The 72,089-nt window shown below is 38.9% G+C and overlaps 4 protein-coding genes across 4 annotated transcripts in view; all 4 read right to left on the bottom strand.

Annotated features, from left to right (window-relative positions):
• Positions 1-880, bottom strand: part of LOC135482088 (phosphomannomutase 2-like) — a 4,657-nt gene extending 3,777 nt beyond the window's left edge. Inside the window, exons 1-2 of the mRNA XM_064761923.1 lie at positions 504-880; positions 1-79 (exon numbers count right to left, since the gene is read on the bottom strand). The exon at positions 1-79 is cut by the window's left edge and continues 36 nt beyond it. Coding sequence (XP_064617993.1) covers positions 1-79; positions 504-572 — 148 coding nt within the window. The 5' untranslated portion in view covers positions 573-880. The remainder of the gene's footprint in view (positions 80-503) is intronic.
• Positions 881-7,006: 6,126 nt separating this feature from the next.
• On the bottom strand, positions 7,007-21,517 carry LOC135481093 (carbohydrate sulfotransferase 1-like). Its single transcript, XM_064761044.1, has 4 exons — positions 21,464-21,517; positions 19,611-19,887; positions 11,346-11,694; positions 7,007-10,697 (listed from the first exon to the last, which is right to left on the bottom strand). Exons 1-4 carry the CDS (start codon positions 21,515-21,517, stop codon positions 9,896-9,898), a joined length of 1,482 nt encoding a protein of 493 aa, XP_064617114.1. The 3' UTR covers positions 7,007-9,895.
• Positions 21,518-29,803: 8,286 nt separating this feature from the next.
• On the bottom strand, positions 29,804-53,864 carry LOC135470506 (mismatch repair endonuclease PMS2-like). Its single transcript, XM_064749492.1, is given in 28 exon segments — positions 29,804-31,143; positions 31,938-31,973; positions 34,163-34,267; positions 36,848-36,867; positions 36,870-36,884; positions 37,668-37,736; positions 38,012-38,112; positions 38,805-38,935; positions 39,986-40,022; positions 40,584-40,677; positions 41,267-41,354; positions 41,816-42,318; positions 42,320-42,451; positions 44,356-44,473; positions 45,108-45,162; positions 45,373-45,421; positions 45,609-45,681; positions 45,945-46,024; positions 46,508-46,592; positions 47,385-47,484; positions 48,172-48,269; positions 49,473-49,551; positions 49,958-50,127; positions 50,440-50,542; positions 51,644-51,746; positions 52,022-52,108; positions 52,694-52,842; positions 53,746-53,864. Coding segments are annotated over 28 exon segments (2,808 nt in total). The 5' UTR covers positions 53,811-53,864; the 3' UTR covers positions 29,804-31,080.
• A 1,790-nt stretch (positions 53,865-55,654) lies between these two features.
• LOC135468455 (ER lumen protein-retaining receptor 2) lies at positions 55,655-63,040 on the bottom strand. Its single transcript, XM_064746726.1, has 4 exons — positions 62,873-63,040; positions 60,152-60,411; positions 59,091-59,343; positions 55,655-58,228 (listed from the first exon to the last, which is right to left on the bottom strand). The coding sequence occupies exons 1-4, from the start codon at positions 62,961-62,963 to the stop codon at positions 58,194-58,196; spliced, it is 639 nt and encodes a 212-aa protein (XP_064602796.1). The 5' UTR covers positions 62,964-63,040; the 3' UTR covers positions 55,655-58,193.
• Positions 63,041-72,089: the final 9,049 nt, after the last annotated feature.

Genomic DNA, 72,089 nt, shown 5'->3' with positions numbered 1-72,089 from the left:
AATCTGACCCACCAACAATTCCCAGCACAACTTTCTCCCGAAGTTTATCAAGGAAGGTCTGCATTTCAGGTGTAATCACCTACAATTAGATGATCACTATAATCATAAAATCGGTATTTCAATTTTTTAAGTTATAACGTTTAGCTTTAATGACAAGTGGAAACCGTTATTTGGCCCGTAAATTCTACCAGAATTACAACTAAGCCTATACACCAAAACATTGCATCAGCCACATGTATATCTATAGCGCGGGCATACATGGCTGCATAGGCTATCATCTGTATATGTGCATAGCCCATTAATCCCCACGAAATACTTCAATTCTTAACTTATCGCCCTAAGAATACTTTTTTCTCCGAAAATTAAATTTTTTGATACTACAGAAAGACTTACGTCGGCGTAAACCTTGTCCTGATTGCAATGTTTACATACGACACGTGGTTAAGTTGACATGTTGTTGTTGTAAAGCGGATATGTTGAATCTGTTAAACGTTGAATCTTACCTGTCTAGGAAGTGTTAAGGTTCCATCCACATCAAACAGGCACAATATCGACGTGTCTCGGCCTGACATGATATTCTAATAACGTGAACTCAAACTGATTGGAAAAAGGGTGTTATTTTGTAAGATCACAGGAGCGGGCCCGCCTCTACTGGCAACAACGTGTACAAGTATTCTCCTCGCACGGGGGATTTTCGTCAATACCGTCAGAACGCGGAGACAATAGGTTTCTACCATCTGATAAACCTGATTTAATCGCGCAAACGCGCCGGACGACGTTAATATTTCGCGATGTCTAGTTTAGGATAAATATCACAGGCGAAAAATAGAAGTAACGTACCGCACGGACGTCGATGTGCGCTACTTACCGACCATAACTAAGTTTACAAGATAAAAATGGGGAGATTTGTTTTTAATTTCGCTCCACAAGTACGCCCGTAGGCCTACATGTACATAGACATAGGCTATGCAATCCTACTTGTACGCCTACTCCTTTTTATGAAAGGCGAGAAAAGTTAATATTTCTAGGTGGTTTCACAAGTCGCGTGGATTTGACCAGAAGGCGAAGAAATATAAGTAGGCCTATAGTGTAGGCTATGTATAATAGCCTACAGTTACAGACAGCTTACAGGTATGTCTAATTACGATGTAGATTATGTTATTGAATACAGCATTAAAAATACTACATTTAGAATAATTTCTACAGGAACACACTCTAACCACGAATCATCATGATGTTAGAAGCCTAACTGTTTTCTGAAGAATGTCTTTAATTTAGCTGAGATCCATCCAGGTTTCAGTCACCACGGAAACAGTGATTAGATGTCAAGAACGTAAGAACGTTGACGTAGATGTCAACTCAAATGTATAGAAGCCGGATAAGGATATCTCGTATCGCGCATCGCACATCGAGGACGGTACCATTTGTACATAATTTGATTCGCACATGATCAGGCGAGGCTCTGCATGGCCTCTCAGGGAAATCAGATGGTCACATGTAAGCTACATGTATCCCTGTACATATGTGACTCGCCTACAAAATCCGGTGGGTCTCATTTATGTTCCCGACGGAAAATGTCCAAAATCTGTAAATTACCACAAAATATAGATTTTGTGCCAAAGCAAGGGACTGTCGTTCACATGCTGAAAATGTCTTCCAGACACCTGCAGTTATGCAGTTCTAAAACTTTTCTTTAATTGGCATATATACACTTGCAGGAACTGGCTGCAAAGAAATACGTACCACATAAATGTAAAATTATAAAGCTTGCAAGAAATGGTCAAAATATATTCATTTATTTATTTATTTGATTGGTGTTTTACGCCGTACGCAAGAATATTTCACTTATACGACGGCTGCTAGCATTATGGTGGGAGGCAACCGAGCAGAGACCGGGGTAAACCCACGACCATCTACTCGATGCTGGCAGACATATACGCGCGGCCGGAGAGGAAGCCAGAATGATGGATTTGAACTCACAGCGACTGCGTTGGTGAGAGACTCCTGGGTCGCTGAAACAAAATATAAGTAGATTATCACAAAAATTTGAACACGTGCACAATTAGTATATATATATATATATATATTGTGTAGATGTTTAAACCAATATAGGCTATAATTACACCATTTGTCAGTTAACAGCGTTCTGTTCATAACTGTGACAGACGCTGGTGAAGTATACACAGAGATAGACTCCTTTTCAATAAAAACAACAAAACAAAAGACGGGTTGAAAAAAAATATCTGAAATCCATAAATTTGCGCAGAAATTTGCTTTTTGTAAAAAGTCATTGCAAAGGCACAAATTATTTCAGTATTTTCTATTGGTATAACTTCAGATAAGGTACATAGTGAGTAGCTTGAGGAAGGAGGAAGTAATCTTCGCCGTTGAAATGCATCTAAGCGAAAGTGATTCTGAATAATTTGAATTGAACAAAATCAATAATAGGAGACTGTTATGGATGTACATATTTTATTTCTTGGCATATATGGTTTAAAATATATGCCCCCATCACACAGTATCATTCACATTGGGAAAATAAAACACACCAGACACTGCTACCTACATGTGCATCGATAAATGGGTTAGTATACTAAATGGGTTGCATGGTTGACTTATAAACTTTACTTATTGTTGTTTTAAACTACATCTAAACTACCACGGTGCTTTGGGAAAAAAGGATACGGGATGGAGGCCATGATCGATGCTGTGCTGTAAACGAAAGGGACACCAAGCCATCAACAAATAGGTGGGTGTTGAAGCCAATATTTATTCATTTCAGGGGAAATTTATTCCTTTCCAGGGGAAACCCTTGAAGCCAATAGGAAACCTATATATGTGAATATGCAACAATAAAAGCATAATTCCGGCCTCAGCTGTGTACCTTTTTGTTCATTCGTGCCTTTGTGATGATTTGTGGGCAAACTGGTAACGTAGTATTCAAGTATTACCAGGGAACAATGGACATTCCCGCCTAGACTTGAGTCGCTAGAAGAGAAAAGGTATAAGGCATGAATTTCACAATTGTCCACATTGTCTACTGTAAAAACTAGCGTGTTAAAGTTATTCCATAAAATGCCTTCACTCTAAGCTTCTGAAAGTTTTACAATGATTCTCTTGTAAGTAAATTGACAATAACTCTCTTGTAAGTAAATTTGTTCAGAGCGTCCAAAATATCTGGCGCTCTGCTTCATGACTGTATCTAATTCCGCTTAACCTGGGCTAGGGGCTGTAGATATATTCATCGTGTTGAATTAAATCGCCACATATATGAACAAACAAAGTGGAACTGAGATACATAAATTAGTATCAACAACTTATATACTAGAATGGTACACAGTTTGAATACTGATTTTACTCGTTCTCCCAGAACATACCTTGCGCCTTTCCTACATCTATGAAAACTGTTCTTTGGTAGTTTTAGGAATCGGCCTTGCGATTATTCGCCTGGAACGTCTATCTTGGTTGACAGCTGGTATACGAATGCCTGTTTGTACGCATAGATTCTCTACATTTTTCTGCGAAAAAAAGTATTCTTTCTGCATTTTTAGTGCGTCTTTCAGAACACGCCTCACGCACACATTACGTAAAATACCTTCATCGTTTGCTTATACGTTTATTTATTTATTTATTTGATTCTTGTTTAACGCCATATTCAAGAATTTTATACTAATTTGATGGCCAAAAGTATTCGAGGAAACTGGAGTGAACAGGAAAACAAAAACATCGACCTGTGGCTAATTACCCACATCACATTGCCTTGTACTCCATATTGGTAGAAGCCAAGTAGTCTAATTTAAATGAACCTTAGCCCCCTGGTTTCTGTCAGGTATCCTCTCACCAAAATGCTGGCCGCCGTCGTACAGGTGAAATATTCTTGAGTACATATGGACTAGCCCGCGAGGTAAAAAAAAAAAAGGTACATGTAGTCCTAATAAAAGCGAGGGCTTCAGATTTCAAATAGGCTTTGAAAGATTTGATAGTTAAGACAGACGCTGGAGGTATAAGTGTCAAAGATCGACGGAAAAGCCCTAAACTTGGATGCAGGCCAAAGTAAATCCTTTCATTACAGGTGTCTGACAGATTAACCCCGCTGTGTTCTCAACACAGGTATCAAGGGAAGCGAGACGGTGCGCTCTCTGGGATATTTATATCTGGCATAGTCTACATGAAAAGGACACCAAATGGAAAACAGTTCTATAAATGTACAGATGTGATGAAGTGAGAGCGGAGCTCTGGGTTCTTCTTAGGCCAAATTATTCTTGTCAGGATCGGAGTTGTCTTTAGCATATTGAATCCATTAGCCCCATATTTTCAGGCCGATAAATTAATTGTGGTTAACACGCCTGTCGAGATTTTTCCGATCAAGATCTAAATTTGGCTCTCTCTCCCTCTCTCTCTCTCTCTCTCTCTCTCTCTCTCTCTCTATATATATATATATATATATATATATATATAATTGAATTTAATGTTTTACGTATATAGAAACATATTATACTATAAAACATTCAGAATGAGATTCTCATTTTATATGATAGGCTCCCTGGGGAATGCGTTTACAGCACAGCATCGATCTGTATGGAGACATACCTGTAGCAATATGGACGACTTGTTCCACAATTTAGTGTTCAGATCATGAGAAAATTTATAGTTCCAAGCTCGAATCATCTGATCTCACAGACGAATGAATGAGTGCAAATGAACGTGTTTAGCATTCATAGCATATGAATGAGCAATGTAAAGTCTTTTTGAAAACAATTGTGTTGCTTTAGTTATGTGGAAGTTTACTTGTATTTACTTGTACGCCAGAAGAAAACAGCACCGGAAAATACCATGTCGATCTGGCACCGTAAGCCGATCACCAAAACAGAACAAACCTACAGAAAATACCACATCAATCTGTCACCGAAAGCTGGTCACCAAAACAGAGCAAACCTATAGAAAACACTGCGTTGATCTGGCACCGTAAGCTGATCACCAAAACAGAGCAAACCTACAGAAAATAATACGTCGATCTATTACCGAAAGCTGATCACCAAAACAGAACAAACCTATAGAAAATACCATGCCAATCTGTCAGTGGAAACTAGTCACTAAAGCAGAACAAACCTATAGAAAATAATACATTGATCTGGCGCCAGAAGATGGTCACCAAAACAGAACAAACCTACAGAAAATACCACATCAATCTGTCACCGGAAGCTGATCACCAAAACAGAGCAAACCTATAGAAAACACTGCGTTGATCTGGTACCGGTAGCTGGTCACCAAAACAAAACAAACCTATAGAAAATACCATGTCGATCTGTTACCTGAAGCTGATCACCAAAACAGAACAAACCTATAGAAAACATTACGTTGATCTGGCACCGGAAGCTGGACATCAAAACAGAACAAACCTATAGAAAACACTGTGTTGATCTGGCACCGGAAGCTGGTCACCAAAACAGAACAAACCTATAGAAAATTTAATTTAATTCTATATTTATTTAAGGATGATTCTCCACAGCCAGTGGCCACCCCGGAGGTCTCCTCAAAGTAATGTTTAAAGGACTATTTAAATGTTATATACTATGTAATAAGGTGGGTATAACATATAGCACAGTATATGAGGTAGAACACTGCAAAGCTATATACAGAATAGTCAGCTAGCTGCTCATCGCTAAAATATATATTTACACGTTTGGTTAACACTTATTTGTAAGGGTGATGAGGTGAGTAGCTTGATAGTAATAGGTTTTAAATCGATCACTGGCCGAAATTTATTGAAGATATTAAAGATAAGTTTGTTGTCTTTTAAAGATAGGTCTTTAGATCCATTTATTAGTACATTAATATTAATTATTAATTAACATTAATACATATTTTGGGTAGTTTTTCAGAAACAAAAAGTAGTGGACATCGTTGTGGCAGAAGGAGGTGGGGGCAACTTAGGTCAGTGTTTTAAGCAAATACTATGTCGATCTGGCACCGGATGCTCTGAATTGTTTATGTTTACATAAATATTGCAAATGGCGAAGTACTCACCGAGTGTCAAACACAGAATAACTGAATGACCGGCAGCGGATTGACAGCTGTAGCAACAGATTCTTAATCATATGAGGTCTAAGCCAGTCTTTTCGATCACAAATGGTAGGTCTGTAGATCCTCTTATAACTCCTGTTGTTGAAGAAATGACAACCTGGATCTCGGGGTTGTGTTATATGGGCTACTGGCATCCTTATTCATCCACATTCATTTATCAGACTCAACCGTGCGTGTGGATCTTCTGAAGCCTGATCATCCGTGTCGTAGTTTGCCATTCACATGTCGACCAGATCACAGCCTCCTTTTATGTCGCACAAGATATTCCAGCAACAATGAATCTTTTTTAGGGTTCCAATTAACTTTCGTTTAAATTAGATTTAATATGATTTGAATGAGTCATTTTAACGCATTCTCAAGAATTTTTCACTTACATGATGTCTGTCAGCCTTATTCGTGGTGGAAGAAACCAAGCAGATAAATAATGCAGTGTCAATTTGGACCGTTTAGATCGGCAACCGGTATAGCATTATCCCACCTGATTTACCCAAAGGCCAGTTTCATAAATAAAATTAGTAATATCATTTAAATCAAACACAGTCAATTGTATGAAAGCAATAGTAGTTTCCAGCGATGACATAAGACGGAAGCACTTACATGACTGGTGTTTTACGCCGTACCTAAGCATATTTCACTCATACGACTTCGGCCAGCATTATGGTAGGAGGAAACGAACTCGGAAGGAACGACAGCACCTATAGTCAGGCGTGTAGGAAACCACCCAGCGTGTATGGTACAGCCGCCAAGCAGACGATGGCCGAGTTTGAACACGCGACCACAGGTTCATAGGTTAGGTGTCTGAACAAAGGTTAACTACCAGGTTTCAGTTTCAAACCAAATAATTCAAAAGTTTTGCTTTTATACAAAAATAACATTTTTATTGTATCTGAACTCTTGCCTAAAAATTGTAGATATCTGCCCTACACCAAAGCGATAACAATTTGCACATTTGCCATGCATATACGTATAAATATATATAAACATATATATACACAAGAAATAAACTAATGAGAATTGACGCCATTTATACCAAATAAAGATGGAATTCAAACATTTGAGTGTTCCATATACTATGTGTATGTATACAGCTAAGATAACCGACGAAAAGGGTTATGATGTACGAGGTGGGACACGCCGAAATACGAGCACTACCCACCAGGGGTCGTATAACTCAGTCTTAACATCTCATCTCTGGGTGAAAAATAACTGCTTTCCAAAACCTCTAGGAATGTCTCAACTAAATTAGCCTCGTTTTGGATTTCTGTGGAAAGCCGCTTAATCAAGAGCACCGACCGTGATAGGGAAGATACAGAACGTCAGGAAATCCGTGTTTTATATACCCAGTTACATCTTCGTCTCCTGAGAGAAATGTTTGGCCATTGACCAGTACAACACAAACCCTTGGCAAATAAGCAATGGTAGAGGCGATTTGGCTCTCTTGGGCGAAGATCTAGGAATACATTATTTGTCATTTCCGCCAGAGGTAATGTTAGAGTGTAAAATATAGATCAAGGATACGATGATCTTATCGATTCAAATTTACGGAATTAGACTTTGGCCAAATCCAGTTTTGTTGAAGTCTAACACTTTTTCATCCAAAGAGGGATATGTGGGTACGTGTTAAACGTATAAGACTAAATTAAAATCATTTATATTATAATCATGTAAGATCACTGATTCCTCATCTGGAATACCCGGTAGACCCTACAATAAAACGTGTACTGGAATTATGTACAATGGCCATCTCAGTTTGCGGCCGTAAGTGGGAAGGTCTGCCAGCAACCTGCGGATGGTCGTGGGTTTCCCACGGGCTCTGCCCGGTTTCCACCCACTATAATGCTGACCGCCGTCGTATAAGTGAAATATTCTTGAGTGCGGCGTAAAACACCAATCAAATAAATAAATCTCAATTTGTATCACTGAGCCCCTAGAGTTAAATGGTAAACAAATAACAATAAGCTCTGACAAGGGCTTTTAAATTCCTAGCACGATAATTGCATACATAATTCGTAAACAGAACAGCGGTCCTAAATACATTATGTGCAATAATTACAATTCAGTAATTACAATCCAGGAACTACAAAGCTGATTATGTAGACCACAGACACACGGCTTGACATTCGAAGCACACCACGCATAATCATTTGCCTTACTAACCGTGTTTTGGACAATGCTTAGTGCAATGATTAACGCTGTACGCTATATATACCCGGTAATTAAAATTAAAAATTTCCATGAATTGACACACAGATGAAATGAAATCAAAACAAAATCAATGAAAAACTAAAACGAATATAGCAAATGACACCTATAGCACGTGCATGAAGGTCGGAACATGTTATATCCTGTAAGCCACACGGTTTTACAGATATACATGTATAACCGAGAAGAAGAGCCCAAAAGCTACACGAATCCAGAGCGATTACATCATACAGCATATCACCACCACTTAGAACGCTTACAGTATGCAGAATTTTGACCTCACAACAGTTTATGTCAAAGTTGAGTTAATCCATCATCTGAAAGTACACTAAACCCGTATGGAAACCACTGTAGGTAAACACAAGGCAGGAGAGGACAGTACCCTTGCATCGCTCAAACGACTCCCAGTGTGAAATCAATGAATCAACGCTCACGTCCGCCTAGCTTATCGTTTCTATGTATGTCTATGTATTTAGGTCTATCTTGGTCTCCGATGAAATACATATGGATATCCCTTCTAATCGTTTCATAACTCAGCGTCTATTATGCAAAAGATAAAAGACGTGTACAAATCTGTCTTCATATTAATATCAAATAACTATAATTAGGTATTTTTATTCTGTGGTTTCCTGTAATATTTAAATGAAATAATGAGCAATTCTTCATGGACTTTACCTTGCGTATAGCACTGTTGGTATACGATGATGTGGCTAGACACCCTTGAGTTGATTGAAATGTTCATCTAGGATAAAAAAAAAACACTGCGTTCTAGAAAAAGGATGCATGAATTTGATGCAATAATAAAAAAAACGAAGTCAAGTGTTCCTTCATTACAGTGATGAATGAAAAAAAAAAAAAAAAACAGAGGCTGGAAATGATAAAACATATAAATTCACAAAGTCAAAACTTTCAAAAACTTTAGTTTTGTTGTCACAAATTAATAACTGTTCATTGAAAAAACTTTGACTTGAAAAATACTTCAGACAGTTAGGCTCGAAAATTTTGAAACTACCCTCACAAAAAAAAATGTTCTGACTTACGCGAAACATAAAGATCAATGCACACGTACGTATATTTGGATATATTCTTTTCAATAAAATATATGAAACCATAAGAGATTAAAAGCCATCAAACATAATGTGACCTACAGTGCGTAAAAAAAAGAGAAAAAAATAGTCGCTGCTTAAATTTGCGATGTACTTAATTTGGGTCTATTATAGAGAGCTACGAGTTTTTTTTTAACGTAACCAAGTATGTCTCCAACTGCTCTTTGCAATGCAAACCGGTGCCCATATTGTAAGGAGATCTAACAAAACGTCAAATCCATAATGGCAGCGCAAGTAGCAGAGCAGCAGCAGATGGCGTCATTCTATACAGTCAGTCTATACTCTCTCAGTTCAGTTAAATGTCTCAAGGGTAACGGAGCCTTTCGACTGTATGAAAGATAGGCAACTAACTTTCTCCCTGTAAAGTTAGCTACATACAGTAGCTACCATTTTTATAATTCCAACTGTGGATATCAGTGGGTCCACATAATTCCAATGTCCTTTCCCAGAAGAAGCACTAAGCGACAATATTATACATTGAATCACATCAGTGTAAGCTGTCGTCATCTCCTTGGTAGTCTGTGTTTGTTAGTCTCATCTAGTAACTCTTTTCTGGATGTTATGGGAAGGTAGCCCAGCTGTGGATACCAGTGAGAGCAATATGTGTCTACCGTCCGCACTATATCAAATTTGATTTTCTTCTTCCAGGCATATGCTGTTTGTGTGGAATTCTCTCTGACGGTGCCAAACTTATCGTCATGGCGATTGGCTGATGAACGGTGATTGATACCGGAAATGACCCGACCCGGTAAAGGTAACCCTAGGAAGGAATAAACCGCCGATACAGCCGTCCTCGGGTTTTCCGCCATGTCTTCATAGTTCACGGTCAGAATTTCAATGTCACTGGAATTGCGAAGCTTCTTAACTTCCTGGAGATCTCTTTCCATTTTATCACAAAAACCAACAATTCGTTTAAAAGCAATGTAAGCGGTCTCCGGGGGTGTGGCGTCAAACTGAGACAACAGGCTCCCCCGGGGGTCACGTACCAACTGGATGAACTTCAGGTCTGGGTTTGTCAGCTGTAATTTCCGCATGGCTCCCATAGTAATTCCCAGTCGGATCACTTTGATGGTCCGCATAGGGGACGCCTTACACATTTGTATCAGCCCCTGAATACAATAGCGAAGTGTGTGACGCGGTCGTCTACCCACAGGCTGAATACACCGTAAATACCGCGAGAATCGCAGAGATTTGGTGAGGAATGGGTGCTGAAGATACCATACTGGCAGAGCTTGCAGCCGACAGTTGAAAATGTCATCCAGGAGTTTGAGGACGTACGTCGTCTTCATCATTTTCCCCACAGTGCTGAAAATGGATCGAAAATGGATCAAAACAGGATCAGAGCAGGATTACCTATAACAATAGTCACAAGATATACGTCAAGTTCTTCTAAAAGATCTGGACATTCTTTTTATGATAATGGCAGATCCAACTTGACTTCCCAAATCAAAAAAAAGGGAAAAAAAATTGTGCTCCAGACAGATTGTGTAAAGAAATACATTTGGAAATGTGGCACTCCAAGTTTTAATCAATCCACCTCTCGACAGCCATAAATCTTTCTATAGTCGTAATTACGTCATTTTGTGAATTACTTACTTAATTTTACTCTAAGAGAGAGGCTTTTATTATATTGGCCGAGCCTTAAGCTGATAATGGCTTCTCAGACATGACGGCGGTCTAAGTGGAATGGATATTTATTTATTTATTTGACTGGTGTTTTACGCCGTACTCAAGACTATTTCACTTATACGACGGCGGTTAGGATTATGGTGGGAGGAAACCGGACAGAGCCTCACATGAATAAAAGACGAGAACAAGTAATCTGTCTGTTCAAACCATCTAGGTATGCAAACGGACGAGCTTGAGACAATTTTAGGCTGCAGGATATTATCTTTCTATAGATCTATGAAGTCTTAATTGAATATTTTCTCTCTGACAAGTTCTAGAATTTACCTTGTCTTGCCATTCAGCATGGTCAATGTCTTATTTGCTGGCAGGAGAGCGTATACAAGAGGTTCAAACATATAGAACACCTGGCTGTTAAAATTGAACATCTCGGAGAAGTAGGTAGATCCTGACCGAAAGTAAGCCACGATCAAAACCTTAGAGGCTTTCTTTTTGGTCTTTGTCGCAGACATTTTAGTTGGACCGGCCGGGAGATACAGCTTCGGTTCTTCTGCCGTAGGATGAACAAAGATGGCGACAGACGATACGTGGGACTCTTCCAGCATGAAATGTGGGCGTGGCAGTTGAACATTTGTCGGTGTCATTGAAGGTTTGGTATGGGAGTACAAGCCGGTGTCTGCAAACGACGAAAACAGAAACAGTAATTTATCATTACGGTTATAGTCAACTATAATATATTTCCCCCTCAAAATTTCATCAGTGACATGACCGTTTAGGGAGAAAACGGTGTTAATTATTGTTAATGGAATAAATGATCTTACTTCAGCGAGTGAAAGATCTCAAAATGATGTATTTATTAACTTATTTCATGTAACAAGTATATCATACGCCGTGGGCCTATGCTATAAATTTCTACCTGCAAGGCGACAATCAGTTGTATTGTTGGCAGAAACCTGGACAAAATGTTACCTCATCATACCATGAACCTGTGAAACCGCCTGCCGTACAGCTGTAACTGAGTCAGCAAGAGCCAGGCGGAAACTGGTTACGTGACTGAGTGTGATCTTTACTGTCAACGTTTTCACACCACATATACGCTTGAATAAACCCGATGAACGCGCGTCTTTCTATATACATGTAGACATCTTGCACCATCAGTTTTAAAGGATGCGGAAAGACGGGTGCTCCACAAGGTAAATCACCACTATTATGAAAAAAAAGTGAAGATCGTGGGACCTTAAGCGAAGTGAAAAGATGGATAAATCCGTCAAAATTACATTTTAGTATATCTTAAACCACAAACAAGGAAAAGTTCCACTAGTTGTAGACCTTGCTGGCGGCTATCACAGCTGCGCCAAGCCACACTCCCTGCGTGATGCGGCAATTTGCAGCGGATACGGGAAAGCATACCATTTTCTACAAGTTTTGCCATCTTTGTGGCTCTCACAATAAAGATTTAAACGCCGTAGTGTGATATCTACCCTTGCCAAAGTTCATTAACTTTTCAAAGTAACTAAAACGCATGAAATTGAAAGGCGCCTACAGTCGATTTTTATTTTATTAACTTCGCGATGTCCAACATCACAACGAAGTCACAGTGGAGGTTCAATCTTTCTGGTGGCAAGATGTAAAAAGTCTTGAACATGATTAAACTATTTGTCAGGCCGTTTCACGTCAAATTAAATTATACGAGCAGGACGGAAAACTTAGTTCACTCTATAATTGGACAACAAAGTGTGTTCTTTCAGACGATATGTTCCTCATACACCTGAACAGAATCCTCTATTTCAGGGTTGAAACCGGAGTAACTATACGCGTAAAAGCAGTAAAAATTACTGACAAATTTCAATTCCATACGTCCGAGTCTCTCTGCATCAACTTTACTGATCTTTGACTTCAGATACTCAGACTACATGTATATACAGCGTACAACTCTAATGCCAAGCTACGGAGACGTATACATCTGCCATGGTTTTCTATCGGAATTTCCATTTAATACCTATGTGAGCGAATATGTGAAGAATGTTCCGTGCAATGAACAATTATGTAATCCTCTGTGGAATGTGTAAAACTGAGAAATGACATAATTTCGCCGGATGTGCAGAGAATGTAGACGTGATTGTACCAGTGTTTATATATAACCAGATACAGCTTGTAGAGGAAGCTTACATCTGAACATATGGTGCATAAATGGACAGACCGCATGCGTATCAGATGGGCAAAGCATCCGGAATTATGGTCTTCGAGAAAAGCACCTCCTGAATCCGGAACTCCAGTTACTACCCTTACCTTACCAACCAGGATATGAAACTAGGGTGTCTGAAATCACAGATATCACCTGTCCTTTTAGTCTGCACTTTTCCAGTTGGTAGGCTGTGGATTTTCAGTCTCATCAGGTGTGCCAATATGCTCTATTCAAGCATTTTTTTTACTTATATACCATAGGTTGTCAACGACCGTTAGCATTCATAAACGGCCACACGAGCGTCGGAGACCGCCTATATTGTCACAAAGGGACCACGGACAATGACAAGCGGGGCTAATCTAGTTAATCCCAGTTAAATCAAGGCAGTTATTTAACCCGGGCCTCATGCCGTGGTTTACGACTACGACAGCAGTCCTGTATGTGCTTGGAGGAAACGGAGCACATCTATGAGGGAGACTAGAATAAGGGAAACCAGAAAATGCTACCTCCATGCATTTGTTGAAGCCCCAAGCTCGCCACCATTATTTAAATCAAATATTATAAAGCTGTAAACATAGGCCTGAAAAAGGATGGTCTTGGATGGTGAATTATGTTTCAGAATGTTGGGATCACCTTCGTCTCTGTTGTCAGAATTTCAAAAATAAAATTACATCACACGGATTTGAATGGCAAGAGATTAATTGAGGAAATCTAATCTTTTGTAAAGCTGGGTATATTTAGACCATATTCACGTTTAATTTTCCGGGCGTCATTTGGACTATTAACATTGATTACGACAGCACTGCTGTACATAACATGTATAGCAGGCCTCCCGAAGTCTTTCTAAAAAACTCTTGTAGCATGAACATACAGCATATGAGGACACATTTAACGATTGAGGTATTTTATTGTTTACCACAATCCTGGCCTAATATGTGTCGCTAGATTTAAGGCTTTGACAGTGGTGCCCAACATACATGTTGAAATACGCCCACGCCAGCGTCGTTTTACAGTTGCTAACCGTTATGACTTTCTCGTGATCCACCTACTGAACCACAAACGAATTACTGCATATTTATTTATGATGTAAACAAATATGAAGTAATTCTAAACTAACCTAATCGCGTGCTTCACAGATAATCAAGACCATTCCCGTCTGACAGGGTTAAGGTATCAGGGGGAAAACTGGCACACACGAACAATTCTTGAATGCAGCGAAGTGTCTTTGATCTTAGAGCAAAGTGGAGGTTTAGCTACTTTGCTAGTACGTTAGTGCAATGCACCTGTCCGCTCTTCTGTCAATTCGACGTAATTTTTGATGAATCCCCAAAACTACTACCATCACTCAAACCCTGATATACGAACTACTGTTGTGAGTTTCTCCCGAACAAATTGCCTTCTATTTCCATCCGCTCGTCCGATGGTTTCACGACTTGTAATAAATAAGCATTCTTACGTTACCACTCAAGACTTTCTCATTACACGGTCCGCGAAAGTATTTGAAAACCGATCTGTGTCTGCTGAGCACATCAAGAAAATACTACTTATACTCCAAAAATTCGTTTTGAAAACAAATCATATATAACACATATAATTGGACCTGTAAACCAAAAATGAATCGTATAGACCAATTTGACTGTGATTACCATGGCGACACTTGTTGAAGACATGTGAGGGATGGTAGCTACAATCAATTCAGACTATGTACGGTCGCACGCAGATCACTACATTCAGCACTCTAGCTATAATTGAGAGGGGAGAGAGAGAGTATTAAATTTTAGCAGTGTAATGAAAGAGTATCAGTAAATGTCATTTTTAAACAAACAAAACCGTCATAAAACAGGTAACATACAGTCAACTAAGAGTGAAAATAACGAACCTGGACTATCAAGCTTGTTTACATGATCAACTAACGGAGATTAGTTATATATAATAATAATAATAATAATAATGGCGACACTGATAGTGTGTATAGAAAATACAAACTTGAGGCCGAAGATCTTCATACATCACTCATTTACCGCGGTCAGTTTGCAATTCAATAACTATACCTAATGAAATTGGCAAAATTCCCGAAAAAAGGAACTTGTTTGTAATAAGCTGAAAAAATATCAATAAAGCTAAACCCTTAGTCGAAGTATAAGGAGAGTCATTTTTTTAGATGTTATAGCCACATGTTCACGTTTATGTTATTGCAATCTAAAGCTTTTGTTCCCGATAGTCTAGAAGAATCAATGACAGCTTCAGGATGGAACAACTGAAGGACAGCTTACAGAATTGCTGGTAAAAGCCCAGACCGCCGTCATGTAATGACCTGCGTTCTATACATATCCCTAATAGAGTGGATATTAGGATATTGTCTCATCTCCGAGATAAACAAATGAATAACATTGGCCTGTGACTACTGTGCCTATAGCGTCCGTCCATTTGATGATGTAGAATGTTATATTAATCACGCTATAAGAGATGGCGTGGTTGAGAGAGCTAGTTTTTACGGAATTTACGGTAAGCTGAAAAGGCTGGCAGAGTGTGGAGTGGTCGCATATGTCAGTATAGGAAATGTCTAGGATAACATGACGACACTGTACCCCGTCTGTATTCTACCGGTGCCTTATTCACACAGATCTGCCAAAATGTAGCCCCAAGGCATTCCGAGGAGCACGGCTAATGTACCGCCGCGTGGAAATACAGTATAAACTCAACGAAAACCATACGAAAACTATACTCCTTATAACTCACCTGCAGCAAGTCTATGCTTGATTTACATCAATGCCATCACTTGACAAGTTTGACCTTTGGAGCCTTTTTGACGAGTGTAGACTTGTTTAATCTTATTTATTTATTTGATTGATGTTTTACGCCGTACTCAAGAATCGACGGCGGCCAGCAATATGGTGGGAGGAAACCCGGCAGAGCCCGGAGGGAGACGCGCGACCATCCACAGGTTGCTGCAAGACCTTGCCACATACGAGGTAGGCGTGTTTAAGCATACCGTAACTGGCATAACATCCTCGTGTGGGCCTATGCAACCAGCATTCATCAATAAAATTATTTTCAGAGGTAGTGCGGTACTCCCTACTTCCTACTTTACCGCATTACACATTTTTGGAAAATACTCAACACTTCACTATTTTGGGTCCCCACCAATACAACTGGAAAGTGTGAAGTTGATTGAGTGAAGGAGTTGAGAAAATGGAGGCATACATGTATTGGCCTACATAGATCTACCACTACAGATATTGTTGTAGTTACATATAATACTACAAGTATATGTATGTACAGGTCAGATTGCCAAGAATTACTACGACTTGTCATAACATTCCAGAATAAATTAATTATTTCAGCTCTTCCTCACGAGGAATGAATCTGAATCACGCTCATAGGCGTACATTCATATATTACACCTCAACCTTTATAAATAACTCACTAACAACTGTACCTTTTCATTTTGTTTTGATAGCAGGGGTTGCAGTATTATTTCATTGTATGGTGGTATACAAGAACAACTGCTCTTGTGGAATCAAAACATGAAACACTTGTTATGCTAAATCCAAATGTAGGCCTACAGTAGATGACAATGTATTTATGCTTTATTTACTTGCAGTATATGGTATAAATCTAAAGTGTATTTGAACACTAGCTGTTCTCGTGATCGTTGTATTTCTTTGCATCTCTCCACAGAAATCTCCGATACATGCACACCTTGGAAACCTGACCCTCGATGACACTTTAACAAAGCACAAATAACTGACAATCGGGGTAGAATTAAAACCATACATTGGGGGCGAAATGGGAAACACTACACTTCATGACAAACACTAGAGAATATCACAAATACAAATATCACAGTAGCCATTCTCCACGACTGTGGGTTGTGCTACATGAGCCTTTGCTGTAAATTTCAGTTTCTGAAAACTAACACGTCGTGGAGAGCGTCGCGCGCCTAAACTACTTTGGAGATCTACTTTCGATTATGACAGGACTGTGCGCTATAGCTTTCAGGAATGTAGGCGTACACACAAATCGTCATGCGTATTCAGTACACTATTTTAATTTTTCATCTTTTAATTTCTCATCTGCAGCACTGGGTTCAAGGTCAAATGGCATGTGACATGTGCTATGTGACATTTACCGTCACGATCCTCAAAATAGCGCAACCTTTCGTTACTAAGCTAAACGAATAATAAATGAAAGCACGACTCCAAAAATAATTAAAATTTTTATTCAGTGCAGAATCATAACATGTAAATCCCAAAAAAAAAAAACAATGAAGAAAACATCACGAAAAGAAGCTAATATTTGACCATAACACACGGTCTACCTCGTTAAGTGCACTGACACGTCGTACTTGGGTGAAATTACTTGCGGCAATTTCTTCACAATTTTTCATGTCTCTATAATGGGCCTCTGGCGATTCTCAACTCTAGACCCACAGAATGAAAAACAAAAAAAATAAAAATCTAACGGCCACCGTTATACATGGATTCGAAAGAATGATAACACCACCTTGGCGGTATTGCAACCATATGTATGATGTAGAGCATGGGTTCGCCCTTAAAATTTTTCAGATTTTCATTTTTTAACTCTTAATATACTATATGGTTAATTATTCGTTTACCGTATCAGAAGCATTAACATTTACAGGTTCCATAACAGCATTTAGGATTCCACAAATGCAATATCATCCCTAGGGTTTACTGGCCTTTAAATACACACCCGCTACCTTTGTAACACTGCATATTAGTTTTCATTTCTTATCTGAAATACATCCATTATAGGCATGTGATTTTGGCACTCAACACTTGAGATATGTATGCTTTCATAACTACTCAAAACCGACGGAGATCTGGTCCATTTCTGATTTCCCAACAGAACACGCTTCTGCTGGGTGGAATATGTTACACTATAGGAACTCGTGTGCCTTTCCGCTATATAATCAATGTTACATGACCTTTCCTGTAGATTAGCTACCAACACAGGGTAATTAATACGGATGATCAACGATATAATCTAAGACTTGGTAGACATTTGACCCATGGACCTTTATGTTCCCCAAAATGGGGTCATCACAAGGTGTATATGGCCCACTAGAAATCAATCTTCCAAAAATTAATTCAAATGAGAATTCTTGACAGGTTTGGACACGCGTTCAACTCAATGCCTAAATTATGATTTTAAATGAAACGAAGTAAAGCACTACAGAGAGAAAAGTATTTTAGCCTATTTATAGATATTTCATTATGTAATACTTTAGTACAACATACGCTATTCGTATTATCACATCTATCCTTGTTTCACTTATTCCATTTTCGTGTAAGCTATTTACAGTGAGGGAGATTTATGCCACGCTTCGGTTGCCCTTTTGCGTGACTTGTGCATGCTGTTTTTGTCACAGTTAATCTTGTAACGTAAGGCATACAGGTTTTCCTTTACAGGCTACAGCCCATACGCTGCTAATTGCTCTCGGATACAGTGTGATCTGGGACATTACATATGGCTCGATTATCACGAGTTGTTGGTATGATAACAGCGAAGGCGTGATACTGTGGTACATTGCGAGTGTTTACACGTCTAAGAAAACCGCTCTCCACACACGTACGTACATCTGATATTACCGATTCGTTAAATCCAGATAGCCAGGTCATATACAGTACAAGCTCACATACCAGCAGAGATGTGGAAGTTAAGGGGTTCGATTATCTAAACACAGCTTGTACGAAATAAAGTCAGAGTGACTTGGGTGAACTGTGCGTGTATAGATAAAGCCAACTGCGTGGGAATGCGATAATACTTTAGCACCCAGCCTTTTAATGAACAAAATCAATGCTTCATCTGTATTAAGTCTTCCTAATGAAGACGATACAGAAATGGTGGTGATCCACCTACCCAAATTTCTCAAGTATAATCAATCAGACGAATGAATAAATCTGCCGCTTTACCAGTAGGACACAAATAAACCCATGTATGACATTACATATATCAATTAAGGGTTAGAATCAGACGCGAACGAAGAACAACAATAATTATGCTAACAGACATTACAGGCGTTTACTGATTGGTAATTTTATCATTCCCTGTAAATGATGAATTTCTGTTGACGTCCAATATGTCGCACACAATATCGGAAGTTAGCGCATCATCAATATTTTTTCACGCGATAAAACCCTACTGATTTTGTCAAGCTAAATATGATAAGCCGCAATTAGATATGGGATTTCCGTGTTTTAGGGACAGGAAGGCTATCGGATGTGGTGTTTCCGGATTTTGGCTGAGTTAGGTGGGTCGATCTATAATTATGTGTCCTGGCCGTGAGGCCACGGGATGTAGGCTAGCCCTCTAGACGACCATACAGTATATGCCAACCGCTGAAATACAATCCAGACATGTGAAGCCACCAACAGACTAACCTTCGCTTGAGGCCGAGTACAGGACGAGGCCGACCAGGAAAGTTGATGCCAAAAGCGCCAAGAAGAGAACACGAGCACAGCCTTTCATTTTGAGTCGACTCGGCTTGCCCTGCCGCATCTCCCGCTCTGTTCTTTCTACCCGATCTCCGCCCATTACTGGCCCTTTCCTCCACACTACCCGACTGCCATCCCGTGGTTCCCTGTTGTCAGGGTGACGTACTGTACCTACGGACCACTCAGCAGGCAGCTGGGCTTCCAGAGCGTCCAGACTTTGTATCTGTGAGACAATCAGATCGAGACTACAACGACACACTCCGCATCTCCGCGACTCGTAACTGTATGTAGCACTTCCCCCTCAACCAGCGCGAACTGGCTGTGCGGTCTGTGTACCCTGGTCGGATTTTCCGGCCCTGGAAACACGAACCCGTCGTTTCGCCTTGAAGGGTTTGCTTTATCACTTACTTTTCTCAGCAGCCGTAAGACACGATATAGCCCCACATTTGACTTTAGTCCAGACTGCTCATAAGCTCGACACTTGGTGTGATGCATGCAATGTCTCGGGTGTGATTCCTCGATCATTCGCTCAGATCACCCTTTTCACGGTGTTATAGGGTGACGCCTGCATCACACATTTCATGCGGTCGTTAATGCAGGACAACGCCGGCTTTGTACATTTATTCCCATCTGCGGTCGGGCAACATTTGAACGTGTGGCTCAACATATGGGGCCCAAATTTACTTGATTGGTGTTATTTCTACATCGAGAAATGAACACTGATACACTCAGAAATTACGTTCGAGAATCAGATCGGTGTGATGGCCATATCAATAAAAAATATTCGTCTGATATCAGGTTGAGACTAGTTAGACATTAATAATCTTGCACAATGAAGAGGTCACTGAGGTCAAGCTGATGAGCCAGAGTAGACGATAAACGGCCGTTTGAATCGTGTAAACTCACATATGCCTTTATTACCCCGTCATTGATAACGCTTTCTGCACTATCACACTGGAGGTAGGTTACAATGTACAAACCGGTACACAGAAGGGTGATCAGCGGTAATCTTAGCAATCAGATGCGATCAGTAGTGATCAGGTGTGATGAAGTTCAAGAACTGTAACTGGTGGCAACAAAAGTTCACTTTATGCCTACATCAGGTGGTAGCATAACCGTCCTTCAGACAAATATTACCGTTTGATATGACAACACTACTGTTTAACCAGATATTCAGTTTAAAGGTTGTAGAATTCAACGACACGCGAACGTAATCAAAGCTGCATGTCGACAATCATTCCTGAAGTTTTCCCGGTGCTCTCAAAAGCTTAACTCTCGACTTTCCAAAATTGGGAGAGGGACTGCCCGTCATCAACAGACAGCCAGTGATGTCAGAAACAAGAAAACCTCTGTCTTAGCCTTTGTTTCTATTAATACTTGATACACATGTGTTCTTTTCTTCTAAATAACAGTATTCTAACGGACACCTGACACAATTACTGATGAATGTTGATTTCACAGGCCCGCGCTATAGTGATAATGCTATGTTTAAACAAGCCTTCGTTTGTTGACTCCAAAGGTCAAACTTTTCAAATGGTGGCAGTCATGTAAAGCGAGCGTAGACTTGGCTCAAGCGTTGTGTTTATTTATTTAATTATTTGATTGGTGTTTTACGACATACTCAAGAATATTTCACGTATACGACGGTGGCCAACATGGTGGAAGGAAACCAGGCAGAGTTCGGGGGAACCCCCGGGCCAACTCCGGGGGAACCCATAACCATCCGCAGGTTGCTGGAAGACCTTCCTCTCGTTCGAACGGAGAGGAAGCCAGCATGAGCTGGACTTGAACTCGCTCACAGCGGCTGCATTGGTGAAAGGCTCCTGCGTCAGCGTGCGAACCACCTCGGCCATGGAGGCCTCTACACCGCCTCATGCGTTGTAAAGAGTATGCAAAAGTCTGAGCAGAAATGGCTGTTGGGAGCAAGAGCAAGGAATGGAGTGATAAATTATGGGGTATATGTAGTTTGTCGCGGCAAAAGTGCAAGTGATAACATATTAAAAGCTCCACATCCTATTAAACCACATTAACGTCGCGAAGAGACCTAGTTGATTTTGACAGATTCGAAGAAATACACACGGATTCGCCCGATACGGTGTCAGTCTTTTTATCGCATTGCTTTCTAAACCTTCAGCTTTGTAAAATTTTGTAAAACATACATTTTTAAAGTGAAAACATATGCATAAAGTGTCACATATATATGTTCTAATTAAGAGGTATTTTAAGATTGAGAAAATATTCTAAAACTTTAATCGCTAAAAGAGTGATATCCTGAAACGAATGACTCTTGCTGCGCACGTAGAAATAAGTATGTACGTATAGCTTGTAGCAATGTTTTTGGTGTACATTTAAATATCCAATATTTAACACTGCGTAGAGTTAACATATAGCGTGGAAGGCTCGATATATGTTTTAAAAGCCCATCTCGTAATCAAAAGAAAAACACCTGATTTAACACTACTTCTACATGGCGAAATGGTGAACTAGGAACGCTTAACATCAGACGACTGGTTAAAACTGAGAGCATGGCGACCCATTCTATTTCCCTCCGCGCGCGTTTTTGCTTACTGTGAACTGCGATATGTTGGTTATAATACATGACAAAAATAAAAAACTTACATTTTTCAATGGAACTTGAAATATGACTCTTTATCGATACGTATATAGATTTGGTCTAGTTTTGTCTTTTCTTGTTACGACAATAGGACAGACTTTTCTTCATCAGTTTTGCGTCCGTTTCAACTTTAAAATCTATTGAACGCTACGTCATCTTATGTAATCCCACATTGGTAGACGTCATCTTCTTATAATTGGATCTGTGTCATTCGTTTCTGAGTGGTAAGCCAGCTTTTCACTTCTGTTTTACTTTCTGAAGTTCTCGATATGTAGTTTTGTAGGTATGTTTATATGTTTGTTTGGTAGGATAAGATGTAATTAATATCTCTATTGTCAGTGTAAATAGTGTATTTTTTCACTTGCTATTACACGGACTTCCAAGGTGTCTATCGTTGAAGCGTTTAGCCAAGGGTAACAAGGGGATGTTGTCCGGGGTTTCACACAGTCCATTTATTTCTGTTTCCCGTGATGGCCGTGGAGTTTCACTTATGGATTCTAAGGGTAATATTGCCGTTGTATCAACATTGCTAACGAGGTGTAACAGTCATATTACATGTGTATTGTATGTCCTTCTGTGTAAGATGATCAGGGAATGGTCTGAGCGGTTATGATCCCATGATAATGGGTTTCCAACGTGTTTCCGTGTTGACATGCAAACTAGTTCCTGGGTTTTAGTTAGAGGTTGTTCTGAGTTGTGGATTCTGATGTTTTTGATGTTCTTTCGAGTGAGGCACTCCCGGGTTTGATCTTGCCCCATCCTGACATCTATATGTGCAGGAAATGTTGTGGTTAACTGGTCCATTTCTTAGCCAAGGTTTTAGTTACCGTACTTAAAGTAATCCTCGTGTTGGTGACACAGTGACGAAATAGGCTGAAATATGCAGACGAGGTTTTTATTGTTTTGATGAAGCGCAACGTTGACGTCAATGTATTTATTTTTCTGTTCGCTTGCTTTTTGTTTTGGGTAGTTAAATGAAAAATTTTGTTTTGCGCTCTGTCATCTGACCGACCTTATTCAGAGGTTGATTGCCAGTTCCATACTGGTTCGGTCATTCCAGTGCGGTCCCGGCATATAATCTCACTCTTCTGTTGTGACAAGTTCGTTTTGTTGCCTTGACTTTTTGCAACTTTTGATTTTTTTTAAAGATTCTAACTTCCTGGTATAACCTGTTATTATTGTACCTTGTCTAGATTTTCTTTGTCACGCCAGTGTACTCATGTTTTTCTTTGTTCTCATGGAAATGGCAGCATGCTGAATTTAAAGGATACATGAAACGTTTGTTTTTTTCTTAGTAAATATTATATGAAGTTGCCTAATGTATAAAATTACCAAAAAATCGACAATGATATACCTGATGTAAATCACTGTTTTTCCCGTTGGAATTTTTTGTTAGATTTGATGTCTGATCGATAGTTGTAGGTTCAATCGAGTGGGTTGTTTCTAACTTTTTAGAGTTGGACTGTTCGAGTACATGAGATAAATCCATCTTATGGTGGATGGAACTCTTGTGTCTGTTTCTTGCATGACTGGAATTCACCCAAGTTGACATTGCGGAACGTGTGAATGATACGGCGTAATGGATCATCATATCTCTTCGTTATATCATCGTTATATAACAAAACGGCAGTGCGGTTCAGATAAATACTTACCTCTTAGGTTTTTACAGAACCACTTAGCCTCAGCTTATACTCATTGGCCCTTATAGTGTCCGCCGGACCTGTGCATCCCGAACTACCAGAAGCTTGGGCATGTTAAGGATCAATGCAGAAATGAATAGGGGAGTTTCAAGGTCGAACTAAATTTATTTTATCGATGGCCGTAGAAAAGTTCATCTGTATGATGTGACCTGTCAAAAATGTTAGGCAACTAATTTTAATCACATTCACTATAACTTGTGGGTCTCGTTAAATGTAATTTAGAGTAAACGAATTAATTATGGAGAAAATGGAGAACCTGAACGTTTGTTAACTTGAGAAGTTCCTAAAAGAAAGAGGTGCCATTTGTGCCTCTGGAAAAGGGTGAGACCGATGATCAGTAAATTAATGTCAACAAAGGTTGCCTAACATTTTTCACAAAAGTCACATGACACAGTGGAAGTGTTTTTACCTTTGACGACAAAGAGTTCCAACTCCAAACTCCTATTCGTTTGCTTTTGATGCTCTGAAAAGGGTCACGAGGCCTTCTATTGTGAGAACACTATTATTATTGCAACGGACATCAAGTGGCTTCTTCCACAGATTATCCACTGTTTGTTAAGGAGAAGCAGATTGTCACGGCTAAAGTCTCGGTTTCTGTTAAGAGGCAGACTACATTGACTTGGCCCAGTGGCGTAGGCAAACCGACAGCATTACCTTTTACGTCTTCTGTCAGGTCATCCAATCAGAGCTCCAGTTCTACACAAACATTTGTAAACGTCACTTCCGTGATTCCTGGAAATTTATAAAATAAAAATAATAAGAGGAGTTCAGCGGGTGATCAATATAAATCTGGCAAACATCGTAAGAACAATAATCCAAGTGGCCCCACAGGGCGTACCTCAAAGGCCATGAAAGACCCAATAAAAATTTATTATAAGTTTGGATCATTGGAGAATGTGTTTCCTCCGTTGTCGGCTGCGGACGTGATGGGTACATCAACCGCACCGGGAGCCCTACATGTAACTACATATCTCCAAAAAAGGCTTTTCTCCTTGGTCTAAGCACAAGGAGAAATGAACCGCACAACGAATGCCGTGGCCCAAAGGTTAATTTATTGAAATAACACCGCTCTTGGTCTTCAATGCTCATGATTGTAATGATGGAATGACGGTTTATCCCGGGGCTAGGGGTTGCATATTCATCGTGTTGAATTAGATCGCCACTTTTGATATATAAACAGTTGCAATCAAAGCACAACTGAAATGCATATTTTATTATCGACAACTTATATTCTAGCATGGTAAACGGTTTGAATACCGATTTCACTCAATCGCCTAGAGCATACCTTGCCTCTTTCCTATATACATTATTGGAAACTGTTGACTGCTTCTTTGTATTCTTTGTATAAACCCGTCCTATTTTCGTACTTTATATACTTTCTTAGGTCTTTGGTAATTTGTGTTAAAAGATATACGAAACGCTTTAGTTTTATTTCTTAGTGTGCAGTTTAGGACGTGTACCGTAATAAGATATAACAGTATATCACAAAATTCAGCCTTCGTTTTAGGGGGTAAAAATGGCTTCAAAATGCAGTTTTCTTAAGACCCCAGCAGTCATTTCTGAAACAGAGTAGCTTGCTCTGGTGACGTCAACGATGATCACTGTTTACAAGAACACAGCGAGGGGACAAACCGAATAGGGCGGGGGTTGGCATAGAAGGTGTGGGTTGGGTTGGGGGATTGGGAACGCTAAGCTGGCCCGGCGAAGCCATGCAGTGCCTGAGCATGTCACCTTACCTACAGCGTATACACACATATATGTATATTTAGGGCTAACAGCCAACCAATTTCAAATCATGTGTTGAAGTGTAAGTGAATAGAGATTTCAATCAACTTAAATTTACATGACATGGAAGACATGCCATTCAGCATACAATCGTATCTGTTTGAGCCAAGAATCTACACTCGTTTAAAAGAGGAGTTTGACCAAGACTATCCTTTCATTTGGGAAAAAGTTGGATTGTTTCGATTTTCTTGTTCATTCTTGTGGAAATAGAACATCACGTGGAAATTTGAAGAAGATGACGCCCGAAACCATACATCTCTTTTTTGGAAATACTAAAACTGGCATAACATGCCATCTCTGAATGTTGGGGAAAATGCATAAATGAATGCGTTGTTTGAGTGAACTCAGGGAGTGAGTGAGTGCTTGGGGTTTAACGTCCACAAATTTTTCTATAGTCGTCATTACGTAATTTGTGAGGGAGTGCTTGGGGTTTAACGTCATACTTAGCAATTTGTCAGTCATGTGACGACGAAGGAGTTCTTAGAGTCCTTGTTGCAGGACGGATTTCCATCGCTCTTTTTTTTTTTAGTGCTGCTTCACTGAGACGACTTACCGGCCCACCCGAGCCATTATACTGATACAGGTCAACTAGTCGTTGCACTATCCTTATGAAAAGTTATTGTTGAACGCCAAGCAAGCAAGTAACAACTTACTCTTTTAAGGTCTTGGGTGTGACTTGATCCAGAGCTGACCCTGGATGTACCGTCCCAGAAGCGGACGCTCTACCATGTGAACTATTAGGACCAGTTGCTTGAACTAAGAAAATCAAAATGACGTCTACTGATAAGTTTATAAATACGGTCGAGCCAGTCACTATAGCAACCACAATTCACTGGGGTCCAAGGCACTTCAGGGTGTTCGCCGCACTTCAAGCAAGATCAACGATGACGTAATTTCGGAAATATCCGGCCAATTGACGAAAAATATGCATAAAATAGATGGGTAATTAACAGGTGTAAAAATACCCCAATCATGAAAATTAAAAAAAAAAAAATGGTTTGGCATAATTTTGTTCATTTGGCTTAGAAACTTTGTTTTAGAAATCCTTTTCATGGACCCTTTAAACGTCGTTTTGGGACTTGGCCTTGTGTTTATTGACTTGGAACGTCATTGGTTGACGGCTGGCATACGAATGTCTGTATCGACGCATAGATTCACTCTCCTACCTTTTGGCGATAGGGAATAATAAACTGAAAAATCCGTTCGTTCTTGAGATTTTAGCCATACATGGGAAACTGTTTGCTCATAATAAACCCGTACCAAAAAATAAATTCCATGTTCTATGATTTTCATTCTATTATTCTAAGTATATTTGTCGTCATTCACAGGGTGGCCACAAACCCTTTACAAACTGCATGGAATTCGCCGACAATGGCTAGTTTTAACAAGACATCTAATTGGGCATTCTCGTATACAGTGTTTTGGTGTTTTGGAATTGGTGTCCAGTACTTCATCAAACATATCCTGGTTGACTGAACTTCGATCCTGTTAGGCAAAGGTCGTCTCTATCCAGAGTCGATTCTATATTCGATTATTTGGCAACAGTCATTAAATATTTGAACAACCCAGGGAATTAAAGGTCGAGTAAAGCCAGAGAACTGAGTTTTGCAACGTCAACATCCTGGCAATGGCCACGCACCTCACAGCTTCAAAATTCAGGTATTCAATATTAACAATAGACTTCTGCTATAACAGCGTCTCCATCTGGATGGAACATGAATATACGAAACCTATACGTAACTATCGGTTGCGAAAACATCTTCAATCCATGGCTCTAAATGGACACTTCAGAGCTTATTTACTTATGTATAGTGGAACGATATATAACGAAGCAAAACATTTGTATATGCATGCGTATCTGTGTCCCTTATTATAACACCTATACTGAAGCGTCAGTGATCAGCACCACCAGGGGTTCTTCATATCGGCCTTGTTCCTTTACACTGCACAGTGGACCGTTTCGGAAGTACTCGATTATCTTGTGTGTAATTTATGAGAGACAATCAAGTTCGAAAAACAGATGAAAAAAAAAAATGAAAAAAAAAACAAACAAATTTAATAAATCTCTGATTAAGAGCAGTGCTTCTTGCCCAGCACGTTGTAGGTGCACATATCCCCGTTGCGATGTGAGAGACGACATTCCGCCCACTGTTATGTTGAAACCTATCAAGCCCATGCTGTGACCATCAAGAGCATCAGTCAAAGTACTTGGTAATTCGGAGAGGCTAATCATAAACTACGCCTGTACAAGAGATTTCCAAAGCCATAGTTAGCGATACTTTAGTCATCCGCTAACATGAGTTATGAAGTTGTGGAATGTGCACAAGCTTGGTAGATAGAAGGTTCTCCTCCAAGGAGAATGTGCGAAGGAAACATCTATAAATCTCAAGGCATGTACCAACATGTTAATGTAAGACAGCCGCCATGGCTATTTGGATCAAGAAAGGCACTGAAAGCCATATTTAATCATGAAACGCAGCGAAAAGCAATCCCAACCATCTCCTCAACAATGACAAAACATTACCTACGTTCCTTCATTTGATTTCAAAGTGTTGCATTCGCAACGTGGGTGAGTGATCAAAGACAGGTAAATAAGAGTTAAGATGGCCGTCGACACCCATGTTTGGGCCATGCTAAATGCATCCTCAACGACCTCAACAATGACAAGGCCACTAATTTTATTTATTTGATTGGTGTTTTACGCTGTACTCAAGAATATTTCTGTTATACGACAGCGGCCAGCATTATGGGAGGAAACCGGGCTGGGGAAACCCATGACCATCCGCAGGTTGCTGGAGACTTCCCACATAGGGCCGGAGAGGCAGCCAGCATGAGCTGGACTTGAACTCCCAGCGACTGCATTGGTGAGAGGCTCTCGGGTCATTGTGACGCGCTGGCACGCTCACCACCTCGGCCACCGACAAGGCACTAATGAAGTTTGAGAGCAATTCCTTGAGGGTACAGCGTGTAGATCATAAATATTAACAGTATATTCTGTAGCTCTCTGTCCATCAACATATAAAATATGAGTGCTACAGTATTGAATCTACAGCATTTCAAAGTTCCCCTTCCACTATCTTATCTAATAATAAGTCTGATTTCACGTTCCTTTACGTAAGGGAAACTGTTAATTTTGACTATTAATTATATGTTGAACAACCAATGTAGCTTGAAGAGATATATTTGTTTATTTATTTGTTTGATTTGTGTTTTACGCCGAATTCAAGAATATTTCACTTATATGCTGGGGGCCAGCAATATGTTGGGTGGAAACCGGGCAGAGAACGGGAAAAACCCACGACCATCCACAGGTTGCTGCAGACCTTCCCACGTACGGCCGGAGAGGAAGCCAGCATGAGCTGGACTTGAACTCACAGCCTCCGTGGCTCAGTTGGTTAGCGCGCTAGCACAGCGTAATGACCCAGGAGTCTCTCACCAATAGAATGGTATATGAGAATGGAAGAGATATAGAATGGTAGAACTGAGACCCAGGCAAGCCATGGGTAATGCTAAATTTTGGTTATTGTATTTATGCCTGACCAAATGTCCATTGTCAGCCAATCAGCGTAGAGTCTCCATGCCTTTGAAATCGAAGTACGTGACCAACAAAGTCTATCCAACTACAGATTCGTCAAACCGTACATTAATATACGTATATAGCCATATGTAAGTTGTCAGTCTGATTTAATATTGCAATTATACTTCTGTTTGTACGAAACGTGACTCTTACATCGAAAACTGTGCACGTGATTACCAGTTGCGTCATAGAGAATTGTCGCTTTGTGCGATAATTTCACAGTTTCATACATGTGCATATGTTATAATCTACATGCGCAAGAAAGCAACATTGGTATTCAACAAGCAAAGTGATGTAAAGATTATGTCATCTACATCAATGCGCAGACATCGCCTAGCATAAGCATATATATGTTTCCCCGAGTTACACCAGGCGGATGTGGAGACTGCTTCGTATAACAGCGGTAAGAAGTTAGCAGAAAGTTCCTTTGGCAGGTATAAATATCAAGACAAAACACAAAAAATGTAATCAAACTTAATTGTTTATCTGGTGAACGATGCATAATTTAAATATCACATAATTTATTAAAAACATGATTTCGTCCACTGTAAAAAGGTAAAAAAACTGATGGTAGTGGGTTAAGGTTAAACTTCACACGGCACTTGGCCCTCTTTGTACTAATATTAACTACCTGATTCACTTGTACAATAGAGATTTGTCTCATGGGATCTGACACCTGAATACTTTTGTCATTCTGGGTCTAATAGTTTGGATTTGTACATTGAAGGAAAATTAAAGATGTTTGTAAGGGTGTCAATCATTCTGTAAAGAAGATTTAAGATCACCTTTCTGAAACCTAGACGGCTTTGTTCATCCTAGAACACAAAAAAAGTCCAATTAACATTTTCATTTTTGGCAACAGCCACGATTGTTCGCCTTGCTCGTTTTATTCCTCCTAGCAAGAGTGAAATGTTAGCCTCCTACAGCAAGGAAGGTTTTGTTCACCTTGCAATGGCTCAAGGAAATGTATAAATGTCTTGTACTGTGAAATAGTATCTGTTTCCCTAAATTCACCCTTAGAATTTAATTGTGAAGAGAGGAACTTCTTCAGTAAGATGCTGGTATAGGTACATGCCACCTGGAAAAGTTAATCTGTCCGCACAAACAACACTTGTTAATACTACTTGACTTCTGGAGCTAGCCTAGCGTAAAGGTGTCTGGGTTGTTTACAGATCATTTGCTCTTTTAGCATAATTCTAAAGCAAGAAGAAATTTTCTACTTCAGCATTATTTTTATCCGTCAGAAAAGTCTTTGTCTCTGAAGCTGAGACCGTCCCAGGAAAGAGGATTATTTCCAACCCAAACTTTGTTCAACTTCATACAGATATCTGATCCAGTTTTTTTCTTCTGATCACATGTTCCATCTTAGCAGCAATTAAGGCACAACATTTTCCCACTTAGCGTTATCAATGTTTGCCACAGGCTAAAACTGGCACCTTTTTACACTTTTCATCGACTTTTCTGTTTGTTTCTAGAGGGCGATAATCCAGTATACAAAATAAAGCATGTAGTTATACATCATAATTGGACTGGCACTCATTGCTGGCTAAGTATTTCCTCTGTACCCCATGTCATTCCACGATTATACAGAATGATATCAAAATGACTATTTCTGATCATCAACTGCAGTCTCTTGCCCACAATTAAATGTACACTGACATATTTGAAGAATGTTCCAGTGCATAATTCCATTGTTATGCAATGCGATAATGTTCCTCTCCCGATGATGGCTGTAAGATTTCATCTCTGGATCATGCGTAGGTTGATAAGATGCCTCATGGTGGGTCGTCCATGTGGGCAGTTCTGAAAGTGATCACATACATTAGTTAGTGTTAACTGAGATTCAAACACCAGTGGCCTTTGGAAAAGATCTTTGGAGAAAATAAAAGGTCACATAATTACTGAAAGTTAGTATTTTTTGTATCTGCAGATTATCTGTGAGGTTTTAAGATTACTGATTTTAAACATAGCCATTAGAACTTTATAATTCTAACACGAAAATTTGAAAGTATAACCTCACTGCATATAAGTAAACCCATCAAGGCTTTCTGATGAAATTTTTTCTAAATGCATCTGAAGAAAAAAAATATGAAATTGGTGATGGTGCTAAATACATGTCTATTTACTTATCACTTTGAAAATGGCTGATATATGTACTTTTTTATTTATTTCAATGGTGTTGAATGTCATACTCAGGAATTGCTCACTTTAATTACTCCAGTCAGGTTTACTATAGCGGGTAAGAACAATAAGAGCAATGTAGGTGTAAGGAGTAAAACCAATGCCCTTCAGCAGGTACCTGACAGATCTAAAGTTGCAGGCAAAATAGGAAGAGCTGAACTCTACTCTATGACCACATTGCTGACTGATAGGTAAAGACTTGGTATATTAATCTATTATCTAAAGACAACGCTTAGATTTGGCAAATTTGTAAAGTTGCATTCATAAGATGCCTAATAGCATTACCATTAATCAGTGTCATTTAAAAGTACTAAAAAGATACATCCTGTTTTTATTTCCTTCTCAGGGCAAGTTTCTCTAATGTTATTACAGCAATGTGTGTTAGCTGTCTTCATCAGAAGTGGCCTCTAACTCACCCAGGGCTGCTCAATCTCTCCCATGTGGTTCACCAGCTGAAAGCAGGAAGAGATAGCCAAGGCTCTACAGCATGTCAGCACAACCTACCCAACCCACGTGGTAAACATTACAGCACTGCAAGTGGCAACCCTCCATTGTTATTACATGTTCCTGTAGAACAATGCCGGGGCATCTGGTCTGAATTCTCAACCAACACAACACCAGGGAGAATACACAGAGCTACCGATGCAATTACTGAGGTAATATAAACACACACATACATGTACATGTCGATATCCCGGAGACATCCACATATCAATTTGAAAATCGAAACAAAAGCACTACGTATGTGGATATGTAATTCAGAGTGATTACTTCAAGCTGAGTATACCAAACAGACAATAGTATACCGTATGAATAAGGACATACAAATGGATACGCCCACGGATCAGAAATCCACTTATCAGTTATCATTATCCATTACAGCATTACCCATAGGTTTAACTGAAAATACTGAGCTCATAGACAACCAATAGATGAAATAGGTCATAAATATTTAAACTATTTAATATTTAAATTCAATTTTCATATTTCTTTTGAATAAACTCATTTCACTGACTGTTAAAAGAAATCAAGTTGTGGAGCATTTGTCTTGGGTTTGTTTACTTCATGTAATAAACTTATTCAACAAAAAATGAAAATATTGGTGACGTGGCATTTAGCCATGATCATTCATTCTTTCAATAAATATGACAAATTTACTGAAAAACAAAAAGATATATACAGAATAAGATGTAATGAAACACATTTGTGCTGGGATATTTATAGTATGTGTATATCTTCACTGATGTCATACATGTACTTGAAATGCCTTCAGTTTAATTACTCACTGCGTGTAGTGACAAAGCTTAGCTCACAGCTGGAAGATAACTCCCACACCCAGGGCGAAGTAACTAAAGATGTTTACCTGCAAACGCCACACTACACGCAGGTGCACAAAACTCTACACACACTCATTTACAGGTATTAGGTTGGTTCTTGAATGGCAATCAAGGTGGGGAGTAACGAGTACCTTTCACCAGGTAACTAACAAACAAAACCGTGTGTTCATGTATTACCTATAATGGGTTGTGTTAATGCGATACACATACGTCTCCTTCCTCTTGATCCGACACAGATTAACCCTGGAAATGTTTTCACCAATATGTCATAACTCACACCTAATTACCTGCATTGGAGGACAGAGTTCAAAACCAGACGTTGTCATTTTCACTTCCATCGATGAGCAACATGACTCAAAATCCATGTTATATTCGCATTTTCCAAAAGACTACTGAAGGCAAATCTCCATGGCAAAACGACCGTGATTTGCTACAAAATGTTACACTACCTTCTTGTTCTTTTATACATGTACTGGGAAATCATATGACAAAGCTTTCCTGCTAAACTTTGAGCGTAAGAATGAGCTTTGTTGTCTATGAAAATACACAAGCTCACGTGTCTTTCATTGACAGCCACCATCAAACCACAACTCAACCCATGAGGGAAATACTACTCTGACCTTTCTCCAGGAGTTTATCCACTAGACTGGTAGAGAAGGGTTGAATGTCACATCAACATGTCTGTCAGACATCTCTGTCCTGTTACATAACATATGGTGTGAGCACACAAGGCAGTCAGCAAAACCTTTGATCCCCTTTAATTGTAGACAACAATTACTTTTTCTGGCCTCAGACAAGCTTATTCTTTTCTCTCTGTGCAGCTTTCAACAAGCAACTCTCGGATTCATATCAATAAAACTGTATATATCTAAACAGATTGCAACTGCCATATCTGGGCACTTCAGGCTGTTTGTAGAGCAAAACTGGTGTGTTTGGGGGGGGGGGGGGCCTTGTTCATATCATGTACATGCACATCCAAATAAACAGGAATGGGACCTATGTGAGCTGGTACTGCAACTTGTAAACATCTTCACTTGACTTTTATCTATCGTGATTTGTGGTTTGTTATGAAGAACATCTGTCTTTTTAACTTCATGATCAGAGGGTAGTCAAATCTATGGGTGGAGGATACATGTACTAGGCAAAACCTCAGCTCATTACCAGTAGTACTTTTTAAAGTACCAACCTTAACATTTACAATAGTGTTCCTGTACTTTGTGCAGACAAGCTAAAAAGCTTCACCTTATTGCTGAGTCAAATGTGCTTATATTATTAGAATAAAATTCCAGATATAAAACTCATACTTTTCTCATCTCTGCCATATCTAGAGCTGTGCCTATCATGACAGCCTTCCTACAGGATCTGGACGCAAACATTTGCCTCACCCGGGACGGGCGACATGATACACCCTGAAACAACACAGGTACACATATGGTAATATAAGACACTATGAAGAGTATAACATACAGGTACACATATGGTAATATAAGACGCTGTGAACAGTATAACATACAGGTACCGTACACATATGGTAATATAAGACGCTATAAAGAGTATAACATACAGGTACACATAGTAATATAAGACACTATGAAGAGTATAACATACAGGTACACATATGGTAATATAAGACGCTATGAAGAGTATAACATACAGGTACACATATGGTAATATAAGACACTATGAAGAGTATAACATACAGGTACACATATAGTAATATAAGACGCTATGAAGAGTATAACATACAGGTACACATATGGTAATATAAGACACTATGAAGAGTATAATATACAGGTACACATATGGTAATATAAGACGCTATGAAGAGTATAACATACAGGTACACATATGGTAATATAAGACGCTATAAAGAGTATAACATACAGGTACACATATAGTAATATAAGACACTATGAAGAGTATAACATACAGGTCCACATATGGTAATATAAGACGCTATGAAGAGTATAACATACAGGTACACATATAGTAATATAAGACACTATGAAGAGTATAACATACAGGTACACATATAGTAATATAAGACACTATGAAGAGTATAACATACAGGTCCACATATGGTAATATAAGACACTATAAAGAGTATAACATACAGGTACACATATAGTAATATAAGACACTATAAAGAGTATAACATACAGGTACACATATAGTAATATAAGGACACTATGAAGAGTATAACATACAGGTCCACATATGGTAATATAAGACGCTATGAAGAGTATAACATACAGGTACACATATAGTAATATAAGACGCTATAAAGAGTATAACATACAGGTACACATATGGTAATATAAGACACTATGAAGAGTATAACATACAGGTACACATATAGTAATATAAGACGCTATGAAGAGTATAACATACAGGTACACATATGGTAATATAAGACGCTATGAAGAGTATAACATAAAGGTACACATATGGTAATATAAGACGCTATAAAGAGTATAACATACAGGTACACATATGGTAATATAAGACACTATGAAGAGTATAACATACAGGTACACATATAGTAATATAAGACACTATGAAGAGTATAACATACAGGTACACATATGGTAATATAAGACGCTATGAAGAGTATAACATACAGGTACACATATGGTAATATAAGACACTATGAAGAGTATAACATACAGGTACACATATGGTAATATAAGACGCTATAAAGAGTATAACATACAGGTACACATATGGTAATATAAGACGCTATGAAGAGTATAACATACAGGTACACATATGGTAATATAAGACGCTATAAAGAGTATAACATACAGGTACACATATAGTAATATAAGACACTATGAAGAGTATAAAATACAGGTACACATATGGTAATATAAGACGCTATAAAGAGTATAACATACAGGTACACATATAGTAATATAAGACACTATGAAGAGTATAACATACAGGTACACATATGGTAATATAAGACGCTATAAAGAGTATAACATACAGGTACACATATAGTAATATAAGACACTATGAAGAGTATAACATACAGGTCCACATATGGTAATATAAGACGCTATGAAGAGTATAACATACAGGTACACATATGGTAATATAAGACGCTATGAAGAGTATAACATACAGGTACACATATGGTAATATAAGACGCTATGAAGAGTATAACATAGAGGTACACATATGGTAATATAAGACGCTATGAACAGTACAACAGGTACAAATTTTTTATGTCCCTGTCTCAGATACACTGAACAGGAACACTGTATACATGGTGATCACTGTTCTACACTTTTTAATCGTCTGCAATAAGCTTTAATATGAAGTGGAAAAAGACTCCAGAATTTAAGTGCCTAACAACAATTACATTATGCATCGGTACTATATATTTGACAGAACTTATTTATTTAGTTGATTGGTGTCTTACGCTGCACTCAAGAAGATTTCACTTATTCAAAGAAAGCAGGTACAGTAGTGGGAGCAAACCAGGCAGAGCCAGGGGAAACCCATGACAGTCTGCAGGTTGCTGGCAGAAAGATATCTGACAGAAAAAGAATTCATGCATGACCTGAGTTCCCACTAAAATGTTAGTGATTGGATACCATCATTCAGGCTGGCTATAAAATGTACACACATGTAATCATCAAAATAATTCAGTGGCACTTAATACAAAAAGAGTATAATTTATTTATTTCACCTATAATACAAAAGCCAGGTGTTTTCAGAGATGCCCAGAGTAAATCACCTGTCGCCAGGCACCTGGGACAAACCTCCTGACAAAGCCACATCCAGCAGGGCCAAATTATTTAATAGATTATCAAATGCAGACTGCAAGCCCACAATACCTTCTGAAACAAGTCCCAGTCCACATTTATATCAAAGATTAAGTTAAGTGGCCTTAATAGCAAACACATGGAACACATGGGAACAATCCCATGTGATAAAACAAAAAAAAACTGAAGCCACTGCAGACAATCTGTTGCACTCACTGGTGATTCACTGAGCATGACAGCATCTCCTCTATATCTGTAACATTAAAGATCATCATCATCAGCTAAGGGATATGTCCAAACTAAAGACCCCAATACACTACAAAGACTTCATTCCATCTAGACTTATAAAAGGCAGTAGATAAACCCAGGCAATGTAGGACTTATCTCCTATATCAAATCATCATAAATCATGACACACATCACGCAATGCCTTTTCAGACACAAAAAGGTTCATGAACTATTTTTACAAAATTAAGTTGTTGTCATGGCAGAACATGAAAGTTCTTTTCATTCTGAGATGTAACAAAACTACAACAATATTGTTCTCCTGAAAACAGTATTGTGCATTTAGAGTAATGAGGACCTGTCAGGGACCTTGAAGCCATGTTGCTGACCTCAAACGTTCGTCTCCCAGCTCATCATTATGGCATCACAATAAAGACAGAACTTTATAGTAGAAACTGATATACTGTAACACCGACATCAGAATCCGTGTTCTGACATGAAAATGTGTAAAGCTAAATGAGATTCAGGCTCAGTTACAACATAATTACTGTCATGTAAAGACAATCCTGTCATCTGTTGGTCCCAAGCTGATAAATGCTAGATACACCAGATCTGACACCACACCCCTGTCACAATACAGTGACATGAGACAAACTAGAGCTTGGTCTATCCGTTTATGGTCAGTGACACCTGACTCGGGATCGAAACCATTCCCCCTTACAACCTACATGTAGACGCTCTAATCACTAGGTCATCATAGCATGGACATGTGGGTAAAACTGAATGTGCAGTTCCAGTACTTCTGGCTTACCTTCTTTTCCAAATGTCCAGTTCTTACTGACAGGTGTTGATATTAGCTTGATTCGCTGGGTGGGGTTTGCTGGCAATAGATAAAAAAGATAATAGTCTGTTCTCAAAACTTTCAGTGAAATGAGTTCCAGGCTAGGTGAGGTGGATGGTGATGAGATTAGGTATCAAATTAGGTGCAGGTTTAGAAGCCGTTTTAAAATATAACCTATAAATGAGCCTGGAAGGGTGGACGGGGACTAAACTAAGTGTCAGATTAGTTGAGTGCAGAGTCCCCTTGACAGTCATTTAGCCTTTGTCATTTTACAAGTAATGACTGTTGCAACAAAACTGTCCTCGATTCCCTACCATTTTCATCAACGCTGAAGTCAAATCCGTTCTTCTTGAAGATCTCTATGTTATCCATCAGAATGATCTCATTACTAGCCGTCAGCTCCAGAGGTAGAGGCCTGTCAAATTGAGGAGGATTTATTTCTTTATTTCACTGGTGTTTTTGCAGTACTCGTGAATAATTCACTTATATCATGGCGGCCAGCAATATTGGTGGGGGGAACAGGCAGAATAGGTTGCTGACAGACCTTTCCACCTATGACAGGTGAAAACGCCAGCGTGAGCTGAGAGGCTCCTGGAACATTGTGCCATGCTGGCACACTATTATATCATAACAATAGCTGGACCACAGAGGCTCCCAGTAATTGGAGCAATCGATTATGATTAGTTTGATAGCAAAGTTTAATACTGGAAAGAATACTCGTGACCTTACACAGCATAATACTCCAGTAGTGAGATGCAGGTATCAGTTAAGTTATTCTTTCCTTTCACCTTCTGCGACTGATGACATATACAATTCAAACTTAGACATATTGTGTGAGACCAGACTTTAATAGCTTTGCAAATGACCAAGAGCAGGAAAAGAGCTGCATTATTTACAAGAGTTACCGATTACAAAACTGACTATTTAAATAAAGTTCTCGATAAACCCTTTTTTTAGGTTACATCCATGATGGCAGTTCGTAAGAAATCAACCAGAGCCAAGAGGAAACAGCCCAATCTGATTTTGAACCCATGACCCATAATATCACTATACCCATTTTTTGACTGAGACAGTCTACACCACAGCAGGAGTAACATAACAACATACTGTATGAGCCTCTGACTCTGGATCACTGTATTCCTCTGTAACATCTCAAAGTTGTACTTCTCATCTGTGGCATGCTGGTCTATGATGAAGAGGTCATCCTTCAGCCTGGCTATGATGAAACCCAGGTTAAACTGTAACACAAAACACAGGAACTTGTAGGCTTGTATTCTTCTCCTCTGTTGGAAAAGACAAGTGGCTATTTAACATTTACGGCCATTGTAATTATATTTTCACAGGGCTTACCACAACACACCCTACAAAAAATAGGACATAGTCTGAAGTTTTTATGCGGATTTTGGAAGAGTTTTTCTCTCTCCATGTTAATTTTGTTGAAATCATTTTCATTAACAAGAGAAAAAAAATCCTACTGAGCTACCCTATTCTTTTCTGATAGTCAGGTTAGGAGAAACAAAGAATTTTTGAAGGGTGGCCTGATCCAGTCTGACCATTGTTGCTGTTATGCTTCCATTAACTGAGCCAGCAAGCACACTGATTTACCTGCTCCGATCTTTGGCATACAAAATTATCTGTGAATTATACTGTATAGACACTGTCTTTCCTGAAAGGTGCAGAGTTGTTTGACCCTGAATTTCTTGTAAAAAAACATCAACTTCCCTGTAAATTATTAAGATTTTGAGTTTAGTGGGTGACACTCCAGTGTGGTGGTTGACAAATGCACTCTTTCACAATGGCCTTTCATTCAATTTTCATTGGCCAATACTGACTGTTTATTTATTTATCTGACTGGTGTTTTACGCCGTATTCAAGAATATTTCACTTATATGAAGGCGGCTAGCATTATGGTGGGAGGAAAATGAGCAGAGCCCAGGGGAAACCCATGACCATCCGCAGGATGCTGCCAGAGTGCCAATACTGATTATGTCACGATGTAGTCATATCAGAAAACCAAGTGACTTTCAAAAGAGCATGGTCTGATAGCTACAAATGGTCTGTTAGTTGTGTATTGTTGGTTTTAGTCTTGCATAACATGCAATGGTGTAACATGTTTCAGAAGAGCAGCGATGTGTGAACGCTGTTAAAGAATGACCGCTTCTTTCAAGTTTAACTTCTTAATCATAAAAATAATCTGGTTGAAACTTGATGATTAATAAATTATTCAACTTCTGCAGAATCAATAATTTATTTAAAGTATATGAATAAAATAAATAAGATGAAAATACCTGTCCCAGAATTTCCATTTCAGCAAACATCTCTTTTCTACAAAGGAAACGTTGGGTACATGCATACATAAAATAAAGATCTAGTTTCCAAAACTCATTAATTAAACACAAAACTGCCTATACTATATACGCTATACAAATAACAAGACCAAAAGCTGCACAAATGTAATTTTAGTCCTTGGAACTAAAATGACTACATAACATGAGATTAGCCAATTAATGATCCATCAACCACTTTGAGCTACACTAATGTTGTGAACTTGCTTATCAAGTTGAGAGGCAGTGTACTGAATTTAACCCACCTGTATAAATCTGACCAAAATGGGGCAGTTTTAGAGGCAAGTAAAAGTCAAAGTTTTACGTTTGGTGTTGAAACTTTTTGTGAGTAGGATATCATCCTACCTACTAAACAAGCCATACAGCAGCGTTCTGAGACGAAAAGACCCCTCAGGATTAGACAAAATGAATAACTTAATCACAGATGAAATCTTATGTCAAATACAAAAATTAATGAAGAAATTGTGAGTAATGTAAATTTGTAATGTAATAATTGATATAATTAACTTATTGGCTTCAGTTTTATTCTTGTATTACTCACTTAATCTCTCTCTCAAGCTCTTCTTCAGCTGACTGGTTATCAGTTGGGGATATCTTGGCTCTAAAAATCCTACAAAACTGCTCATTTGTCTTCCCTGCAATCACAGGTAATTATTCTTAAGTTTGGCACTAAATATAAGCACCTAGAATGAATGAATGAACAGTTGGCGTTTAATGTCGTACTTAACAATTTTTCTGCCATATGACAAGGAGTCATCATTAGGTGTGCGCAAATATACTGAGTCTTCTTGTGACAGGGCGAGTCCATGCCGCCAAAGTGCTGCCTCCACTGAAGTATCACGCAGAAGACACCAGACAGAACACCCCACCAAGTCACATTATACACATACTGAGCCAACCAGTCCTGTTTCCTTGCTCTAACCTCTCAGTGCCGAGCTCCAAGCGAGGCAGCAGCAAGTACCATTTTTTCAAGTCTCAGGTTTGAGTAAATATGCAAATCTTGTGAAAAAACCTTGCCAGTTTTCAAAATTTTTCTGGGGTTACACAAAGTGAACCTACTCACCAAATTGCATCAAAACTGCAGAAACTGGACCAACTGAAGAAAACACCTGAATTCGTATCTGGCCTAAGTTCTGTAAGCTTAGTTAGCTGCCCTAACATGTAGAGGTGTTGACATATATTCCTGAAAACATATTCAGTTGAAGTCTTGCTACTTTATCCTACCTTTACCCTTCTGGGATGATCTGTCATAAAGCATCTGCATGGAAAAGGCTATTCTGACCTCTCTTTTGTGAACCTTGTCTTCATCATCCTGCAATTAGTTCACAAGTAATATAAATACAATGTTAACAATGTTAAGTACTTTGTATCAACAATCAAACAAAGTTTGTAACATGAAAATTATCACATATATGAATGGCATTTAATCAAGAGCCAAAAGAGCCACTAAATCATGCATTTCACCATAAATGAAGGGAAATATAAACTCAGCAGTGGCTATGTATGAAAATCTTGACATTTCTTATAAAAACTGAAGAATGTGTCTTTCTAACAGTGTTGCGGAACATGGGTTGCCTCCCCTTAAAATCACTTCTTCCAAACCCTGGTATTCTTCCTTCCAAACCCTGGTATTTTATTTCCATAAAGATCTTGTTGGTCAAACTACTTTTATGCTAACAGTGTGTGTGCATCTGTCATAGTTTTTCTCCTTACTGTCAGTCTACAAGCTAATACATTGAAAGAAAAATGTACACATCAAATTAATAAACTTACATATTTCAGTAAAGTCCGAGTTACATCTTCTGTGTCATTTTTCCCCTTGAGCGCTGAAGAATTTCTGGAAGAGCCTGGTGTGTCATTATTCACTACCTCCCTTTGTCGTAAGTCTTCAGTATTTGAGGAGCTTCTATGAAAGAAAACATCTTTACTTTGACATGGGTTGTCCGATGATGTCTCATCCATCTTGACTTGACCCGTCACAGTTAACGATGGGTTTTGAAGCTTCCTTGGTGTTCCGTCAGCAGATGTAAAACTGTTCACAGGTGCCATCTTGTGCTCCTCACATGATAATTCATCAGCATTTACAGCCACATGTTCTACTGAAATGTCTGATTTCTTCAACCTTTCAGTTTCCTTTATGATTCTGTATGCAGGTACAGTACATTCAGTCCCTTCTGACTCTGCAATCAGTACTACAGCGAGTTCAGCATTTGCCTGACATATGACAGGACTAGTGTTAGAGGCCTGAGATTCTCCACTGACTAGGTCCTGGGAACTCGAGAACCCCGGACTCATCTGGTGTAAGTCTGTCCCCTACATCACCACTTCTGTCTGACTGAGGGGAACTGCTCACACTGCTCCCTAGCCCAGGGCTTCTGGACACGCTCAAGAAACCATCCAGGCGTCTCTCTGCAAGGTACAAGTAAAAACACACATTAAAAACCATTAAAACAATGGTCAAAAGTAATGTTATAGATTGATACACCAGTGATTTCAACAAGGATGAAAGCAGACTAAATACAAGAGCTTCCTATGCCTTACAATGAGAACAGGAAAACTTAATGTACATGTATTTCTAAAGCCCCAAGCAATTTACAAGATCATGAGAAGACTTCAGTAGGGGAGTTTTGAGTTCGAACTCTTATCGTTGAAGGTAGAAAAGTCCAACTTTATCAAGTGACCTTAGGCAACTATTTTTGATCCCATTTACTATAAGATGGGCGTCTGTAAAAATTGTCATAAAAAGTAATTTAGAGTTGACGAATGAAAGAGAAAACTGAGAATCTGAACATTTTGTTAACTGGAGAAGCTTCTAAATAAAAGGGGTGTCATTTGTGCCTCTGGAAAATCTTGAGACAGGTGATCAGTGTACCCATTTCAACAAGGTTGCCTGACATTTTCACCATTCACCTGGCACAGCAGGACTGTTTTTACCTTTGATGACAAAAGAGTTCCAACCTGAAACTGCCCTATTGGCACTTTATCATGACTTATTTCTGTCTGTGACACCACCTTATGAGTTGTTATTTATTAATTTCCCTGAAAATGAACATCATCATAATTTCAGATCATTTCATTGCATTGCGAGTCAAGTCAGTTTCCATATTTCAGTCCAGGGGTCAAAATAATGCTGGTCTACCTGTCTACGACAGGCAATTTTTATCGATGACAGGTCAGAAAAAAATACATCTGTTGCAACATCAGGTAGGCTAAATAAGCTTACAATCATGTTTAAGTCAATATCCATGCATATCTATGTTTGTGAAGTTTGTATATTCACTTGCCGCTCCCATAATCAAAATGTTATCACAATACTTCGTCATTTTCGACACTGTTAGGACATCATTTAGTGAACTAGCAAACCTATTGCATTTACCCTTTCAATTTCGAGATCAACCGTACCTTCAACGTTGAAGAATGCACTTCAGTTATCATAGCAACGGCAAAAGTAGATCTGCACGAAGCTACTATCATTTAATGCAAGGATCCACAGCTATGATGGAGCGAATCAACAAGTGGCAGTCTACCTGAACTAGAGAACAATCAACACAGAGCAGTGAATCAATCAAAAATGGAAGTGTCACGTGTGGCATTGCAGGTGTAAAGGGGAGCAACTCAAGGCACACAAATATCTAAACGCACACAGACTGGATGCTTTTCCTCGGCTGTTTCCCTTGAATGGGAAATGCATGTGTACACAAGTACAGACTAAACTCCCGCAAGTAAGTTTCGTTTTGATAATTGACTGTGCAGAAGTCCCGACAAAATATTGAATAACAAGGGAATGCTACTGAAACCAAATATTCCTGTAACAAGATAAACTGATATTCCCTCGCCAAGGTGTTGATGTTGACTGAATATAATACCACCAAAATGAAATCATATGTTCGCAAAATGTGACAATGGCAATCGGCAGCGCTAACAAAGAATAATTTAAAGACTTTCTAAAAGTCAGACTGATGGGGACAGATAGACACCTGTAGGTGACAGGTATAAAAAAAACATCTACCGGTCTCTGTGACAGGCAGTTTGAAAAATCATTTCTACCTCTGCAGTGGCTTCACATAATAGAACTCTCAGCATCAGACTGGTTTCAATGGTGACACACAAGCTTACCCAGGTTTACTAAAACACAATATGTCAAGCTACCTAGCTACTTATTCCTGCCACTGATCTGACCAGTAATTGGCCTTTCACCTCGCCACTGCATGTCTTACACACAATCCAGTCCAGAATTGAACTGCTAACATTGCCTGTTTCCTCCTTTCTGAGAACAATTGCTTACAACTTGAGAACAATCGCTTACAACTCACGTTTAGACGTCTGCTTCTCTGGACTTGGTGTACTGCTAACATTGCTTGTCTCTTCATTTTTGCAGAAGGCGCTAGAGAATGAACGCTTCAGTTTAGCCAGTGTTGATGTAATGGAACTCTGTAACAAAATATATTTCTCCATCATTTCACGTAATGATTTTTTCACAATTATCATGTAACATAATGCTGTGAGTCAGGATATGTTGCATCATCATGTGTACAAAAATCGGGAATGTGAAGGCAACGTTTACCTTCTTGGAAAGTATACACATGAATTAACTTTGGTGTTTACAGAGGAAACCGGAATGCATGGAGTTAATAACTCTTCACGATGTACCTACCAAACCTTATGACGTAAAGATGCGACCAAACCAGCATGAGTTAAATCCGAATGAATAAATGGCTACCCTAATTTCACATATGAGACAACAATTTTCATTGCAATTTATGCACATTTTTTAATTTGATATTGGAGACATCCGTTGGGTAGGCTAATTTTCAATGCAATTTATGCACATTTTTTAATTTGATTTTGGAGACATCCATTGGGTAGGCCAATTAAAGGGCTTCAGAAAAGTTATGATTTTATCCGTCTACACAGAATAATCTTTTCAGAATATTCTTGAACAAACACCCTGCAACCATGTGAAAAGGTTCAAGAATAACAGTATGGCTTACACCACAAAGTAAACTGCTGAATACTGTAACATAAATATTAATCACCTGACACACATCGTATTTTCACCACTCACTTTTCTCCTGTTCAGTTGTGTTTTTTCCACCTCTTCACTTCTGTCATCTATTTCACTAAAAGACAATCACAAGAAAAAATTTTTTTTTTAACGAATACACTCAAACTATTTATGATGTTGGTAGAGCATGTGTTTGGGCTAAACACAGTTTGCTCTGTTCAAGTGTTACCCAGCCAACATGACTACATGTATCTCTAGTAATGACTTCATGAATGTAGTTCTCTATAAACCTTCTCCTTCTATTGCTACACCTATATTCACATACCCTTCTGCATTAGATGAATCAGCCTTCCTGAACATCGAGGTCAACATAGCTGAAAATATCAAAGATATATAATTAACAACAAATATACACAATTGCATATAAAGGATAAACTGAACTGAAATTTTTTTTCTGAAACTCTGAGAAATAACTTACAAAGGTGAAGGAAAGTAAATTGAAGTCAGTTTTGTTTTGTACAAACTACAAAATTTGTCATCATGACTCATCTGCATACTTACTTCCAGCTGAGGCTGGGACAGGGTTTACCTGGTATATAGAATGAATCGGCTCAAACATCTTAATTAATGAGCTCTGAAACAAAGAAGGGGTGTAGAGTGTGTAGTTTTCCAGCCAACGTATAATTGAAAATTTCTTCAGTATGGGAATTCAATGACACTTAAATAAATAAATAACCCAGCAGGACAAACTTTTGAGCTGTGACAAGAAAGAACACAGACAAATTGTGAACGTCCACCTGGACTTTACTACTAAAGTGTACAGCATTACACCTATAGTCACCAGCACTTCTTATCCCTCCATGTAACTATCCCACTGATACACAAATTACCTCTCACCTTTATTATGGCCAACAACAACTTCTCCTCCTGTACAAATATCTGCCTCTTGTCTGGGGTCACATTCACATCAACATGGTCTGCAGCAAAACACCATTATAGTTACATACACTTTGCCATGCTGGGTAAAGCTGACACACGCATATGTTATTTTTGATTGAACAACACAACGCCCTGAAGTCTCCCACAAATGTGATTATTGTTAGTTTAAATTCAGCTCATACGTGGCTTCTTCTCTGGCCATAGATGTATGGAGGAAGGTCTGCGGACTACATTTGGATGTTCCTGGGTTTTCCCCGGGCTCTACCCAATTTCCTCCCACCACTGCTGGCCGCCAAAAAACAAGCGAAATATTCTTGAGTACAGTGTAGAATTCGGATCAAATAAATAAATAAATTAAGCCATAAATGTATGGTTATGTATTAAACATGCAGTGTGTCTAAAGCAAGGTCATGTTCACTTGTAGTGCCTTAATTAAATACAGTCATGTTTCCACCACAACCATGTCCAGGTAAGTTTTAACAGCTTGTTATTTAATATCAGTAGCAAGCCATGGGATTTACCTTTCTCGAGTTGAATGTCAAGGGCCACAAATGGGTACTGATGTCTGTTATACATGTGATAAACCTCATTTACCAGCTTGGACACCTGAAAGAAATCTACTTTTCAGGAATTGCAAATTCACTCATCAGAACATTTGAAGCTGCTGTTTTAGTTGTTTATCAGTACATTAACACAGAAAATACCTCATTTGGTATTCAAACGCTCAAAGCACTCATCCGGACTCAAAGATCCATATTGTCTTATAATCGAATCACCGCAAAATCGAATCCTGACAAGGGAGATAATTTGTAACGGCTGGAATAAGCAGAATTCTGAACGTGACTGATGACAGTTGTATGGTATGATACAAAATGTACACAAGAATTTCAGGTACTTGTGCTGATTGAGTTAACTAGCTTTATAAAGCAATACCTATTATAAAAATTGCATGTCTGGCAATAAAGTCTTGAAATAATGGAACATTATCACGTCTAAAGTGACTTACCATTGCCTTATCTGTGAATTGAGAGTCTGTTATCTTTTAGAAAGGCGAACTTTTGACCTGCATGAAAAGGCTATGTCAAGAATTCCTTACTTTTTTTATGGAATACTGTATTTTGAAAAGAACAAATTTTAATCCACCTTGACAATGCGTAACAATGATGCCTAAAGACGTACTTGTGACAATAATTTTGCCCTTTTTCCTGTGAACATTTTAACACTGGTACAAAAAAAAAATGGGGGACATCACACCATCGTGTTAATTTGTGGTAAATCGATTCGTGTAAATTCTAGGGAGCAGTGTAAGATGAAACTTTCCAGTGAAACAGAATTACACTTTAAGGGTAATGAAAATTTATTTTGGCACTAACATCAAACTCAGCGGCTCAAACTTACCTTTGTGGGGTCACACGGACGCTGGTTAATAAAGTAGAACTGTCTGTCAGTACTGCTCCTTCCCTGGCCATGACAACAGCTGGACACATAGCCTGTCACCCTGGCAACATGGGTATTCAGGCAGATGTATTTCTTTCTGTACAAGGACTACAATTACTAATATATACAATGATTTAGAATAAAGCAGACTTTTTATTGTACCTTGAAAAATAAATTTACAGTTATATTCAAGTAAATCAAATTCTCACTTTTTGTAGCTGAAAACAACCCTCCCCATCTGATTTAAAACTGCAGCCATGACAGCTGAATTAGAGGAAGCAATGGTCAATGGCCAACAAGCTTAGCAAGACCACTGCTTCATCTGAAGGAACCAGTAAGTGTAAGGAATACCTCTGCAAAACAATGCTACGTACACTGTAAGTTGCCATGAAGATTTCCAGTTAATCACCAAACATTTCACTCAAAAAGTGCATTTACAGTGGAGCATTATAGTGGCAGGTAGATGTCATATGATAATACTTCTGGTGTTGAAACTTACATTTTAGGCTAACAGGCTATCATCCTACCTTCCAAGCAAACCTCAAAATAGTTAACGACCAACAGAATCAGGCAAAATATTCAACTTAGTCATTGGAAAAATCGTTTAACATACTCATACATGGTTAAACATTACAAAGTGTTGGTTGAAAACTAAAGATACAGGTTTATAAAACTGGAATTTTAAAACACCCACTTCAAAAGTGATTCATTCTGTCATATTTTCTGAATGTAGGCTGCACACACTTACTTGTACATGATATGAAACTGTTCTGGAATTTTCAGTCCTAGTTCTTCACAAATGTCATCCGTTGGTTTAATCTGCTGGAATTCTAAAAGGCTTTGAAGCTGAATCCAAAAGACAACAGTACGGAATACAGGAAAACAATACAAACTTTAGAGCAGGCTTCTTAAAATGCAAACTAGACACAAAATTACATTGCCTGATAATGTCTCGGCATTAAGTTAAAAATTTTCCCTTGCTTTACTGTTTAGATGTTCAGTAAAATTGTGAATTTTAATTATTGCCCGTATGATACTTAAGAATGGCAACAAATGTTATATATGAAGATCCACATACATGTAAAAGACATCATTATCTGAAGTTTAGAGTGATGGCTGTACCAAAATCTATAACAAACCTGTTTAGGTCCAAATATATTAGATACATTTTCCTGGAGGGAACTGTTTCCATTAGTGGAGACCATAATATTCCTTATTATAATATAATATAAATTTAGAGTGATGGCTGTACTAAAACCTATAAAAAACCTGTTTAGGTCCAAATATATTAGATACATTTTCCTGGAGGGAACTGTTTCCATTAGTGGAGACCATAATATTCCTAATTATAATATAATATAAACTTAGAGTGATGGCTGTACTAAAACCTATAACAAACCCGTTTAGGTCCAAATATATTAGATACATTTTCCTGGAGGGAACTGTTTCCATTAGTGGAGACCATAATATTCCTAATTATAATATAATATAAACTTAGAGTGATGGCTGTACTAAAACCTATAACAAACCCGTTTAGGTCCAAATATATTAGATACATTTTCCTGGAGGGAACTGTTTCCATTAGTGGAGACCATAATATTCCTTATTATAATATAATATAAATTTAGAGTGATGGCTGTACTAAAACCTATAACAAACCTGTTTAGGTCCAAATATATTAGATACATTTTCCTGGAGGGAACTGTTTCCATTAGTGGAGACCATAATATTCCTAATTATAATATAATATAAACTTAGAGTGATGGCTGTACTAAAACCTATAACAAACCCGTTTAGGTCCAAATATATTAGATACATTTTCCTGGAGGGAACTGTTTCCATTAGTGGAGACCATAATATTCCTAATTATAATATAATATAAACTTAGAGTGATGGCTGTACTAAAACCTATAACAAACCCGTTTAGGTCCAAATATATTAGATACATTTTCCTGGAGGGAACTGTTTCCATTAGTGGAGACCATAATATTCCTTATTATAATATAATATAAATTTAGAGTGATGGCTGTACCATAAACTATAACAAACCTGTTTAGGTCCAAATATATTAGATACATTTTCCCGCAGGGAACTGTTTCCATTGGTGGAGACCACAATATTCCTTTTCCTGTTGAAAGGTTCATTTCATTTTAAGATTTTGTCATTGCCATAAATACAAACACATCATACTGCATTTCTTCTTGTTTTGAGATATGCCACATTTAAGTTTATATGCAACATTATTGGCCACTGTTATCTGTCAAGATTCACAATTTATTTATTCAAAACCAGCTGGGTGTGAACTTATCCACCTCAATGGAAGTGTCATACAACTGAATAAATACACAATTTCAGTGGATTTAAATATCAAGTATATTAGTATCATATTTTCTTACACTGTTCATAATCTTAAAATGTATGGATACTTTATACTTTTTTTCATAAAACTTTAAAACATCAAAAAAATTAATACAAAAACTATTTTAGGTCTTATCAATCTAATATATAACACTGAAATATTGTAGATTTTTTACCCTTTGCCATTCTGGTTTGAGCAGGAAAGCCGCACACCTGTGCTGATGATGCAGTAAGCGTTCAACACCTGTATCATCTTAGAGAACTCCTTCTTCAGGTGTCTCTGAAACTCCTTATGGCGGACAGGTAAAGTAGAGAAGAGGTTCTGTAGAGTGACTGTGGTGCCATTCTGTCAGGAGATGAGAATATCTTTTCTGATCATACATATACATATCATATTTATCCTCACACAACTTTACATTCAAACACACATGCTCCATACTCTTCATTAAAATACATTTAATTAGCTGAAATGATTTCATTTGATTTGATTGGGTTTTTTATGCCATCGTCAAGGATGTTTCTATTAATATGACGGAGACAGCATCATCGTGGGTGGAAATCCGCAGGTTGCCTGTTGAAATGAAGCTTATTATAAACACAAAAAAATAGAGATCTTAATACTTGTTGCTCGAATTGTTCAGGCATGAATTTCACATACTTGTCTGGCACAAGGTGATTTACTGGTGAGTTTTCCATGATAGTCAAAGTCCAGTTTGTGCCCCACTGATGCACTCTTGTGACGTGTCGTTACAGACAGCTGGCTGAAATCCGATACACCATCACAAATTTACAGGTAAAACTTCAATTTACAGTTGTCTATTCTTTTCTATTATACAATAATTCATAAAGCTGAATTGTCTTGAACACTCCAGAACCACTCAAAACAAATACCCCAACCTGAGGATTACTAAGTGACGAAGGCCAAAGTCAGCAAACTATTCAGTTCTTAACAACCTTTGTGTGAGCTGTAATCAATAACATTAAATACACGGTTTTATTTACTGAATACCTGACTGACTGGTGCCATGCAAGACTTTTTGCGCCTTACGGCAGTAAAGTTTATTAATAGTGGAAAAGAGTGTATGACGTAGACAACTGACCATTGATCTTCGCCAGGTAGGACTACAACAACATGGTTTGAAACAAGAGACATGTGACTTTCAAGCCGTGCATCTATCTACAAGGCAATCTGCAACGCTTTGGTGGACTAATGGTTAGAGCGTCCGGCTCGCAGATGGGTGACAAACCGGGATCAAACCTGGTCGGGTCATACCAAAGACTTTAAAAATTATACTTGCTGCTGCCCCAGGACAGACTGGTTGGCCAGGTGTCATTACCTGTGACTTGGCGAGGAGTCATGTTTGGTGTCTTTGGCATGACACTTCAGAGGGGCAGCACTTTGGCAGCATGGAATCGCCTTGCCACAAGAGTGAGTGAGTGAGTTTAACATCGTACTCAACAATTTTTCAGTTGTTGCAGGACGGATTTCCAACGCTCTTTTATCTAGTGCTGCTTCACTGAAATGTCTTACCAAAGGCAAGTAAGCCACCCCACCCAAGCCATTATACTGACACGGTCAACCAGTCATTGCACTATCCCCTTAATGCTGAACACCCAGTGAGGAAGCTGCAACTTTCTGTTTTAAAGTCTTAGCTGTGACTCTATGCAGGACTGACCCTGCATCTACTGCTCCCGAAGTGGACGCTCTACCAACTGCCTCTGCCAGAAGAAGACATATCATATGTACATACACACATACATACATATACATACACACACATATATACATGCATACATACATACATATAAGGTAATCCGGCTGCATACATGCACAATACAAGGCCTCATTATTTTACACTCACCTTAAAGCACATAAAGAACTCAAGGCCTCTCCTCGAAATCCAAATGTCTCAACATTAATCAAATCTGAAAAGTCCTGTAGCTTGGATGTATGGTGCTTCAGTGCTGGCAAATATTAACACAAATTGTAAAACACCTATTCTGGACATATTTCACAAAAACTTCATAAGATGATTCCAACAGAACATCAAAAACTACATGTAGGCTTGTATGTACAAATACTGTCTATTAAAACAGCTATACCATGTCCATAATTGTAGTGAATACACAAATAGATTTGATGATATTTCAACGTCTTCAGGTGTAAACTAAAACAGTGTTTTTTCACAGGTTCACTGTTTTAGCACAGAAATGAATTACACTAAATGTTATGAACTCACTGAGTCCCTCAAAGTTGCTCTCTTCTACTCCACTGCCATTGTCAATCACTTCAATCAACTCAGATCCATATTCCTTCAGCTTGATTTCTGTAAAGATTCACAGACGTAGATATGAACTTGCAGCTTTGATGGATAGGTGTAAACTGGTAACAGCTGTGACATCTCACAAGAGGTTGATGTCAAGCCTTGCTCTCCGTGAAATGAATGACTTGTGTTAAAAGGCAAGATTTCAAAAATATGACATACCAATTGCTCTTTCAGACTGATCTTTAGAGCTGTTTGTTTCAGTTAATAGACTGTTTGCAATGGCAGTCATCTTTTAGGTAAATTTGTGTATTGCCCACTGGGTGTCAATTGTAAGGTGTAATAAGCTGGGCAGAGGCCCTTGGCTAGTAAGGGCATACAATGGGCAATATACACAAATTTATCTCAAAGATGGCTGCCATTGCAAACCATTTATTAAAAAAAAAAAAAAAAATCACACAAAGTACCTATGATGTGAGGGGTTTTTCCCTTAAAAAAAAAATAGGTCTACATGTTAGTACAATATAAACCATCGAGTGTGACCTTCAACTGTGTGCCCTATGCTTTGCACATGACAGCAAGAGTTACTTCTCTTGGCTGACCACAGTACTAGTATGAAAAATTTCTACTTCACAGTGCATGTCTTACCCACAGAAGTAGCTCCAGCATCAATACTGTTCTCCACCAACTCCTTGACAGCTGTGGCCAGAGTGAGGACAACTTGACCAGAGCATATCTTGTGGACAGAGCCACGGTCAATGGCCTTGATAAAACCTGCCTGTACATTGTCAGATAATCTGAAAGTGTATAGAGAATTCAGTTGGATTACTAAATCTGAGATTTCAACCTTCAAGCTGCGCTGACTGCATAACAACTGAATAACGATTAGGCCAATCTGTGGATTTGGTTGGTTTCAGAGCCATACAGATTCAGTATATTTTGGTATTACCCGAATGATCAACGTCTCACCTTCTAAATATCATCTGTGAAATTCAGCTGACTACATGCCAACCCACAAAAATACCATTCATATGTCATATAAATGGTATCTGGTTTTGTAGTAGACCTTGCTACTGTTTACATATGCTTTTGAACTGTATAAGTGTGAAGTGAAGAAAAAGAAAATCTGGAAAATGCATGTGTAGTCAAAATATAAAAAAGTGAAATAATCATCAAGGGCTAGTCCCTTAAAGCTAAAATAAACCTTGTCTTCTTTATTTATTTATTTGATTGGTCTTTTACACTGCACTGTACTCAAGAATATTTCACTTATACGACAGAGGTAGCGAGAGGAAACCAGGTAGAGCCTGCGGGAAACCCACCAACATCCGCAGATTGCTGGCAGACAAATGTGCATATCTGTATTTGATAGCATCTTTGTTCAACAACCAACTCATCAAAACACTCCTCAGTTAACACATAGAGCAGGCCCCATACACAGACCATATTATATATAATTTTAAAATAGCACACTGAGTCCATTTAGATTCACTACTTAAGCGAAGACTTTACATTTTTGCAGTCCTAAGTGTATTCGAAGAAAGAAACCAAGTCAAAGGCAAAAGAATACCTTAAAATGGTTGTTATTTTTGCTGCACCATGCCGTGCAGTGTTTGGTCTATTTTTACGGGGCCTGTTGTTGTTGTAATACTTTTCAAAACTATCAAGTTTTTTGTTTATAACAGATCTATGTCACCTACGGTAAAGGGATAGAACCATCTTCGTCTTGTACGGATGCGGAAGCACCTGATAAATCGTCACCCATTGTTCAAGTTATGTCCAAACTTTCATTTCATTTCCATATACATTTTGACGTCTTTCCCGCGAAAGTGTGAAGGGAGATAATTGATGAACCAATCATGACATTGTATCTTCCGGTACTACCGTTACCTCCCCCTGAAGCGGTTATGTGGAATGCTGTATCATCAACATTAACTCTGTGCGGGTCGAGCGTTTGTCATGTTCCACGATATTCCCAGTTATCGCCAGATGATCTTGTATCGAAGAAGAGTTTACTGCGCCTAATGTGATAACAATTTGCCGGACGTCACCTAACCACCACTGTGATGGAATTTTGTTATGTAGTTCCAATGTCCAATGCTTTCCATTTTTCTTTGATTGAGTTTCTTCTGCTCTACTTCACTTATCGGGAAGTCTTTATTCTTTGTTATACTCCAGATTATTAGACCTGGTTTATACGGGGAGAAAATCTAACTGAGTACAGTGGACCTATATGACAATTTTCCTGACCGAATCCCTCTCCAGTGCTGGACTTGAACCCACAAACTTGTCTAGGAGAGTGAGTGAATGCTTGAATGTCGTACGCAACAATTTTTCAGCCATATGATGACGAAGGAATCCTTAGAATGTATGTAATGTGCCTTCTTGTTGGAGGACGCATTCCACCCCTCTCTTATCTAGTGCTGCTTCACTAAGATGACTTACCGAAGGCAAGTAAGCTGCCCCACCCGAGCCATTATACTGACACGGTCAACCAGTCATTGCACTATCCCCTTCATGCTGAAGGCCAAGCAAGGACGTTACAACTTCCTCTTTTACGGCCTTAGGTGTGACTCGATCTACCGCTCCCGAAGCGGATGCTCTACCGACTGTGCTATCTGGGCCGGTCTTCTTGTCTAGGAGATGCTTTCCATCTAAGTTGTATTGTTTTGCTTGTTTTCATTTGTTTATTTGCTAATTTTTTAAGACAGGCAAATGACCATCGAGGCAACACTACAATACTACATTATCCATTTCAGTTTGATTTATTTATTTGATTGGTGTTTCGTGCTGTACTCACGGGTATTTCACTTATACAAAAGTAGCCAGAATTATGGCAAGAGAGAAAGGGCAGAGCCTGGGGGAAACCCATGACCATCTGACCATCTGCAGGTTGCTGGCAGACCTGCCTACCTATGGCCCGAGTGAGTGAGTGAGTGCTTGGGGTTTAACGTCGTACTCAACAATTTTTCAGTCATATGACGATGAACCTATGGCCCGACGGGAAGCCAACAGGAACAGGATTTGAACTCAAGTGATCGCATTAATGGAATGCTCCTGTGTCATTGTGCTGTGCTGGTTTGCTACATGTACCGCCTCCTGAAAATTGAGGTTTTCAAACGTCACAGGCCTATGCTTGCATCCAAAGGCAATCGCATTTGGTGATTTCTTCAACAAAGTTTTCTTCACCCATAGACATGTTTGCCACTATATTCTAGAGTCCCGGTACCAAAATGGTGTAGACCGTCAATCAAATAATTCAACCTGATCCATTCTATTTATGCCTAAATACTTGGCATATATGGAATGAAGGGCCTTGGGGAAGAAAAATGTATTAACAGTTAAGCTTGGTTTTAGTCCCTGTACTATTGCTGCATGGGTCTACCATCACTCAGGTATTTTAACCATTATCAAAGCAAAACTTAGTTTCGTTTTAGGGTATTAAGATTTCAACGGTAATTCAATTTTTATGAACTAGTCCCAGGTCAAGAATAGTTAAGCCTTCTTAACGTGAAGGTGCACGCATTTGCTTATGTAATTTATTTCTATTGAATATGGTCAACTGTACATAAAAATGTAAAGAGAAGTCTACATAAAAGAAGCCACACATTCTCTCCCAGTAAACCAGACATGGAGAAGTCAGTTATCTTTATTTCAGTTTTTTTTGTTTGTACATTCTGAGTGGCTTAACCAAACAAAATGGGAAAAAAGAGCCAACAACATTTCACTTAGTTGCCTAAGTTACAAATATAGTTTTATACACATGCCTCTGCAGCTACTGCTTTGAAATGTGAAAAGAATTTTGTACTGTAGACTGATAAAGGGTAAAGCTAATATGAATGTAGGCTTGTTAGAATCTGTATAAAAATACGTTTCTGGTCAACAAATGATACACTAGGTTTTTTTTTTCTGACTACTGCTAGTCATTCACTGTGGCTACCCTTTCAAGAAGTGTGGGCTTGATGGTTGCAGGTCTTATGGCTGCATAAAATACCCAGCTTTTTCCCTGGATTTTTGTTGTAACTAATCCTTTGCTTATTCAATGATCATTCCCCAAACTATAATACAGGGTAAATTACTCCGATCAAAACTGATCAGAACACATGAAGCCAGAATTAAGGCAAACATGTATAAACTAAAGCAATAGGTATGAACAAAACAAAATACAGAATCTCTGTTCTTGAGAAGAAAGCATGCAATTTGTTATTGTGTACCCAAACAAATGCTAACCTTGAGAAAGTCATTTTCTAACCAATTGTCAAAAATACTTATGTATTCTTGAAAATAGCCTTGTGTCCAATGAGACACAAAATACATATTAGTCAGGAGAGAGGAGAGAAAATAAGTATAAAGTACAAGAACTACTTCTATATAGCTGACAGAAATTCTGGTGTCACGACCTGATTCTGCCAAGAGCATGATTATACACCTACATGTTGTATATATGTATTAAGTACACCAAATGAAGCAGTTTAACAGTTAGTAATGGACAGTCAATACTTTCATAAAAATAAAACAATTATGATCATAAATGACGCCAATGTTCACTCTAAAAACCTAGAACGTCTACAAGTAATTCACATCACATACTATTTTGTAGTATCGGTTAAGATGACATTCAAATCTTTCAGTCTCTTTACCTTGCCCCCAGTACACCCACATTCATACCTTGTCTAAATGCCAGAACCACATACAAGAACAACTGGATGGGGCATGTCCAACACAGAATCAAAACCATTCACAGTTCCATAGTGGATCAACCTGCACCACACTTAAACCTAACTGGTCCAGACTTTTTGAGTTAAAAGGTATCTGACACTATGCCATTAAATGATAGACTTCAAAATGATCCAAGAGACAAATGAGACATCCCTTTTCACTACAGTCCTCCTTTACAGCCAATATCTTACATCCAATTCAGTCAATCAACAACACTGAGAAGCATGGCATGGTTAGTGCATGTACTTACACAGACGATACATGTATGCTGGCAGAGGCACTGCTGTGAGTGAGACTGAGGATCATCTAGGTCAAAACTTAAAAATGCAATCTGAAACCTTTATGACCATTCCCTTTTCACTGGTATGTTCAGGCACTTGTTCAGTGAAAGCTCATGTAGTCCTGTCACCGGAACCAATCAAGGGCAGATAACCACTACTAATGGAACAGTCCATACAAATATGGGGTAGGTGGACAGGTGAAAGCTGTTCAGTAGTAAGCCATTTAATTGATCAGGCTTACTTAGGTAAATCAGACATAAGGAATCTCCATACCTATCAGGTATCAAGATGATACTGTGCTGGGTGATGGGAATTAAGCAAATGTCTGGTGCAAAATATGGACCTAATTACAAGCCAAGTCTGTGCACTTGTGCTTGTAGCTTGAATTGTTCACAAAGTTTCTAAAATATCTGAAAACAGTGAAAGTCACATTTATCATGTTGTTGGAGGTTTGAAGTCCTGTGCACACAGATTGCTGTCTGTACAAAGCATACATACATAATACTCTATACACAAACATCAGTTCACAGTTTTTGTACATGTATCTAAACATTTCTAACTCATAGCATACTAAAAAGCCTAAAATACTATTGGAGATTAGTCACAACAAATGACCTGCTTCAACAAGAAAAAAAAACAAAAATTAACGTGTAGTTTTACCACATATGTACAAATGTGAAGCCCATTTAAAAAGACCATCATCAATCCATATTTTCCATTTTCCGGCATTTTGGTTTCAGGTGTATGATACAAAGACAAACAGAAATTAAGCATTGTTTTAATTTGAATTACACATGTAATAAAATGTATTTATTTTTATATAATGAATAAATATCCAGCTGATATATGGCTATACATATGATAGTATGATCTTCATAAACTTAACAGTTGTTTTGTGTTATATGCTCATGCCTCGTGGCGGATCTGACTGAGTGGAATAACACACGACTGTGTTATGTACAGACACTATACATATAGTATGTAACAGCGGTTTGTTGATCTTCTCTTGTCCAGTAATCTATGAATTCCTGGTCGATTCCTCTCGTTTGTGCCACCCTTTGCCCCCATCAGCTGGCACACATACCCTTCTTCACACCCTACAGCTAGCTGATCTGCCACAGGGTTAATAGTTCTTCATCAACCTATGCTTAGGCAGGTAAACTAAGCTTCTTGCCTTTCAAAACTGAAAGTGAAACAGATGAGAGTGGATTAACACAAATTTCCATGTAGTAAACATAATCCGGTAGTGACTGAAAGTATGTCAACGATATTTTAATTGTAAGATGTGGTAAATAGTACATATATATGTATACATAAATCCATGTCACAAATCCAAAATGTCAGACTTTATCTCATTTAAAGTACAACTTTAAAGAAAAGACAGAAGTGTTACTAATGTTCTTGCAGGAAGTGTTTTTTCAGTTTTCTAGTGACTGGATGAGTCTATCATTGCATTTATTTATTTAACTGTTTGATTGGTGTTTTATGCCCTTCTACCATTACATTTACAGGGTCAAATATAGGAACATTTTTATACCCTTTACAAATGCCCAAAGTACAGTACATCCTCATGAAAGCCCAAATTATGAGGAACATTGCCTCATAAATTAAGGTATAAAGTCCAGGATTCTTAAACTCTGGAAATGTTTCAGCCCAAATTTGACAATTAAAAGGACCCCCAAATCAAAAAAGTATGAAGTACACAATCTTACAATGTGTCAGTCGCAAATTGTTATAAATTGTCAATGTAACCTAACAACTCTGATTTGTATTTTTACCCAATTGGTGATAGTCAAACTTATAGCCCATATTCATCTATTGAGGGGAGAGAATATCATGTTAAGCTATGTGTGCACAAGCAAGTCATTTAGATGGTAATTTCTTTATATGTTACATGAATATGGCCTGTAGTCTATGAGCAACTTGTGCATACATGATGTAACAGAGTATTCTCCCCTGAACTGTTGAGTAGAGTCCAGACAGGTGCAGCCAGGGGTGTCCCTTAACACTAAGCCATTCACCTGCAAAACCATAGATTTACTCACCTTTCGTAATGTACAAGTAGAAAAAGTCACAGTAGAGTATGGTTTGTACACAGCCAGCTACAACAGCAATCAGATCAAAGAATCCCTCAAAGTAAAACCTGTAGATCCAGTTAAGGATATAGAGAGCTCTGTAAGAGCCCAGGCAGAACAGGTAGTGACTTGTTATACTCTCAGCTTCCCCAGTTTTGCTGATCATAAACAACTGGGGCAGAATGGCCACTGACTCCAAGTAGATAGAGAATGTCCACAAAATCTGAAAACATCAACGAAAAGAGGAATAGAATAAAATGTATTTGGATTCAGGGAGTCAATTTACAATTTATTATTAGCATCATCTCTTCTTTTTTTCAAGATTTCATTATGAAGCAAATATGTCAGGAGTTGCACAGAAATAATCCAAAAAAGAGTCTATTAGATCAGGACAATAAAACAATCTACATGTGTTCATTGTTATGTTCATACAGGGGGAGACAACTCATCTGGAAGGCATAAGAGGTTATAACGGAGAGTTTATAATAGAGAGCTTGGTCAGCTCCTGTAATGGACAAGGCCTGAACTGACTTGCACATTAACATGTCCAGCTCTCACAGTTTCAAACAACATGTAGAATTGCTTACACCAAAAAAAGATGAGGGGGATAGGAATGGGGTTGGAGTCAACAGGTAGTAATATATTTAATCAATTGTATTTGCATATTATGCATCACTTATTTAAGAAAAATCCACTAAAATAACATGGGATGCTGTATGGGTAGAAAAAATAAGTGCACTTTGCCAGGTACCTAACATGAAGAATCAGCTCATCCAGCAGAGCCTGGCCTCAACGACTGACATGGCACATGTGAACATCTCCATGTCTTTCTGGGGACAACACCTTTCAATGGTCTCCTCCAATAAAACCAGAAGTGTGCCTTGTCCTTAACATGGGATACAATTTCAAATGAAAGCCATTGTGGAGATAAAATCCCCAGCTGTGTTATGCAATCCCCAAAAAGCTGCATGGCTTAGAACAAAACACAGTAAAGCCTTAGCCCACTGAGCTTCACATGTTAGAGAACTTACCTCAAGGGGACTGAACTCATGGTTAACAAGGAAAGCCAATCCACCCACAGGGACAACCAGAAACTCCACTCTAAATGAGTCGTGGTTGCTGTCATATGTTGCCTTGAATTTGAAGAAGAGGAGATAGATGGTGACAAGGGATGATCCAATGAAGAAAACTTTCATGGTAGTGTTGTAGATAGATATAAAAGTGGTGAACAGGTCCAAGTACCTGGTGATGAAAACTAGTGCAAACAGGATCTGGCTCTTTCCTGATAAACCTGCAACAAAATAAATTCAAGCCCTGTGAGGATTTACATTTACTTCGATAAAAAGATGCAGCAAAACACTGAGACCAAATAACAATAATTTTTTTATGGCATGCCATCTGTCTACTCAGACAGGTATGGTGCCAAGATAAGTCAAACATTTAATGTTTGATACAAATTCAATAATATGAGTAAGTGCTTGGGGTTTAACGTCGTACTCAACAATTTTTCAGTCATATGACGACGAAGGAATCCTTTGGGTGCATGTAAGTGTAATGTGCCTCCTTGTTGCAGAACGGATTCCACTGCTCTTTTATCTCGTGCTGCTTCACTGAGACCAGTCAACCAGTCGTTGCACTATCCCCGTCATGCTGAACGCCAAGCGAGGAAGTTACAACTTCCTCTGTTAAAGTCTTAGGTGTGACTCGATCAAGGATTGATCCTGGATCTAACGGTCCCGAAGCGGACGCTCTACCAACTGTGCTATTCGGGCCGTCAATAATATGCATCACACAGTAAATTGTATTTTGTCAAATTTATTTATAATTATTTATATCATAGATTTTTATGTCCTCTCCAGATGTGCCAACTTGCATGTTTAATGATGCTATAAGTTTAAGGAAGTCAACAGGACAACATTCGATGAATATAACTTCATTTATAAATGTCAAAGTTGCTAGAAGAAAATTTATTTTGTTTCCTTAATATCTATAGAGCATCATTGTGCTAAACTGTATCATTCTCAACTCTTATAAATTCAACAGCAAATATGCTGTGTCAGTGGTAACAGATGTGTGAGATTTTCAGAGATAAATCAGCTATCAGACATCTCGGCCTCACGTTCACAGCAGAATGTGGCGTTAACCAGGATGTTAGATTTTGCAGTTATGTGTAGCATCCTCCATTTTAATATTCCAGACCACTTACATCTGGGCACTCTACTTAAATGAGGCAGCGACTGGCAGACGACGAGGTAAAAGATAATATGCAAAGGCATAGGGAAATGCACACCACTGGAGGACATTCTGAAGGACAAGTACTTCTGACGATAACCAGAAATTATAGTATGTCAGACAACAGAACAATGTAGTTTGGATAGTTCTCTCTATGATGGTTATGGGACCTTAATGAAAATATTCCAAAGCTATAACACAGACTGGTTAACTAACATGCATTGTTCTACAAAGGCAATGCAGTAAGATGCAGACTTTGATGCAACTCCGCTCCACACAGCAAGTGACAAAGGAGTAAATGGAATTCTAAGGATCAACCAAGGATGAAACTGACATAGTCTGAGGGCCCCAAACTGACACTCTATTAATTCTATTAGCCTGATACCTGAAAAGTCTGACATACTTCCCCACCTCTTAAACAAATCGCCGCACACTTCCAAAATAACTTCGGTGGAGCTGATCTCAAGGAGGTCCGTACTGACGGCAATCAAACTTATCTTAGTTCATTTTTATGCCCTTCTGGGTTACATTAAGAATACTGAAGTTGTGCTTACAGACAGCAATGAAAATATAATGTTTTTCTGAAGGATTTAAATGCCAAAACAAAGTTACATACAAAACCTACAAACATGTAACGTGACACTTCAAAATGGTATCGCCATAGTGCAGGCAGGCAATGTGACCACACAAGGCTACAAGTTAATTAGTTTCATCAGCAAGGAAAGTTAATTAAGAGGACAGTATTCTGCATTCCACCATAACAGTGCTAAGAAATGAGCAGAGGAGGTGAGTTAGATTGCCATGAGTGAGAAGAGATGGGACTTCGCAATGTTTCTTGAGAGGCATTGACTTCCATGTTACAATGAATGACGTAAATTTTAAAATAGCACACCCAGTCCATCTAGAGGAACTATTAGCAGTTCAAAACTGATAATTATATTCATGAATGAATCCATAGGAATCCTTTTGTCATGTGAACTACATCTGAAAATGCTCTCCTCCACATCTTGCCAACCTCATACAGCGAAGCATGAATGAACTGACGTAGAAAGTTTCACGTAAATATAATCCTTGGCTTTACAACAGCCCAGTATTTAATAGGACTGCAGTGTCGGCATAACCTTGCGTCAAAACAAATACCTCATTTACAATATATGTGCAACGGCTAGATCTCCACGGCCTGTGCACAGATACGATTTATTACAACAGTGACGTGTACAGAACTGTGATGGCATGAGCCAACAGACATGCAGGAGCGAGAATAACAAAAACTCTCTCAGACTTGTCACGTTAACAAGGAAAAAGAACAACAAGTTGACTGGAGAGATGATCAGTCTGTATCAAATCAAGTAAATGTTTTCGTGATGGCAGATCTTCACTATAACACAGAAGCCCCGGACACCAACACTGATAAGACAAGTCAGTGGTGGAAACTTTCCCCCGGCAGTTTCCAACACGAAACGGCGTCAAATCTTTTGAAGTGGTTTTTCACCTTTGGTTTACCTTTTGCACATATTTACCTGCACATGATCGGGATTTCCATATCTTTATCAGCAGCAGAATAATGGCCAGGAGATGAGAGAGATCTCCACACAGTCTGAAGATGTTCATGATGCTGGCGTGTCAATAATGCAAGCCACACTACCGGCAACACGTCGAACTTTGATGGCGGCTGAGGAAAGACGTGGCAATGCTGCATTATGGGAGTCAAGGGGAGGTCACTCTCGTGAAAAGCGACGATGCGAGGTGAAGTGGGTATACTGGTGAAGTGTTAAACGAAACATCGACCATTCTATGCCGGATATGAGGATATCAGTATTAATACCGGGTATAATCCAGTGTAGTTACTAAAAACGTTGGTTCCTGTACACTGCAGCTTAACATTATTATGTTTGAAATGGATCACTGACAGGTCTGCATTGAAGGCCTACCTGGAAGCCAAGGCCCTATACCAGGCCCCACGTAAAATGTGGCAAGAATTAGTTCAACTTGGTCAGGAAAATAATAGAAAGGAAAGTTATACCTATAGATATATCTATAAGCCTATTTTATACATTATGTACATGTAGGCATGTATATGACATCATAACCGTGGGTCCATACAGTGAAGTCAGTGTATGACTAAATCATACCTACAGTATGCTATAGGATAACGATGCAGCTAGGCCTACGCCCGAATGTTTTCACGAGGCATAGTTGCTCTGCAGGCATTTACAACTTTCTGGCCATAAAGACCTTGGTGTTTGTATAGGAAGAGGAGTGCCCTAGTCGTGGGACATTTATTCACGTGGATGAATGAAGCAAACGCCTCTAATTGTACCGGTACTACATGCAATGCATGTGCCAGTCTACGTGTTGAAGGCTTGGCCTTCACAAAGGATTTATATGCCGGGCAGTGGCAGTTCACATCCTATGAGCTTGTATGGTAAGATTCATCCCTGCATGAACATCAGATATCTTCTAGACGTAGCTGTGTTGCTTATTACTGTAACACGCGGAGCACAGGGCCTACCGATAGTGTTCAAGAATCATTTTGGCAGGCAGCACAATTTTGTGTCAGTACATATTATGACACCGCCGATAATCTCGTAATACTTGTGCCTTTGATTGATATATAGAACACCATGCATAAAAAGTTTTCACTTTTGTGGAGGAAACAGGCGTACCGGAGTTCATACAACCAACTTTTGGCAAGTTACGGTCGACCGTTGAACATTTCCACATGTTATGTGTCATTCTATACCATGTAAGCTGAAGATAAATGCATGTACGCCTGTGCAATCAGCCTATAATGTATTGTTAAAACCGCGTGAACGATCAGGGCGAGCGAATTTAGAAATTCAGATTCCATGGCCAGGATTTAATCCACACCTCATATGTCTCGACCAATCGCGTAATTTTTAATAATTTTTTGTCGTGATAGGCATACCATATATATATATATATATATATATATATATATATATATATATATATATATATACAACTGACAGGTCATGAGCAAGTCGGGTCTGTGCGAAATGTCAGCAAAGCACGAATGCATCCCTGATTAAATATATATAAACATACTAACATGTTTCAGAGCATGTCGCGATTATTTTTTGCCCTACATCAATCACATCAAACACTCAATTCATAATTTATTCATATAAAATTCCTCCGCGCTTACGAGTACACTGACTATTAAGTTGAGAAATAATTGGATGCATCATAATCATGGCTACTCAATCCCTAGTCAGAGACCCCGCCATCACTCGCGACAGTACAGCCTCGGCGCTTTCGGAAGGATATTGAAAGTGTGCAACTATCACAGGGTTCAGGAGTTCCCTGGGCCCCGGAAGCTCAGGACGCAAAAATGAGGTCTCATTTTGGGTCGTCGAAAGATGGGAGTCTGAAGGGTAGGGGGCCTTCAGAAGTGACATTCTGAAAAAGAATGTTTTAAAAGGTTGCCCCAGCATGTTAGGCGAGAGTCCAGGGTCAGCTTAGGCCCCGGAAGCCGCAAGGTCCTAGATTGTCGTAAAGACGCGTTTTCAGCCATTCACAGTTAACTGGTGCCCCGAGACATGTATACTTGAGCAGACATTCAAAGTTGAGGAACCGAAACACGTGGTTTAAAGAGTACAGAGGAATCAAATCGACATGGTTAAATTTTTTTAAACGATTAAAAGTGGGGGATCGGGAGGGGAATCGCAGTTCAAAAGTCTATCCGAACACATTAGACGAAGGTCCAACAGCCGTCTAGGCCCCGGAAGCTCCGCGACACTAGATTTTCGTAGAGATTTTCACCCATTCAAAGTTAATTGGTGCCCCGAGACTTAGGGTAAGTTTTAAAAGAGTATGGAGTGACATTTACAAAAAAATTAAAAGATTAAAATTAAAAGTCAGCGCGCCGAGTTTAGGAGTGGTTCCATACGTAATACTGAGGTCCCAACCTTTATAGGACAGCTATAGATGAGTGTCTTTCCCGAATTTTTTGCGCTTCGTAAAAGAGATTTGATTGATCGAAAATAAAAAATTCCAAAACTCTAAATACAATTTTTAATACCATCTTACATGTACAGTACTTCAGGTCACTAAAATCAAAGGAAAATCTAGCTCTAAATTGTATAGTAGCCAAAACGGAGTAAAAGCAGTAAAAGTGAGGTAATCTACAAATTCTCTGTCTAAAGCCGGATTTGATCCGGACCCCGTTTCTTTTAGCGATTGACAGGTCAGCGCCTGCCCTTTGCCCACTAGAGCTCCGTGAAGAGGAGCTCTTACAGCTTCCTACAATCTTCCGTCCTGTAGGTCATCGGGTGTGTAATTAGGGTAGGCCTACCCAGGAGTTGTGTAACATAGGCCTACAATATTCATATATACGTTAATACCGTACGCTAATTTTTTTGTGTTCTACTTGAAGAAGTATTCTTCACTTACCGGAACCCTATGACAGCGGTCAGGTTTGTGAGTGAAGAAAGTTTACAACAACAGCTGCTAGGGAAATCACCCTTTATAACAAATATCCTGCCTCAGTCTTAGAGCGAGAGCTAGATTCGATCCTACGACCTCATCGGCCACGGCCCGAAGAACGCTAAATTTAAATAAAATTAACTTCATGCGACGGATTTAGTGCGAATGCCCGACCGTATCCTGTCAGGTACATTGGCTGTAACGTTGGTCTTGATATCATACATCTTTTGTCCTCGATGTCTTTATCCACGAAGCGTGTATCTTGCTGAGCAGTTAGTAAATAATCAGGGGAGACAACACCAGCAGACAATTGCAATAGTGACGGCTATATCCCTTGGATTACCGGCCCTTGTGACCCACGCATGGATCGGACGTTCAAGTACTGAGCTCAGTTTAAGAGGCTATGTGCTTAAACGATTTTTTGTGGTTTAGTTAGTGTCGTTACTACACCCCGACTGTCAGTTGGTCACTTTGAGTTTGGCTGGGATCGAGGTATATAGAGCGGGAACTCGCTGACTCGGGTACTTAACGCACTTGATCGCTGCAACTTTCAGTCCCTTGAACAATGAGGTGACGTGTTCGGATCCAGATGTTGCTGCTTTCGAACGGTAAATGGTAAAAATAAGTTGTTCAGGACTGTTAAATTTGTCAAAATGAAGTTGCCCGAAGGGAAAACTGATAATTAAACGGAAGTTACATGTACTTCAGGGGTAAACTGTCCAAAGAGACTGTTCAAAGGACACATGTCTTGAATGGGATGAAAAAAGGAAGTTACCCATCAGAAAACTACACGATGAAAGACTTTAACGAAGCTGCTCAATAATGAAACCGTTCAAAGAAAAGGTAGAGATTTCAAAAGAAAAGCTGATGATGATGCAAAAGTCGTCCGAAAGAAGAAAAGTAATTCAGGATTTCCTGAACGAAATATGTTAAGATGCTCGGACTGAAACTGTCCAAGGAATAGTTGTTACCCAGGAGTGAATCTAATCTAAGGGAAAGATTTATAAGAAAAAGCCGCTCAGGACAGACACTGACTAAAGGAACCTATGTTGGAAAGGATGTGCTCACGAAGGAATTAAACATTCTGAAGGAAATTGTTGGAAGGAATATGCTCATAATGGAAACTGTCTGAAGGAAAAGTGTTAGAATGGATGAAGGATACTGTCTGAAGGAAAGCTGTTGGAAGGACACTGTCTGAAGGAAAGCTGTTGGAAGGACACTGTCTAAAGGAAAGCTTTTGAAAGTAATAAATACTCATGAAGGATATTGTCTAAGAAAACGTTGTTGGAAAAAATATGCTCATGAAGGAAGTTGTCCACAGAAAAGCTTTTGGAAGGAATATGCGCATTCATGAAAGAAACTGTCTGAGAGCTTCGGTTATACTTCCACTGCATGTTACGTATATCATTGTGTTTGTATATAACTTGGATGTAAATCAGATAAAACATACAGCAAAATACGACAGAAGAAAGCAACGAGTCTGCGGCTTTGTATATGGTACGATTTGGTAAATACATCTGTTCTCTAAAAGATGCATAATATACTTTTCTTGTTTAATTCCGGATGTTCATGTCAGCACAAAAACCGAAGCTTTCTTCGCACATCTTAGTTCCACGGTTCAACAGTTTGGTAAGTGTCAAATTCAATTAGTTAAATAGGTCTACATTACATCCCACCATGTGTCCGTGTTAACGTTTTTATCCCATTCTGCACCTGAAGGGGATATGAAGGCGGGGCGGTATGGCGGGTTGTCATAACTTGGCGGCACGGGTACCATAAAGAACGGGAAGGGATTAAGGGTTAGGGCGGAGGGCTTCCTGATCTAATGGGTCTATGTGCAGACATAATAGAATCGTGTTTATACGGGCATTCTGGACGCCTTTGTAAGCGGATTTCATCAAACGTGTGTGTTGAATCGCCATCAGCTTGATTAGATCATTTCAAAGGCTTCCTGTACAACACGACACGTTTTGAAGTACCGGCCCATATGCCGGCATATACCGCACTGAAGCCACGCCCCCCATATACATTTGAAACTTGCCAAGAAATATCCAGTACCATTATTCCCCAATCTTCCATTTGATTATGTAACAACTATAAGTTTTGTTAATGGGGAAATTTTGAGTGCTTGGCAGCTGCACTATATCAGTGGATAGCTATACAAATGTACATAGTCATGCATGGAAACTATTTCCAAACATTCCCACATTGGTCATGGTGGCTCGGATCGAGGTTTACCCGCTACTCAAAAGCATACTACACGAATGTGCATTATTCTATTCTGTGACTAATTGGTAATTCTGTCCCTAATATTTTGTAACATCTTGCACTTTCTTGTACTGCATGTAAATATCCAAACTTGTTGTGGGTCTGTATATTATTACATATACAAAGACTATCGAGATGGAATTTAAATACACGTTTTGCATGTACATGACTTAAATTGTGAATTGTGAAACACATGTAACCTAAACCGTAAGCCTGCATATACCTTATACTCTATACTTGTTAAATTCTGGCCAGGGGACTGAAAAATAAACGTACATCTACATATAAATAATATATATCTGGGACTTTTACATACCGCATTTTTATACAAAGATTGACTATGTATGTACGTATACAGTTCAGACAATGTATCGTTCGTATATGAACAAGCTTATAATGTATCTCCTTCGGGACATGCTCATAGTTTTAAAGAAGTGAAGACAAAGTGTTCAAGAGTATTTGTGCAAATGTCAAATGCCAAGTTAATTATAATATACCTAATCAAATTTGGGTATATTTAAGCCTATGTAACATACTGAATCCTTCTTTATAGTCATGGTGTGCATTTTGGATACTCCAAGAACAGTGTAGTCTATCTATATCAATGTATACATACATTGTATGTAGTTAATTATCTAATCTCTACACCTGGTATCGGACAGATCAGAAAATAAATCAGATGTCATCCTCAAAATACACTTTGTTCTGGACATTGGGGTGGGGTTATTTTTTTCCTCAAGCATGTGTGCAGAATTATACATGTATATGTATTGACTCACAGTGTTCTTACAGGAACACAGGCTCGTTGCCATTCAGTGATAGCATGGCCGAACAAATGATAATGAATTATTAAGTAAAGCATAACTCTTGTCCAATATATACTGCCTCATAATTGTACGTGGGCTCAGTAGTAATAATAATAAATGTTTAGATATACAGGAACCAATCATTGCCAATAATAAGCTTGTTAAACATTTTACATTTACGTGGTGATGCCTCGGTTTCATTATCACGGGTAAACACTGTCACTGATTGGCTACTGTATAGCCAAACATTCCACGATACACCACGTATATTTTTGGAAATAAAGTGTTTAGTCACTTGATAATGATCCCGGCATGTGGATCGAAAGCTCGTGAAAGCGTTTACATTCACGTGGTAATTCCTCGACTTCTTTATTGTTCCTCTGTACCAGTACATGTAGCTTACGCACCACTTAGTTATGCTGGCAGAGGTCAGAATTATAGTAATAGATTATGTGGTGTGTTAGGCTTGTGTGCTATGTCAACTAATTACAGAGCAGATGTGTCACATTCCATAAAGCACGATCATTAATGACCACAAGCTATATAATATATATACTGTGTATATAAGTCAGACATTAGAGCACTAAAAGAAATTCAAACAGAGCATTTTACTACCTTATATTGTTAGTGCTTTTGTTTTTAATCCGGAAACACGGGTATATCGATGGGATGACATATCCTATTTAGGTAGGCCTCCCAGTCGCCATAGGGAGGGTGTACGCGTGACCCAGTCCATGAGCAGACCGAGGTGTTTATTCAGTTAAATCCCGCATGTATTAATTATTCTGAATAAAATGGCACATTTCCCCAAATTGTTAATTTGGCAAAAGCTTTCGCCACTTACTTAATACCAAATCCAATTACTTCCTTTATACAGATCAAACCAGGACGTATGCCATGTATATACACAGATACGATTACCTTAATCGCTGTTGTATACAGGCGAGCACAGTCGTGTGTGTAAGATCCAACCTCCATAGCAGGTCTCCAGCCAGAGTGCATACTAATACCTCTGCCGCCTTATTCATCCGCGCTCCAAATATGAAATGTGCCCACTATATATCTTATATATTTCGCAGTTTAATCAGTATTAGTTTACAACTAATCTGTTTAATCGGCCTAGGGATTAAGCTTACCAGGAATAAAACCGATCATATAATTTGCTACACTGTACATTGGGTAGCCTGTAGGACAGACACATATATGTTTTTCAACACGGCTTTAACAATACTATACCTTATTCTAATATTTTTCTTCCGTTCTCTGAAATATTCACTTTTATTCCCATTGAAAAGATTCCACTGAATTTTTCATGTGTATATAAATCATCTAGGTGAAATAATTAATGGTCAGTTATTACTTCTACACTGTTGACCATAAAGTTGGAATAAATTAATTCGACGACTAAATTCGGAGTTGTTCTGATTGTACGCGGTATTGAATGCTTGATTATGGCGTAGATATCAGCATAACACCAAATGTTGGTCTTTTCTACACATATCAGCCTATTGTAATCTTTAATGGATCGATTATAGGCTGTAGAACGGCGTAAAAACAAAAACTGGCATTTCAAGTCGAAAGGATTGAAGGCTTTACTTCAATGTCTCCATATCACAAACATAAACGTATTTGTTCCCTTCGTATTATAAGTTACAGACAATACAGTTTGTAAGAGAAACAGTCATTAATATCTCGTATGACCACCCCTGACACGAATCAATGCGTCAAGACGTCGTTGCATGCTGTCGACCAGATTGTTAATGAATTCAATGGGCAGAACGTTCCACTCATTGATCAGAGCCTATGCCAGTCCTTGCAGATTTTCAGCAATATTGTCACGTGCGTTGATGGCTCGCCCTAACTTGTCCCAGGCATGTTCTATTGGGTTCATATCAGGGGAACGCGATGGCCAAGGTAACTGCTCCACCCCTTGTGCCCGAAGAAATTCGCGTGTTGCAGCGGCCCTGTGTGGTGTAGGGTTATCGTCTTGCAAACGAAAATTGTCTTCATAAACCCTTCGTGCGTATGGAAGGCAATGGTTTTCAAGGATATCAATGTACACGACGGCGTTGACGTTTTCGTCGGGCACCACGAACGGCGTTTTTCCACCATAGTGAATACCGGCCCAAGCTATTACTGAACCGCCACCCCCTTGATTGTTTTCCTGCACACAGTTATCTCGAAGGCTTTCTCCTCGCAAACGACGAACCCTTTGCCTTCCGTCCACAGGTTTCAGGAAGAAGCGACTCTCATCCGTGAAGAGCACATGTCGCCAATGCCCTAACTGCAATTGTCTGTGCTCCCTAGCCCAGCGAAGCCTTCGGACTTTATGTTGGGCGGTTAGCCGGGGACATTTGGTCATACGTCTTGCTCGATAACCATGCTGAAGTAATCTGCGATTCACCGTTGTTCGGGAAACATTGATTCCGTAATGCCTCCGCCACAAACGGCGAAGATGGTTCGCAGACATTTTCCGGTTTGTGCGAGAGAGATTGAGCAGTCGGCGGTCATCTCGTCTCGTAGTCAGTCGTGGTCGTCCTGGAGTTTGACGTGGCCGCAAATGACCCACGTCTCGATGACGTCTGATGATTTTGCTGACTGTACTTTGCGATATGCCTACAAAATCGGCAACATCGGACTGTTTTGTAGCCTTCTTGATGGAGGGCAATCACTCTCCGGCGTATTGGCATTGGAGTAGCACGAGGCATAGCCGGAATCCCCGCTACACTACTTTTTGTTCCATGCGAAAGCGAGAATTCCGTTATGCGCGAGGTAATTTGACCTCTCTCTGAATGAAGATCACTGGAGAAGCACCAGGCACAGGGCTTTTTATCACTACCATCAGAGCCTCTTATGTGATTCTCATATTAGCATAGAATAAAACATTTTTGTACACGTAGTAGAGAGAGATTATGCATCAATTCGTTTCGGCTTATATTATTTTTGAGGCGAAAAATAATATTAAACTTCTGGGATTGTGGCTAAAATATTTTATTCCAACTTTATGGTCAACAGTGTATGTCGTCCGACCATAATGCTGCATGGATACCGTCGTGTAAATGAACTGTTCTTGAGTACGGCGTAAAACAGCAATCAAATAAATAAATATTATTTAGTCTATAGTATATATGTTTAATCCGTGCAAGTAAAATGTCTACCTATATACTATATTTTATAGGACGAATGATTTATTTGTCGTAAAGTATCAACTGTT

This window comes from Liolophura sinensis, chromosome 1 (genome assembly GCF_032854445.1).
Source record: "Liolophura sinensis isolate JHLJ2023 chromosome 1, CUHK_Ljap_v2, whole genome shotgun sequence".
Classification (NCBI taxonomy): Eukaryota; Metazoa; Mollusca; class Polyplacophora; order Chitonida; family Chitonidae; genus Liolophura; species Liolophura sinensis.
This window is presented reverse-complemented; position numbering and strand designations above follow the sequence as displayed.

Coding starts and splice junctions, on each gene's coding strand:
- LOC135481093 (XM_064761044.1), bottom strand. CDS start 21,517: ATGGCCGAGGTGGTTCGCACGCTGACGCAGGAGCCTTTCACCAATGCA. Junction 11,695..19,610: donor GTACTCGGCCTCAAGCGAAG/GTTAGTCTGTTG, acceptor CGTCGTTTGCAG/ACACCGGCTTGTACTCCCAT. Junction 10,698..11,345: donor ATGCTGAATGGCAAGACAAG/GTAAATTCTAGA, acceptor ATCCATTTTCAG/CACTGTGGGGAAAATGATGA.
- LOC135468455 (XM_064746726.1), bottom strand. CDS start 62,963: ATGAACATCTTCAGACTGTGTGGAGATCTCTCTCATCTCCTGGCCATT. Junction 60,412..62,872: donor GAAATCCCGATCATGTGCAG/GTAAATATGTGC, acceptor ATTTTGTTGCAG/GTTTATCAGGAAAGAGCCAG. Junction 58,229..59,090: donor CTACTTGTACATTACGAAAG/GTGAGTAAATCT, acceptor TTTCACTTTCAG/TTTTGAAAGGCAAGAAGCTT.